Here is a 72,089-nt window from a genome sequence, read left to right as displayed (position 1 = left end):
TTATTTCCAGACATGATCCTAAGCATTGGGATGAAAAAGGTGCTCAAAAATAACTTTCCCCTTGGAATATCTCAAGAGGCAGCCATGCAATTGCTAAAAGGCTACTCTGTAAAAATATAATTTCTGAACTGAAAAGTAGCCCAAGCTGTTATTTTGCCTTAATGAAAATCCCTTTAATCAAATGACTTTTCTCATATCAAGACCTTTTATTTCTTTTTTAAAAGTGTAATTCCAATTTTAGCACCTTTTATATAACTTACATATTATACAACCTATCAATTTAAAGTGTACAATTCAATTGTTTTAAGTATATTCACAGAGTCATGCAACCACCAACACAATCTTATTTTAACCACAAAAGAAACCCTGCACCCATTAGCAGCTACTCCCCATTCTCCCCACCCCACAGTCCTCCCCATACCCTGCAGCTATAGGAAAACACTAACCTCCTTTCTGTCTCTATAGGTATGCCTATTGTGGACATTTCATATAAATAGAATCACACAGTAGGTGCTTGTTCTGACTGACTGCTTTCATTGGTTTTTTTTTGTTTTTTGTTTTTGTAGATAATTATTTTTTATTGAAGGGTAGTTGACACACAGTATTACATTACTTTAGTATCAGGTGTACAACACAGTGATTCAACATTTATAAACATGATAATTCTAGGTACCAGCTATCACCATACCAAGTTGCTACAATATTTAGACTACATTCCTTATGCTATACATTACATCCCGGTTACTTATTTATTTTGCAATTGGAAGTGTGTATATATATATTTTTGTGTGTGTGTGAGGGCATCTCTCATATTTATTGATCAAATGGTTGTTAACAACAATAAAATTCTGCATAGGGGAGTCAATGCTCAATGCACAATCATTAATCCACCCCAAGCCTAATTTTCGTCAGTATCCAATCTTCTAAAGCATAACGAACAAGTTCTTACATGGAGAACAAATTCTTACATAGTGAATGTTACATGGTGAACAGCACAATGGCAGTCATCACAGAAACTTTTGGTTTTGTTCATGCATTATGAACTATAAACAGTTCAAATATGAATACTCATTTGATTTTTATACTTGATTTATATGTGGATACCACATTTCTCTCTTTATTATTATTATTTTTAATAAAATGCTGAAGTGGTACGTAGATACAAGATAAAGGTAGAAAACATAGTTTAGTGTTGTAAGAGAGCAAATGTAGATGATCAGGTGTGTGCCTGTAGACTATGTGTTAATCCAAGCTAGACAAGGGCAATAAAACATCCACGGATGAAGATTTCTCTCAGAACAGGGGGGGTGAGGTTCTAAGCCTCACCTCTGTTGATCCCCAATTTCTCACCTGATGGCCCCCCTGCGATTGTGCCTGTCTTAGGTTGTTCCTCCCTTGAGGAATCTTACCCGTCTCTGGCTAACCAGTCATCTTCCGGGGCCATACAGGGAGATGTAAAGTTGGTAAGTGAGAGAGAAGCCTTATTGTTTGAAAAGCTTAGCTTTTTACTTCTTTGCATATTTATGCCCTGTGGCTTCTATGCCCAGCATTTGTATTGAGGTACCTTTACCACTTGGAAGAATTATGATACTCGGTAAATTTGATATGAGGCACGAATTCTATTTAAGGGTTGTAGTTAGGAAGGAAGAAGAAAAGCTATAGAAGTAGCAGGTGGAAGAAAACATGGGAAGATTGATTATTTCTTTGACATATCTTCTTGTAGAGTAACTTCAGCATGGATAGGTTTTAAACTACTAATTAAATTGTGCGCACACATTAACATAATAGGAGTATAGTTACATAACCAAAGTATACCTGTAATTACCAGCCATCTCCAGTGAAACCAAGAAAACCAGTTAGGCACCTTAGGCATTTGTGAAAACTTATCTTAGATATGGTGGATATTGTCCAACTGAACTTGAACAGTCTGAGAGAAATCAGACAAATTAAAACAACCCATTCCTGGGGACTGTTCACATCCCATATATTCTTTTAACAGTAAATAGTCTGTAGTTGTAAGATTTTGGAGTGCTACACTTTGCACTTCTCCTAATTCTTGGTTGAGTTCCAGCAGTATAGATCCAGACAAATTTGTTGTTTTACTGTATGCACAGGCCAGCTTAGATATCTCCTTCCTCATTCCCATGGCAAGTAAAGGAACTGGTGGGATGAGTGCATCTACAGCTGTAGCAGTGCGTGGATCTTTGTTGGGGTTTTTTGCTGATCATCTTCTGTCATGAGTCTTCCAGAGAGTGCTGATGTTGGAAGATCTTTTTCATAACGTATCTTAGTTCATTTTCAGGGTAGCCCAATTAGGCGTTGATCCTCTGTATAAACACAAACAGACCCTTTGCCTACACTTTTATATGCCATTTATACCTTTGTGTAGAACTCATTGGAGGTCACCACACAGGAACTGCCTTTTTTTTTTTTTGATATCACTAATCTACACTTACATGACGAATATTATGTTTACTAGGCTCTCCCCTATACCAGGTCCCCCCTATAAACCACTTTACAGTCACTGTCCATCAGCATAGCAAAATGTTGTAGAATCACTACTTGTCTTCTCTGTGTTGTACAGCCCTCCCCTTTCTCCCACCTCCCCATGCATGCTAATCTTAATACCCAGCTTATCCCTCCCTACCCACCCATCCTCCCCAGTCCCTTTCCCTTTAGTACCTGTTAGTCCATTCTTGAGTTCTGTGATTCTGCTGCTGTTTTGTTCCTTCAGTTTTTCCTTTGTTCTTATATTCCACAGATGAGTGAAATCATTTGGTATTTCTCTTTGTCCACTTGGCTTGTTTCACTGAGCATAATACCCTCCAGCTCCATCCATGCTGCTGAAAATGGTAGGATTTGCCCTTTTCTTATGCCTGAGTAGTATTCCATTGTGTATATGTACCACATCTTCTTAATCCATTCATCTATCGATGGACATTTAGGTTGCTTCCAATTCTTGGCTATTGTAAATAGTGCTGCGATAAACATAGGAGTACATTAGTCTTTCTCATACTTGATTGCTGCATTCTTAGGGTAAATTCCTAGGAGTGCAATTCCTGGGTCAAATGGTAAGTCTGTTTTCAGCATTTTGATGTACCTCCATACTGCTTTCCACAATGTTTGAACTAATTTACATTCCCACCAGCAGTGTAGGAGGGTTCCCCTTTCTCCACAGCCTCACCAACATTTGTTGTTGTTTGTCTTTTGGATGGCAGCCATCCTTACGAGTGTGATGTGATACCTCATTGTAGTTTTAATTTGCATTTCTCTGATAATTAGTGATGTGGAGCATCTTTTCATGTGTCTGTTGGCCATCTGTATTTCTTTTTTGGAGAACTGTCTGTTCAGTTCCTCTGCCCATTTTTTAATTGGGCTATTTGTTTTTTGTTTGTTGAGGCGTGTGAGCTCTTTATATATTCTGGACGTCAAGCCTTTATCGGATGTGTCATTTTCAAATATATTCTCCCATACTGTAGGGTTCCTTTTTGTTCTATTGATGGTGTCTTTTGCTTTACAGAAGCTTTTCAGCTTAATATAGTCCCACTTGTTCATTTTTGCTGTTATTTTCCTTGCCCGGCGAGATATGTTCAAAAAGAGGTCACTCGTGTTTATGTCTAAGAAGTTTTTGCCTATGTTTTTTTCCAAGAGTTTAATGGTTTCATGACTTACATTCAGGACTTTGATCCATTTTGAGTTTACTTTTGTATATGGGGTTAGACAATGGTCCAGTTTCATTCTCCAACATGTAGCTGTCCAGTTTTGCCAGCACCATCTGTTGAAGAGACTGTCATTTCCCCATTGTATGTCCATGGTTCCTTTATCAAATATTAATTGACCATATATGTTTGGGTTAATGTCTGGATTCTTTAGTCTGTTCCATTGGTCTGTGGCTCTCTTCTTGTGCCAGTACCAAATTGTCTTGATTACTATGGCTTTATAGTAGAGCTTGAAGTTGGGGAGTGAGATCCCCACTACTTTATTCTTCTTTCTCAGGATTGCTTTGGCTATTCGGGGTCTTTGGTTTTTCTATATGAATTTTTGAATTATTTGTTCCAGTTCATTGAAGAATGTGGCTGGTAGTTTCATAGGGATTGCATCAAATCTGCATATTGCTTTGTGCAGGATGGCCATTTTGACGATATTAATTCTTCCTAGCCACGAGCATGGGATGAGTTTCCATCTGTTAGTGTCCCCTTTAATTTCTCTTAAGAGTGACTTGTAGTTTTCAGAGTATAAGTCTTTCACTTCTTTGGTTAGGTTTATTCCTAGGTATTTTATTTTTTTTGATGCAATTGTGAATGGAGTTGTTTTCCTGATTTCTCTTTCTGTTGGTTCATTGTTAGTGTATAGGAAAGCCACAGATTTATGTGTGTTGATTTTGTATCCTGTAGCTTTGCTGTATTCCGATATCAGTTCTAGTAGTTTTGGGGTGGAGTCTTTAGGGTTTTTATGTACAGTATCATGTAATCTGAAAATAGTGACAGTTTAACTTCTTCTTTACCTATCTGGATTCCTTGTATTTTTTTTTTTTTTGTCTGATTGCAGTGGCTAGGACCTCCAGTACTATGTTAAGTAACAGTGGGGAGAGTGGGCATCCCTGTCTAGTTCCCAATCTCAGAGGAAATGCTTTCAGCTTCTTGCTGTTCAATATACTGTTCACTGTGGGTTTTTCATAGATGGCCTTTATTATATTGAGGTACTTGCCCTCTATTCCCATTTTGCTGAGAGTTTTTATCATGAATGGATGATGAACTTTGTCAAATGCTTTTTCAGCATCTATGGAGATGATCATGTGGTTTTTGTCTTTCTTTTTGTTGATGTGGTGGATTATGTTGATGGATTTTCGAATGTTGTACCATCCTTGCATCTCTGGGTTGAATCACACTTGGTCATGCTGTATGATCCTTTTGATGTATATTTGAATTCGGTTTGCTAATATTTTGTTGAGTATTTTTGCATCTACGTTCATCAGGGATATTGGTCTGTAGTTTTCTTTTTTGGTGGGGTCTTTGCCTGGTTTTGGTATTAGGGTGATGTTAGCTTCATAGAATGAGTTTGGGAGTGTCCCCTCCTCATCTATTTTTTGGAAAACTTTAAGGAGAATGGGTATTATGTCTTCCCTGTATGTCTGATAAAATTCCGAGGTAAATCCATCTGGCCCGGGTGTTTTGTTCTTTGGTAGTTTTTTGATTACCACTTCAATTTCTTTGCTTGTAATTGGTTTGTTTAACTTTTGTGTTTCTTCTTTGGTCAGTCTTGGAAGGTTGTATTTTTCTAGGAATTTGTCCATTTCTCCTAGGTTTTTCAGCTTGTTGGCATATAGGTTTTCATAGTAGTCTTTAATAATTGTTTGTATTTTTTTTGGAGTCTGTCATGATTTTTCCTTTCTCGTTTCTGATTCTGTTGATTTGTGTTGACTCTATTTTCCTCTTAATAAGTCTGCCTAGAGGCTTATCTATTTTGTTTATTTTCTCAAAGAAACAGCTCTTGGTTTCGTTGATTTTTGCTATTGTTTTTTTCTTCTCAATTTTGTTTGTTTCTTCTCTGATCTTTATTATGTCCCTCCATCTGCTGACTTTAGGCCTCATTTGTTCTTCTTTTTAATTTTGATAATTGTGATGTTAGACTATTCATTTGTGATTGTTCTTGCTTCTTCGAGTGTGCCTGAATCGCTATATACTTTCCTCTTAAGACTGCTTTCACTGTGTCCCACAGAAGTTGGGGCTTTGTGTTGTTGTTGTCATTTGTTTCTATATATTCCTTGATCTCTATTTTAATTTGTTCATTGATCCATTGATTGTTTAGGAGCATGTTGTTAAGCCTCCATGTGTTTGTGAGCCTTTTGGTTTTCTTGGTAGAATTTATTCTAGTTTTATACCTTTGATGTCTGAAAGACTGGTTGGTAGGATTTCAATATTTTGGATTTTGCTGAGGCTCTTTTTGTGGGCTAGTATGTGGTCTATTCTGGAGAATGTTCCATGTGCACTTGAGAAGAATGTATATTCTGTTGCTTTTGGATGTAGAATTCTATAGGTGTCTATTATGTCCATCTGTTCTACTGTGTTGTTCAGTGCTTCCGTGTCCTTACTTATTTTCTGCCCGGTGGCTCTATCCTTTAGGGTGAGTGGTGTGTTGAAGTCTCCTAAAATGAATGCACTGCAGTCTATATCCCCCTTTAGTTCTGTTAGTATTTGTTTCACATACGCTGGTGCTCCTGTGTTGAGTGCATATATATTTAGAATGGTTATATCCTCTTGTTGGACTGAGCCGTTTATCATTATGTAGTGTCCTTTTTTGTCTCTTGTTACTTTCTTTGTTTTGAAGTCTATTTTTTCTGATATTAGTACTGCAACCCCTGCTTTCTTCTCGCTGTTGTTTGCCTGAAATATGTTTTTCCATCCCTTGACTTTTAGTCTGTACATGTCTTTGGGTTTGAGGTGAGTTTCTTGTAAGCAGCATATAGATGGGTCTTGCTTTTTTATCCATTCTATTACTCTGTGTCTTTTGATTGGTGCATTCAGCCCATTAACATTTAGGGTGACTATTGAAAGATATGTACTTATTGCCATTGCAGGCTTTAAATTCGTGGTTACCAAAGGTTCAAGGTTAGCTTCTTTAGTATCTTACTGCCTAACTTAGCTTGCTTATTGAGCTGTTATATACACTGTCTGGAGATTCTTTTCTTCTCTCCCTTCTTATTCCTCCTCCTCCATTCTTCATATGTTGGGTGTTTTGTTCTGTGCTCTTTCTAGGAGTGCTCCCATCTAGGGCAGTCCCTGTAAGATGTCCTGTAGAGGTGGTTTGTGGGAAGTAAATTCCCTCAGCTTTTGTTTGTCTGAGAATTGTTTAATCCCACCATCATATTTGAATGATAGTCGTGCTGGATACACTATCCTTGGTTCAAGGCCCTTCTGTTTCATTGCATTAAATATCATGCCAATCTCTTCTGGCCTGTAGGGTTTCTGTCAAGAAGTCTGTTGTTAGCCTGATGGGTTTTCCTTTAAAGGTGACCTTTTTCTCTCTAGCTGCCTTTAAAACTCTTTCCTTGTCCTTGATCTTTGCCATTTTAATTATTATGTGTCTTGGTGTTGTCCTCCTTGGATCCTTTCTGTTGGGGGTTCTGTGTATTTCCATGGTCTGTTCGATTATTTCCTCCCCCAGTTTGGGGAAGTTTTCAGCAATTATTTCTTCCAAGATACTTTCCATCCCTTTTCCTCTCTCTTCTTCTTCTGGTACCCCTATAATACGGATATTGTTCCTTTTGGATTGGTCACACAGTTCTCTTAATATTGTATCATTCCTGGAGATCCTTTTACGTCTCTCTATGTCAGCTTCTATGCATTCCTGTTCTCTGGTTTCAGTTCCATCAATGGCCTCTTGCATCCTATCCATTCTGCTTGTAAACCCTTCCAGAGTTTGTTTCATTTCTGCGATCTCCTTTCTGGCATCTGTGATCTCCCTCCGGACTTCATCCCATATCTCTTGCGTATTTCTCTGCATCTCTGTCAGCATGTTTATGATTTTTATTATGAATTCTTTGTCAGGAAGACTGGTTAGGTCTGTTTCCTTCTCTGGTGTTGTCTCTGTGATCTTTGTCTGCCTGTAGCTTTGCCTTTTCATGGTGATAGGAATAGTTTGCAGAGCTGGGACGAGTGATGGCTGGAAGAACTTCCCTTCTTGTTGGTTTGTGGCCCTCCTCTCCTTGGAGAACTGCGACCTCTAGTGGCTTGTGCTGGGCAGCTGTGCGCAGACTGGGCTTCTGCTTCCTGCCTTGCTGCTATGAAGTTTATCTCTGCTGTTGCTGTGGGCGTGGCCTGTTTTGGGCAGCTGCTCCAAAGTGGTGAAGTCACGTTGGAGGGGGAGCGGCTGGGAGGCTATTTATCTCCATAAGGGGCCTCCTTACTCCCTGCAGCCCAGGGGATTAGGGCGCCCAGAGAGCCCCAGATTCCCTACCTCTGGATTAAGTGTCCTGCCCTGCCCCTTTAAGACTTCCAAAAAGCACCCGCCAAAACAAAAGAATAACCACACACACAAAAAATTTTTTTTAATTAAAAATAAAAGTGGCCACTCATTTTTCTTTATTCTCCGGCGCCCGCCTCAGGCATCTGCTCTCCGGTCTTGCTACTCTGTTTCCCTAGTATTGGGGTCCCTTTTGCTTTAAGACTTCCAAAAGCGCTCGCCAAAACAAAACAGCAAAAAAACAAAGAAAAAAAAATGGCCGCTTGCTTTTCTTGTGTCCTCCGGCGCCAGGCCTCCGGTACCAGCTCACTGTTCTTATTGCCCTGTTTCCCTAGTATCCAGGGCCCCCCACATGCATGCACTGTGTCTGTGCTATGGCCTGGATGGCTGGGGCTGGGTGTTCGGCAGTCCTGGGCTCCATCTCCCTCCCCCTCTGCCTGTTCTTCTCCCACTGGGAGCTGGGGGGAGGGGCACTCTGCTCCCGCTGGGCCGTGGCTTGTATCTTACCCCCTTTGCAAGGCGCTGGGTTCTTGCACGTGTGAATGTTGTCTTGATATTGTCCTGTGTCCTCTGGTCTTTATTCTAGGAAGAGTTGTCTTTGTTATATTTTCATAGATATATGTGGTTTGGGAGGAGATTTCCACTGCTCTACTCATGCCACCATCTTGGCTCCCTCTCCATTGTTTTGTTTTTAAGCTTCATTGGCATACATACATTAGTAGTTCATCCCTTTTTATTGCCAAATACAATTCCCTTGTAGAGATAGACCACTTTTACTTATCTACTTCTTGGCTATTATTATGAATAATCCTGCCATGAACATTTGTGTGCAAGTTTTTGTATGGATATGTGTTTTTATTTTTCTTGAGTAGATAAATAGAAGTGGAATTACTGGGTGGTACAGTAACTCTGCATTTAACTTTCTGAGGAACCACCAGACTGTTCTCCAGTGTGGATTTCGCCATTTTTAGATTTCCACCAGCAATATGGGTGGATTCCAGATTCTCCACATCCTTGTCAACTCCTGTTGTCACTTTGATTATAGGCACCCTAGTGCGTGTGAAGTGGTATCATGCTGCGATTTTAATCTGCATTTGCTTTATGACTAGTAAAGAGAATCTTTTGATGTGATTAGCCATTTGTGTATCTTCTTTGAGGAAATGTCTGCTCAGATGCTCTGCCCACTTTTCAATTGACTCACTTAATTTTTATTATTGACTTACGAGTTCTTTATATGTTTTGAATACATGTCTCTTATTAGATACAGGATTCCCAAGTACTTTCTTCCATTCTGAGGGTCGTCTTTTCACTTTCTTGATGGTGTCATTTGCAGAACAAAGTCTTTAACTTTGAAGAAGTTTAATTTATCCAGTTTTTCTTCTGACGCTTGTGATTTTGCATTATATCTAAGAAATCATTGCTTAGGTTGTGAAAATTAACTCCAATGTTTTCCTCTAAGAGTTTTATAGTTTGTGCTCTTACATGTATGTCTCAGACCAATTCTTAGTTAATTTTTTTTTATGTATAGTTTGGTGCAGAGGCCCAACTTCAGTTTTTCTACCTGCATATAACCAGTTGTCCCAGCACCAGCATAGTTGTTGAAACAGCTATTTTGTCCACAATTAGCTGTCCAGACATCCTTATTGTAGATCAATGTAAAGGTTTATTTCTGGATTCCACCTCATTGATCTACATATCTAGTCTTCCATCAAAACTATAGAGTCTTCATTACTGTGGTTCTGCAGTAACTTTAGAAATTGGGTGTTTGAGTTGTCCAACTTTGCTCTTTTTCAAGATTGTTTTGTCTGTTATGGTTCCTTTGTACTGTTATAAGAAGTTTAGAATCAGCTTAGCAATTATGCAGTAAACAGAAGCTAGGACTTTGGTAGAGATTGTGTTGACTGTGTAGATAAATTTGGGAGAAGTATCATCTTAATATATGTTAAGTATTCTCATCCATAGTAGACGAACGGATAAATAAAATGTGGTACATATACACAGTGGAATATTATTCAGCCATAAGAAGAAAAAAAATCCTTCCATTTGCAACAACATGGATGGAGGTAGAGGGTATTATGCTCAGTGAAATAAGTCAGATGGAGAAAGACAAGTATCAAATGATTTCACTCATCTGCAGAGTATAAGAACAGAGCAAAACCTGAAGGAACAAAACAGCAGCAGACTCACAGAACCCAAGAATGAACTAACAGTTACCAAAGGGAAAGGGACTGGGGAAGATGGATGGGAAGGGAGGGATAAGGGGGAAAAAAGGGTATTATTATTATTAGCACACATATTGGGGGGCGGGGAGGGCACAGGGAAGGCAGTATAGCACAGAGAGGACAAGTAGTGACTCTATAGCATCTTACTATACTAATAGACAGTGACTGTAATGGGGTATGGGATGGGGACTTGATAGTGGGGGGAATCTAGTCACCACAGTGTTGTTCATGTGATTGTATATTAAAGATACCATAAAAATATACACATATTCTCATCCATGAATATGATCCTGTTTTTTTTAGGTCTTCTTTGATTTTCATGTTTTTAAAGCCTGGTTCCTTTACTGCTTTGAACATACTTGTAATAACTCCCCTGAAGTCTTGGTCCACTAGGTCTACCACCTGGGGCCCAACAAAGGCTGTTTCTATTGCCTGCTTCCTATTCCTGTGTATGAGAGATGGTTCACTGATTCTGTGCATGTCTCATCTTCTTTTTTGGTTGAAAATTAGACATTTAGGTATCTATATATGGGAAGCTTATAGACTGAGCCCTGTCCCCAGGGCTTGTTGGTGTTGCCTGTTTGCTCATGCGATTGTCTGGTGTGTTGACTGTACTATTTCCCTGGCTGTGGCCAGCCTGTGATGACGGCCAGCAGAGGGTGCAGCCTTTGGTGCAGGACAGTATCTCTGACCAGGAATGACTGTGGTATTTGTGGGGCTCTCTTTGGCCCTTTTCTGTGACCTCCCCGATGAGTTTCTGGCTGGCTTGCTGTTGGTATCACACCCAGATTTTAGCCTCTATTAATTGCCTGTTGATTTGTTTTCAGCATCCTGGGGTATAAACTGCTCCAGTATCTGATCCAATTAAAGCTAGTTCCCTTTGCAGGAGCAGTTGCTGCCAGCCTCTGAGGCTGCTCCTCCCCAGGAGGGCTCTTCTTGGCATCCCCTTGTCCTGGTCCTCTCTGGTCATCTTCTCCTGGCCTGTTTTGCTTGCTGCTACTAGAGTATCATCTAATTACCAGCCTCCTTTCAATGGCTCACTTCCAGGATCTCCACTATTCTTAACAACATGTCAGCACCCACCCTCTAGCAGTGGGAGTTCCGGGGAGCCATCTGTTCTCACAGCCCACCTCTCCCTGGGGAGAAACCTCGTGGTTCCTGTGCCAGAGCTGGGCTTGATGATGGTAGGCTACTTCTCCCAAAGTGATGCCTGTTCCCCCTGGGGCATTGGGAGAGGGTGGGAGCCTTGGTCTCCTGGGGAAACTTCTGCCCGGCATGTGGGGCTGTGTGGGGGTGGATGGGAGAGGCGGCTGACCTGCCCCTTCTGGGGGAAACTGCAGTTGTGGGCTGGGAGCTGGGGAGAGGGATCCGCCTCCTTGGCTGCACCTGCCCGGAGTAGGACTTCAGTCCTGCCGAGGGTCGGGGTGGAAACGGGAGGAGGTCACAGCTTAAATTACACAGATACTCCTATTCTTACTCTGACTTCATAAGTTTCTTGAATATTCTTCCATTTGCTGTTTGTCCTTAGGACAATTTCCAGAGGTTCAACAAAAATTTTAATATACAATATCTGCCAGTTAAATAATAGTTGCACTTGAGAGAGCTTCCAGGAACTCCTCATTCTCCTCACCCCAGAAATATGACTCATCCTCTTTTCCTGAAGCCCTGAAGTTGGAGGCTTCTACGGAAGGGGTCGGCGTGGAGAGAGAAACACGGGTGGAGGGCAGGACTGGGATCCAGGGGAGGAGGGCCTTGGCTAGCCAGAGCTCAGGGAGAAGGTAAGAGGAGGCCAGACACAGGGGGAGGCTAAGGACACCAGCCGTCCATGGTGTTCTTGGGCTGCAGTGGTAGTGAGCAGCCTGCTCCTGCTGGACCCAGATAAACACTCTTTTTAAATGCCTATCTCAGGCAGTAGGAAATGAGACTTGCAAAACTTACACTGTGTGACAAATCTCTGGTATTTTCCTTTCAATTCAGTGATGCTCAAATGGATTTTGTTTCTTTATGTCTTTATGTGGTCTTAGGGGGATGGCGAATGATTCATGGGGGAAACTAAGTTAAATATAAATTAAGTAACTTGATGAGCAATATGACATTATTTTAAGAGTCTTTTAATATAAAGCGTAAAGTGTGTTGGTGTGAAATCCTACGAAATACTACTACCCTTGGAATCATACTCTATTTTAAGTGTACCCAGAAAAAAAATGCCTAGAAATAAAGAACAGAAGTTATATTTTCTGACCCAAACTGTGTTTCAGTTCCATGAGTGGGCATTTCCTGCCTGCCCATACATCTGTTCCACCAATCTGAATTTTCAGGTTTGATCTGGGGTTGACATTGCCACCTTGAACCTCTGTGAAGAATGAGAAGTTTTCATTCTTTTCATTCATCCAAATAGCTAAGAGGTACATGAAAAGATGCTCAACCTTATTAACCATCAGGAAAATGCAAGTAAACCACAAAGAGATATCACCTCACACCAGAATGGCCATTATCTAGAAGACAAGAAATAACAAGTGTTGGCAAGGATGTGGAGTAAAGGGAACATTTGTGCACTACTGGGAACAGTAAATTGGTGGGAATGTAAATTGGTGCAGCGATTATGGAAAACAGGATGGAGGTTCCTCAAAAATTTAAAAATAGAGCTACCATATGATCCAGCCATTAAACTTTTGAGTATTCGTCCAAGGAAAATGAAAAGACTAACTAAAAAAGACATATGCACTCCTATGTTTATTGCTTCATTATTTACAATAGCCAAGAGATGGAAGCAACTTAACAGTCCATCAGTGGATGAATGAATAAAAGAATTGTGATATATTTATGTAATGGAATATTACTCAGCCATAAAAAATGGATTCTTGCCATTTGTGACAACATGGACAGACCTTTAAGCTTTATGCTTAGTGAAATAAGTCAGACAGAGAAAGATAAATCCCATATGATCTCTCTTACATGTGGAATATAGGAATAATAATACAACATAAAGTATATAACAAAATATAATGAAATAAAAGAAAAATATTTGGTCTTTTTCCTCTGTTTCTGGTATGGGGCTCCTAACTTCCTTGTTATTTCCTACATGATAAGAGTATGGGGAGTGTCTTTTGTTCTGATATTTGGTCTTTAGCCTTAGTTTCTGACACATAATTCCTAAGCCCTGGAATTTCCTGGGTGTCTTTTGTTCTAAAAAGGTGTCTCTGGTGGGCTTCGAAATAGGTACAGGTTGGGGTCTTGTCAATAGAGAGATCAAGCCATGATTAAAAGCTTGGGACTTATAGCTCCACCCCTCATCCTCAAAGGAAAGGGGCTGGAGATTGAGTTGATGAATCATGGTGATTATATGAAGCCTCCATAAAAACCCCTGAAGTAGGAATTCAGAGGGCTTCCAGGTTGGCTAATACATCCATGTACCGAGAGGGAGATGCCTCTCAACTCCATGGAGACAGAAGTTCCTGCATTTGGGATCTTTCCAGATCTCTCCTGATGTGCTTCTCATCGGGCTGTTCATCTGTAATCTTTACTATATCCTTTATCACATAATAAAACTGTTAAAACTTAACATTTCCCTGAGCTCTGTGAGCTGTTATAGTCAATGGTCAAATCCAAGGAAGGTGGTCATGGAAAATGTCTATTTGTAGGCCCAACAGGGTTGTGGGTAATGTGGGGACCTATTACTTGTGATTACTGTCTGAAGTGAGGTGGGAACCGTTTAGTGGGACTGAGCACTTAATATGTGGGATCCAATACTATCTTCAGGTAGATAGTGTCAGAGTTGAGTTAAATTGTAGGACACCCAACTGGTGTAGCAGAACTGCTTGATATGGGTAAAAAATCACACATTTAATGTCAGAAGTATTATTATTTTTGCAGTAGTATGAGTAAAGGAGAAACATAGGAAGAATATAGTATTTCCCTTACAAAGACTAAGATGGATTTTGAGCTTCACCTCTTTTTCCCCAGCAGACTAATTTTAAAAATTTACTCTTAAAATGTTCAAAATTCTCTCTCCATAGGAAACTTCTAGGAAGGAAGAAGACATGTGAAACTAGCTCAATACTCAAAAATTAAACAATGTAACCCACCATATTAAAAGACAAAAGGAGGGAGGGGGCGGAAGATGGCGGCGTGAGTAGAGCAGCGGAAATCTCCTCCCAAAACAACATATATCTATGAAAATATAACAAAGACAACCCTTCCTAGAATAAAGACCAGAGGACACAGGACAATATCCAGACCACATCTGCACCTGAGAGAACTCAGCGCCTCGCGAAGGGGGTAAGATACAAGCCCCGGCCACGCCGGAGCCGAGCGCCCCTCCCCCCAGCTCCCGGCGGGAGAAGAGCAGGCAAAGCGGGAGGGAGACGGAGCCCAGGACTGCCGAACACCCAGCCCCAGCCATCCGGGCCAGAGTGCAGGGCCCTCGATACTGGGAAAACAGGGCTGCAAGAACAGTGAGCGGGCACTGGAGGCTGGGCGACAGAGGACATAAGAAAAGCGCGCGACCATTTTTTTTTGCTTTTTGCTGTTTTGTTTTGGCGAGCGCTTTTTGGAAGTCTTAAAGGGATAGGGACCCCAATACTAGGGAAACAGGGCAGAAAGACCAGTGAGCAGAGGCATGAGGCTGGCACCGGAGAATAAAGAAAAACGAACGACCACCTTTTTTTTTTTTTTTTAATTAAAAAAAATTTTTTTCTTTTTTTTTTTGGTGGGCGTTGTTTTGTTTTGGCGGGTGCTTTTTGGAAGTCTTAAAGGGGCAGGGCGGGTCACTTAATCCAGAGGTAGGGAATCCGGGATCTCTGGGCACCCTAATCCCTGGGCTGCAGGGAGCAGGGAGGCCCCATACGGAGATAAATACCCTCCCAGCAGCTCCTGCTCCAACGCGACTCCACCATTTTGGAGTAGCTGCCCGAGCTAGGCCACGCCCACAGCAACAGCGGAGATTAACTCCATAGCAGCCGGGCAGGAAGCAGAAACCCTGTCTGCGCGCAGCTGCGCAGCACAAGCCACTAGAGGTCGCTGTTCTCCCAGGAGAGGAGGGCCACAAACCAACAAGAAAGGAAGTCCTTCCAGCCGTCACTCGTCCCAGTTCTGCAGACTATTCCTATCACCATGAAAAGGCAAAGCTACAGGCAGACAAAGATCACAGAGACAACACCAGAGAAGGAGACAGACCTAACCAGTCTCCCTGAAAAAGAATTCAAAATAAGAATCATAAACATGCTGACAGAGATGCAGAGAAATATGCAAGAGAAATGGGATGAAGTCCAGAAGGAGATCACAGATGCCAGAAAGGAGATCGCAGAAATGAAACAAACTCTGGAAGGGTTTATAAGCAGAATGGATAGGATGCAAGAGGCCATTGATGGAATTGAAATCAGAGAACAGGAACGCATAGAAGCTGACATAGAGAGAGACAAAAGGATCTCCAGGAATGAAACAATGTTAAGAGAACTGTGTGACCAATCCAAAAGGAACAATATCCGTATTATAGGGGTCACAGAAGAAGAAGAGAGAGGAAAAGAGATGGAAAGTATCTTAGAAGAAATAATTGCTGAAAACTTCGTCATCACTGGGGGAGGAAGTAATCGAACAGACCACGGAAATACACAGAACCCCCAACAGAAAGGATCCAAGAAGGGCAACACCAAGACACATAATAATTAAAATGGCAAAGATCAAGGACAAGGAAAGAGTGTTAAAGGCAGCTAGAGAGAAAAAGGTCACCTATAAAGGGAAACTCATCAGGCTAACGTCAGATTTCTCAACAGAAACCCTACAGGCCAGAAGAGAATGGCATGATATATTTAATACAATGAAACAGAACAGCCTTGAACCAAGGATACTGTATCCAGCACGACTATCATTCAAATATGACGGTGGGATTAAACAATTCCCAGACAAACAAAAGCTGAGGGAATTTGCTTTCCACAAAATACCTCTACAGAACATCTTACATGGACTGCTCTAGATGGGAGCACTCCTAGAAGGAGCACAGCACAAAACACCCAACATATGAAGAATCGAGGAGGAGGAACAAGAAGGGAGAGAAGAAAAGAATCTCCAGACAGTGTATATAACAGCTCAATAAGCGAGCTAAGTTAGGCAGTAAGATACTAAAGAGGCTAACCTTGAACCTTTGGTAACCACGAATTTAAAGCCTGCAATGGCAATAAGTACATATCTTTCAATAGTCACCCTAAATGTTAATGGGTTGAATGCACCAATCAAAAGACACAGAGTAACAGAATGGATAAAAAAGCAAGACCCATCTATATGCTGCTTACAAGAAACTCACCTCAAACCCAAAGACATGTACAGACTAAAAGTCAAGGGATGGAAAAACATATTTCAAGCAAACAACAGTGAGAAGAAAGCAGGGGTTGCAGTACTAATATCAGACAAAATAGACTTCAAAACAAAGAAAGTAACAAGAGATAAAGAAGGACACTACATAATGATAAAGGGCTCAGTCAAACAAGAGGATATAACCATTCTAAATATATATGCACCCAACACAGGAGCACCAGCATATGTGAAACAAATACTAACAGAACTAAAGGGGGATATAGACTGCAATGCATTCATTCTAGGAGACTTCAACACACCTCTCACCCCAAAGGATAGATCCATTGGGCAGAAAATAAGTAAGGACACGGAAGCACTGAACAACACAGTAGAGCAGATGGACCTAATAGACATCTATAGAACTCTACATCCAAAAGCAGCGGGATATACATTCTTCTCAAGTGCACATGGAACATTCTCCAGAATAGACCACATACTAGGCCACAAAAAGAGCCTCAGAAAATTCCAAAAGATTGAAATCCTACCAACCAACTTTTCAGACCACAAAGGCATAAAACTAGAAATAAACTGTACAAAGAAAGCAAAGAGGCTCACAAACACATGGAGGCTTAACAACACGCTCCTAAATAATCAATGGATCAATGACCAAATCAAAATGGAGATCCAGCAATATATGGAAACAAATGACAACAACAACACTAAGCCCCAACTTCTGTGGGACACAGCAAAAGCAGTCTTAAGAGGAAAGTATATAGCAATCCAAGCATATTTAAAAAAGGAAGAGCAATCCCAAATGAATGGTCTAATGTCACAATTATCGAAATTGGAAAAAGAAGAACAGATGAGGCCTAAGGTCAGCAGAAGGAGGGACATAATAAAGATCAGAGAAGAAATAAATAAAATTGAGAAGAATAAAACAATAGCAAAACTCAATGAAACCAAGAGCTGGTTCTTCGAGAAAATAAACAAAATAGATAAGCCTCTAGCCAGACTTATTAAGAAGAAAAGAGAGTCAACACAAATCAACAGTATCAGAAACGAGAAAGGAAAAATCACGACGGACCCCATGGAAATGCAAAGAATTATTGGAGAATACTATGAAAACCTATATGCTAACAAGCTGGGAAACCTAGGAGAAATGGACAACTTCCTAGAAAAATATAACCTTCCAAGATTGACCCAGGAAGAAACAGGAAATCTAAACAGACCAATTACCAGCAACGAAATTGAAGCGGTAATCAAAAAACTACCAAAGAACAAAACCCCCGGGCCAGATGGATTTACCTCGGAATTTTATCAGACATACAGGGAAGACATAATACCCATTCTCCTTAAAGTTTTCCAAAAAATAGAGGAGGAGGGGATACGCCCAAACTCACTCTATGAAGCTAACATCACCCTAATACCAAAACCAGGCAAAGACCCCACCAAAAAAGAAAACTACAGACCAATATCCCTGATGAACGTAGATGCAAAAATACTCAACAAAATATTAGCAAACCGAATTCAAAAATACATCAAAAGGATCATACACCATGACCAAGTGGGATTCATCCCAGGGATGCAAGGATGGTACAACATTCGAAAGTCCATCAACATCATCCACCACATCAACAAAAAGAAAGACAAAAACCATATGATCATCTCCATAGATGCTGAAAAAGCATTTGACAAAGTTCAACATCCATTCATGTTAAAAACTCTCAGCAAAATGGGAATAGAGGGCAAGTACCTCAACATAATAAAGGCTATCTATGATAAACCCACAGCCAACATTATATTGAACAGCGAGAAGCTGAAAGCATTTCCTCTGAGATCGGGAACTAGACAGGGATGCCCACTCTCTCCACTGTTATTTAACATAGTACTGAAGGTCCTAGCCACGGCAATCAGACAAAATAAAGAAATACAAGGAATCCAGATTGGTAAAGAAGAAGTTAAACTGTCACTAATTGCAGATGACATGATACTGTACATAAAAAACCCTAAAGACTCCACCCCAAAACTACTAGAACTGATATTGGAATACAGCAAAGTTGCAGGATACAAAATCAACACACAGAAATCTGTGGCTTTCCTATATACTAACAATGAACCAACAGAAAGAGAAATCAGGAAAACAACTCCATTCACAATTGCATCAAAAAAAATAAAGTACCTAGGAATAAACCTAACCAAAGAAGTGAAAGACTTATACTCTGAAAACTACAAGTCACTCTTAAGAGAAATTAAAGGGGACACTAACAGATGGAAACTCATCCCATGCTCGTGGCAAGGAACAATTAATATCGTCAAAATGGCCATCCTGCCCAAAGCAGTATACAGATTTGATGCAATCCCTATGAAACTACCAGCAAAATTCTTCAATGAACTGGAACAAATAATTCAAAAATTCATATTTAAACACCAAAGACCCCGAATAGCCAAAGCAATCCTGAGAAAGAAGAATAAAGTAGGGAGGATCTCAATCCCCAACTTCAAGCTCTACTATAAAGCCATAGTAATCAAGACAATTTGGTACTGGCACAAGAGCAGAGCCACAGACCAATGGAACAGACTAGAGAATCCAGACATTAACCCAGACATATATGGTCAATTAATATTTGATAAAGGAGCCATGGACATACAATGGCGAAATGACAGTCTCTTCAACAGGTGGTGCTGGCAAAACTGGACAGCTACATGTAGGAGAATGAAACTGGACCATTGTCTAACCCCATATACAAAAGTAAACTCAAAATGGATCAAAGACCTGAATGTAAGCCATGAAACCATTAAACTCTTGGAAGAAAACATTGGCGAATACCTCTTAGACATAAACATGAGTGACCTCTTCTTGAACATGTCTCCCCGGGCAAGGAAAACAACAGCAAAAATGAGTAAGTGGGACTATATTAAGCTGAAAAGCTTCTGTACAGAAAAAGACACCATCAATAGAACAAGAAGGATCCCTACAGTATGGGAGAATATATTTGAAAATGACACATCCGATAAAGTCTTGACGTCCAGAATATATAAGGAGCTCACACGCCTCAACAAACAAAAAACAAATAACCCAATTAAAAAATGGGCAGAGGAACTGAACAGACAGTTCTCCAAAAAAGAAATACAGATGGCCAACAGACACATGAAAAGATGCTCCACATCGCTAATTATCAGAGAAATGCAAATTAAAACTACAATGAGGTATCACCTCACACCAGTAAGGATGGCTGCCATCCAAAAGACAAACAACCACAAATGTTGGCGAGGCTGTGGAGAAAGGGGAACCCTCCTACACTGCTGGTGGGAATTTAAGTTAGTTCAACCATTGTGGAAAGCAGTATGGAGGTATATCAAAATGCTCAAAACAGACATACCATTTGACCCAGGAATTCCACTCCTAGGAATTTACCCTAAGAACACAGCAATCAAGTTTGAGAAAGACAGATGCACCCCTATGTTTATTGCAGCACTATTTACAATAGCCAAGAATTGGAAGCAACCTAAATGTCCATCAATAGATGAATGGATAAAGAAGATGTGGTACATATACACAATGGAATACTACTCAGCCATAAGAAAAGGGCAAATCCAATCATTTTCAGCAACATGGATGGAGCTGGAGGGTATTATGCTCAGTGAAACAAGCCAAGCGGAGAAAGAGAAATACCAAATGATTTCACTTATCTGTGGAATATAAGAACAAAGGAAAAACTGAAGGAACAAAACAGCACCAGAATCACAGAACTCAACAATGGACTAACAGGTACCAAAGGAAAATGGACTGGGGAGGATGGGTGGGTAGGGAGGGATAAGGGGGGGAGAAGTAGGGGGGTATTAAGATTAACATGCATGGGGGGGTAGGAGAAAAGGGAGGGCTGTACAACACAGAGAAGGCAAGTAGTGATTCTACAACATTTTGCTATGCTGATGGACAGTGACTGTAAAGGGGTTTATAGGGGAGACCTGGTATAGGGGAGAGCCTAGTTAACATAATATTCGTCATGTAAGTGTAGATTAGTGATACCAAAAACAAAGCAAAAAAAAAAAAAAAAGGGCAGTTCCTGTGTGGTAACCTCCAACGAGTTCTACACAAGGGTGTAAAGGGCATATAAAAGTGTAGGCAAAGGGTCTGTTTGTGTTTATACAAAGGATCAAAGCCTAATTGGGCTACCCCAAAAATGAACTAAGATACGATATGAAAAAGAACTTCCAACATCTGCACTCTCTGGAAGACTCATGCCAGAAGATGATCATCAAAAAACCCCAACAAAGATCCACGCACTGCTACAGCTGTAGATGCACCCATCCCACCAGTTCCTGGACTTGCCATGGGAATGAGGAAGGAGATATCTAAGCTGGCCTGTGCATACAGTAAAACAACAAATTTGACTGGATCTATACTGTTGGAACTCAACCAAGAATTTGGAGAAGTGCAAATTGTAGCGCTCCAAACTCTTACAACTACAGACTATTTACTGTTAAAAGAACATATGGCATGTGAACAGTCCCCAGGAATGGGTTTTTTTAATTTGTCTGATTTCTCTCAGACTGTTCAAGTTCAGTTGGACAATATCCACCATATCATAGATAAGTTTTCACAAATGCCTAAGGTGCCTATCTTGTTTTCTTGGTTTCACTGGAGATGGCTGGTAATTACAGATATGCTTTGGTTATGTAACTATACTCCTATTATGTTAATGTGTGTGTGCAATTTAAGTAGTAGCTTAAAACGTATATAGGCTGAAGTTACTCTACAAGAAGGTATGTCAAAGAAATAATCAATCTTCCCATGTTTTCTTCCGCCTGCTACTTCTATAGCTTTTCTTCTTCCTTCCTAATTACAACCCTTAAATAGAATTCGTGCCTCATATCAAATTTACTAAGTATCATAACTCCTCCAAGTGGTAAAGATACCTCAAGACAAATGCTGGGCATAGAAGCCACAGGGCATAAATATGCAAAGAAGTAAAAAGCTAACCTTTTCAAACAATAAGGCTTCCCTCTCACTTACCAACTTCACATTTCCCTGTATGGCCCCGGAAGATGACTGGTTAGCCAGAGACGGGTAAGATTCCTCAAGGGAGGAACAACCTAAGACAGGCACAGTTGCAGGGGGGCCATCAGGTGAGAAATTGGGGATCAACAGAGGTGAGGCTTAGAACCTCACCCCCCCTGTTCTGAGAGAAATCTTCTGCATACGTGGATGTTTTATTGCCCTGGTCTAGCTTGGATTAACACACAGTCTACAGGCACACACCTGATCATCTACATTTGCTCTCTTACAACACTAAACTATGTTTTCTACCTTTATCTTGTATCTACCTACCACTTCAGCATTTTATTAAAAATAATAATAATAAAGAGAGAAATGTGGTATCCACATATAAATCAAGTATAAAAACCAAATGAGTATTCATATTTGAACTGACTGTTTATAGTTCATAATGCATGAGCAAAACCGAAAGTTTCTGTGATGACTGCCCTTGTACTGTTCACTATGTAACTTATTCATTATGTAAGAATTTGTTCTACATGTAAGAACTTGTTTGTTATGCCTCAGAAGATTGGAGACTGTTGAAAATTAGGCTTGGGGTGGATTAATGATTGTGCATTGAGCATTGACTCCCCTATACAGAATTTTATTGTCGTTAACAACCATTTGATCAATAAATATGAGAGATGCCCTCACAAAAAAAAAAAAAAAAAAGGACAGACTTCCAATGGTAAAATAAATAAGTAACTGGGATGTAATGTATAGCATAAGGAATATAGTCAAGATATTGTAACAGCTTGGTAGGGTGATAGCTGGAACCTAGAATTATGTATATAAATGTTCTACCACTGTGTTGTACACTTGAAACTAATGTAATGTGATACTGTGCATCAACTACCCTTCAATAAAAATTAATTATTTAAAAAAAAAAAAAGACAAAAGGAGAAAAATATATGATCATGTCAATCAATGCAGAAAAAGTATTTGATAAATTCAACAACCATTAATGATTTAAAACTCTCAGAAAAAGAAGAATAGAATAAAACTTCTTCAATTTCATAAAGAGCATCTACACAGTACCTAGAGCTAGCATTAGAATTAATGGTTAAAGACTTAATATTTTTCATAACATTAGGAATAAGTCAAGAATGTCCCTTTTCACTTCTGTTACTCAACATAGCTCTGGGAGCTGTAGTCTAAGCAATAAGGCCAGAAAAGGAAATAAAAGGCATAAAGATCAGAATGGAAGAACAAAGCCTTTCCCTATTTGTAGATAACACATTTTCTATATAACATCATAAGAAGTAAATTCAACAAGGTTGCAGGATATAAGATAAACATACAACTATCAATGTATTTCTTTTTTGTGTGTGTATGCTTCAGTATTAGAGAAGTTGGAAAATGTATTTCTATACTAAAAGTGAAAATATGGACACTGAAATCAAAACACAGTGTCATTTACAATTACTAAAAAAGTAAATACTGGTGTAAATCTAGCAAAACATGTACAAAACTTTTTATGCTGAGAACTATATAATGCTCAAGAAAGAAAACAAACAAGATCTAAATAAATGGAGAGTCACCTTGTGTCCATGGGGACTCAACAGAAAGTATGTTAATTCTCCCCATTGATTCACAGGTTTAATGATATTCCTATCAAAATCTCAGCTACATTTATTGTAGGTATAGACAAGATTATTTTAATTTTTATATAACATACAAATTACAAAAGGAGCTAAGATGATTTTGAAAAAGGAGTGTAAAAGGGGAAGAATCAAGACTTACTTTATAGCTACACTAGTCATATTACATGGTTTTGACAGAAAAATAGGCACATTGATCAATGAAATAGAATAGAGAATCCAGAAAGACACCAATGTGAATATGTCCTATTGATTTTTAACACATAGTGATAAAACAGCTCAAAGGAAAAGAGTATTTTCAACAAAAGATATTGTATAATTGAATATCCATAGACCCTACCACAAAATGAACCTTGAACTATGCCTCACTCATTATGCAAAAATCAACTCAAAATGTACCCTTGTCCATTTTTAAATTAGGCTTTTTGACTTTTTGCTACTTAGTTGTGTGAGTTCATTATATATTCTATATTAACCCTTTATCAGATATGTAGTTTGCAGATGCCTTCTCCCATTCCACAGTTTGCCTTTTCATTTGTTAATTATTATTATTTTTTTGTGGTGCAAAAACTTTGTAGTTTGATGTACCCCTGCTCATTTATTTTTGTTTTTGTCACTTGAGCTTTTGGTGTCATATCCAAAAATATTTTATCAATATGAAGAAGAATTATCCATGTATTCGTTTTCTTCTAAGAGTTTTATGGTATCAGGTCTTATGTTTAAGGCATTAATCTATCTTGAGTTAATTTTCATAAGCAGTGTTAAGATAGAGGTCTAGTTTCATTCTTTTGCATTTGGCTATTCGGTTTTCCCAGCAACATTTATTAAGGAGACTCTCCATTTCCCATCGAATATTCTTGGCTCCATTTTCAATTATTAGTTGACCTATGGGTGGATTTATTTCTGGATTTTTTATTCTGTTCCATTATTCTGTGTGTCTTTTTAAAATACTTGCACCATTCTCTTTTGACCATTATAGTTTTGTAGTATAGTTTGAAGTCAGGAAGCATGATGTCTTCAGCTTTGTCCCTTCTCAGTATCCTTTCACTATTTAAGGTCCTTTGTGGTTCCAAATGAATTTTAGGATTGTTTTTATCTTTCTGTAACACATGCCATTGGAATTTTGACAGGGATTGCACTAAATCTGTAGATATGTTTTGGTAGCATGAACATTATAACATTATTTATTCTTCTGGTCAATGAACATTGTATATCTTTCCATTTCTTTGTGCCTTCTTTAATTTCCTTGATTGGAAACATATTTTTCAGTATACAGGTCTTTCATCCTCTTGGCTAATTTATTCCTAAGTACTTTACTTTGTTGATGCTTTTGTAAATGAGATTGTTTTATTTTATTTTTTTCAGCTAGTTCTTTGTTATGTATAGAAACTCAACTGATTTCTGTATATTGATTTTATTTCCTACAATTTTACTGAATTTGTTTATTATAACAGTTCTTGTCCAAGTTGTTAGTATTTTCTATATATATGATCATGTCACCTGCAAACAGACAATTTTATTTCTTCCTTTTTGATTTGAATGCCTTTTAATTATTTTTATTGCTTAGTTGCTCTGGCTAGGACTCCCAGCACTGTGTTAAATAATAATGGTGAGAGCAGGCACCATTCTCTTATTTCTGATCTTAGGGAGAAAGCTTTCAACCTTTCACTGTTGAGTATGATGTTGATGCACATTTCTATATATACTTTGTTGAGAGTTTTTATCAAGAAAGGATGTTGAATTTTGTCAAGTTTTTTTTGCATCTATTGAGATGATCATGATTTTTATCTCATTCTATTAATATGATGTATCAAATTTATTGATTTTGGCATACTGAACCATCCTTCATCCCAGGATGAATCCCACTTGATCATAGTGTATATTTCTTTTAATGTTGTGTTGAATTACGTTTGCTAGTATTTTGTTAAGAAGTTTTTAGGTATATTCATCAGGGTTATTGGCCTGTAGTGTTCTTTTAGAGTCCTTCTCTGCCTTTGGTATTAGGGTAATACAGGCCTCATATTTTTGAAGTGTGTAGGAGCTGCATGTTTGGTAGAATTCACCAGTGAAACCATTTGGTCCTGGGATAGGAAATTGTTTACTACCAATCCAATCTTGATCATTATTGCTCTGTTCAGGTTTTCTAATTTTTTTTTTTATTCACTAGTGGTAGGTTATATGTTTCTAAGAATTGGATATCCAGGGTTATCCAATTTGTTGGTAAATAATTGTTCACAGTAGGCTCTTATGATCCTTTTTATTTCTGTGGCATCAGTTATGTCTCCTCTTCTGTTTTTTATTTTATGTGAGTCTTATTTTTTCTTAGTCTAACTAAAGGTTTGTCATTTTTGTTTATTTTTCAGAGAACCAAATCTTAGTTTTTTAAATCTTGTCTACTGTTTTACTATTCTCTGTTTCATTCATTTCTGCTCTACCTTTATTATTTCTTTCCTTCTGCTAACTTTGGGCTTCCTTTGTTCTTTGTCTCATTTTTTGAGGTGTAATGTATGGTTGTTTATTTATGATCTTTATTTCTTCTTGATGTTTGTTTTTATAGCTATAAACTTTCCTCTTAGAACTGATTTTTGCTTCATCCCATAACTTTTAGTATGTTGTATTTCCATTCCATTTGTCTCAAGATTTTTAAAAAATCACCTTTTTCGTTCTTTGATTTATTGGCTTTTCAGGACTATATTGTGTTATTTCCATGTGACTGTGAATTTTTCAACTTTACTCCTGTTATTGATATCAAGTTCATAAAACTGCTTTCAGAAAAGAAAAATTGATACAATTTCTTTTTGAATTTGTTGAGACTTATTTTGTGTTCTAATATATGGTCAGTTATGGAGAATGTTTCATGTGTGCTTGAGAAGAGTGCATATAATGCTGCTGTTGTATGGAATGCTCATTATATGTCTTTTAGCTCAATTTGGTCTACAGTGTTAAAATCCACTGTTTCCTTATTGATTTTCTAGATGAACTAACTACTGTAAGGAAGGGGGTATTAAATCTTCCTACTATTATTGTATTGTCTATTTAACCTTTTAGTTATATTGATATTTGCTTTGTATGTTTACTGATTCCAATATTTGGTGCATATATATTTTTAATTATAATATCTTCTTGATGAATTACCATTATATAATGACCTTCTTTGTCTCTTTTGATCACTTTTACCTTAAAGTATTTTTTCTGTAATATAGGTATACTATCCCTGCTTTCTTTGCTTACCATTTGTTTGGAATATCCATCAGTCACTGTCAGCTTATCTGTATACTTAAAGCTAAAGTGAGTATCTTGTAGGTAGCATATCATTGGATCTTCTTCTTTTTAATGTGTTCAACAATCATTCTTTGGTTGGAGAATTTAATACACTTATCCATTTAAAGTAATTGTCAATGGGTAAGGACTTACTATTTTGATTTTATTTAGTGTTTCTGTTTTGTAGGTCATTTTCCCTTTCCTTCTCTCTTCTATTCTTCCTCTGTGATTTGAAGAATTTTTGTGGCAGTATGCTTTGACTCCTTATCACAATCTTTGGTGTACAGTTTTTTTTTTGTGTGTGGTTCTCATGACACATATAAAATATCTTATATCTATAATATCCTGTTTTTAGCTGATAACTTAACTTTCATAGCAAACAAAAGCTATACTTTTACTTCTACCCCATCATATTATAGGTAAATGATTTACAATTTGCATTTTTTAATACTGTGTATTCAATAACAAATTAGAGTAGTTATAACTATTTTTAATGTGCTTGTCTTTTAACTTTTAAATTAGAATTGTAAGTCATTTATGTACCATTTTAATGTTATGTACCATTACAATAGCAGGTAATCTGCCTTTAAATATATTTACCTTTGCTAACGAGTTTTACATGTTTGTATGTGTTTATACTATTAATTAACAACTTATAAATTCAGCATATTGAATGCCCATTAGCATTTTTTTGTTATGTAGATCTAGTGGTGATGAATTCCCTCAGTTTTTGTTGTTTGGGAAAGTCTTTATTTCTCCTTTATTTCTGAAAGACAGGTTTGTTGAGTATCATACTCTTGGTCAACAGGTTTTTTTTTTCTTTCAGTAATTTGATTATATCACCCCCACTCTCTCCTAGTCTGTACAATTCCTGCTGAGAAATCCACTGGTAGTCTCATGGGGGCTCACTTGTATGTGATGAGTTACATTCAAAATTCTTTGTGTATAACTTTTGATGTTTTAATAATAATGTGTTTCACTGTAACACTTTTTGGGTTCAACCTTTCAGTATTTTTGAGCTCCATGAATCCAGATATCCAATTCTTTCCCCATGTTTGAGAAGTTTTCATCCACTATTTCTTTAAAAAAGACTTTCCCTTTCTGTATTTCTCTTTGTATAATAATTTGTATATTGTTATCCTTGATGTTGTCCTATGAATCTGCAGGCTTTTTCCATTCTTTTTCATTCTTTTATCTTTCTGCTCCTCTGACAGGAGGATAATTGCAAATGAACCATCTTTGTGTTCACTGATTCTTCTGCTAAGTCAAATCTGTTATTGAAGCCCTCTCTTGAATCCTTCAGTTCAGTAATTGTATTCTTCACTTCTAGGATTTCTGTGTCTGTGTGTGGTTTGTTTGGTGTGTGTGTGTGGGGGTATTTCTTTGTTGAACTTTTCATTTTGTTCATACATTGTTTTCCTCATTTCACTTAGTTTTCCATCTATGTTTTATTTTACTTCACTTAATTTCTTTAAGATGATTATTCTGAATTCTTTGTTATGCAGTTCATAGATCTCCATTTCTTTAGGGTCTTTTACTGGCAATTCATTAGTTTACTTTGGTGTTTTATGTTTACACCATTCTTCATGATCCCTCTATCCGTGCATTGTTATCTATTAGTTCGAGTACATTGTTTTCTATTTCAGCCATTCAGGTTCATTTTGGCAGGGAAAGACCTGCGTGGTCTTTCCAGTCAGAAAGTCAGATTAGTTTGGAGTACTAATGTGTTAGTTGGCAGCTCCCATGGGCAAGTGGGGCTTGCTATCATGGTCTCTAGGTGGGTGAGGCCACTGCATTTACTCTGAGGTCTGGGCTATGGGTGCCATTCTGGTGCCTTGGTTTTGTTGGGTAGACTGGATGCCTGGGCCCTACATTCAAGTGGTGGCCCTTGGCCAAGCTCCCTTTTTGGCATGGCTTCTAGTTGTGTTCCATGTTCAGGTAGGGTCACTAACTGGGCTAAGCAGTCACTTCTGGTCATGTGAGGTCACAGTCTGTGTTCCCTGGCATGGTGCTGCCTATGGTTAGAATCTGCGAATGGGCAGAGCTGTATGTTGGGCTCCTTGTTAGGTGTACTGGTATCCAAGGCTGCTTTCAGTCACTCTTCAGGGTCCTTGGTTATGTGGGACCAGATACTATGCTCAACATTTGGGAAGGTGTTCTACTTTCATTTTTATTTGTCTCCAAATATTTTCTAAATTCCATCATGGGTTTTTCTTTATGAATTTCCTTGATTACGAGTATGTTTAATTTCTACATACTTGCATATTTTCCTGTTTTCCTTTTGATATTGGTTTATTTTTTTATTGAAGTATAGTTGATATACAATATTATATTAGTTTCAGGTGCACAACATAGTGATTCAACATTTGTATACATTGTGAAAGGATCTCCACAATAAGTCTAGTTACCGTCTGTCACTGTACAAAGTTATTAAAATATTATGTTCCTTATGCTGTACTTTTCATCCCTGTGACTTATTTATTTTATAAATGGGAGTTTATTCCTCTTTATCCACTTCACGTATTTTGCCCATCCTTCCAACCCCCCTCCTGTGGCAACTGGCAGTCTGTTCTCTGTTTATGAAACTATTTCTGGTTGTTTTGTTTATTAATTTGTTTTGTTTTGTTATTTTGTTTTTAGATTCCATGTGTAAGTGAAATTATGTGGTATTTGTCTTTCTCTGAGTTATTTCACTTAGCATAATACATTCTAGGTCCATCTATGTTGTCTCAAATGACAAGATTTCATTCATGTTTATGGCTGAGTAATAATCAATTCTGTATATGTATATACACCACATTTTCTTTACCTATTCATTTATTGATGGACACTTAAGTAAGTTGCTTCCATATCTGGCTATTATAAATAACACTGCAATAAACATTGGAGTGCCCATATCTATTTGAATTAGTGTTTTTGTTTTCTTTGGGTAAATACCCATAAATGATGTTACTGGGTCATATGGTATTTCTATTTTTCATTTTTGAGGAACATCCATATTGTTTGCAATAATTGCTGCAACAATTTACATTCTTACCACCAGTGCATGAGGGTTCCCTTTTCTCTACATCTTTGCCAACACTTGTCATTTATTGTCATGTTGATTATTTATTATTGATTTCTAATTTTATTCCATTGGGATCAGAAAAGATGCTTTGTATACCCTTCAATCAGCACTTTCAAATTTATGGAGACTTATTTTGTGGCCTCAGCTATACTCCATCTTGGACAATGTTCCATGTGCACTTTAAAAATCTGTGTATTCTGATCTTGTTGAGTGGAGTATTCTGTACATGTGTATTAGAACCAATTGGTCTATGGTATTGTTCTCTCTTTTTTTTATTGAACTTCTGTGTCATTGTTCTATCCATTACAGCAAATGGAATGCCAAAGCCCCCTATTATTTTGAGGGAGCTATCTTTTTCATCTTCTCCCCTGCTTTCTTCTGGAAAATCTTTTTCCATCCTTTTGCTTTTAACTTATGTGTGTCTTTATAGTTAAAGTGGGTCTTTTGTAGAAAGTATATAGTTGAGTCCTGTTTTACTGACCATTCTGCCATCTATGTTTTCTAATTTGGGAGATTTCATTCATATACATTTAAAATAATTACTGATAATATAGGACTTACTATTGTCATTTTCTTATTTGCTTTGTGTGTGTCTTATAGACTTTTTGTTCTTCACTTTCTCCCCACTGCCTTCCTTTTTTAAGATGACTTATTGACACATTTTTATTTCCTTGTCATTTCCTTTTGTGTATATTTTGTAGACATTTTGTTTGTGGTTACCATGGGAATTACATATAACTTCCTAGAAGTATAATAACATATATCAAACATAACAACTTAACTTCAATCACACACAAAACTCTCCTTTACAGCTCTACCTCACCTCTTTACATTATTGATGTCACGAATTATATCTATTGCACCCACTAACATAGATTTATATTTAGTTTTTATGCTTTTGTCTTTTAAATTGTATAAAGGAATCAAAAGTGGAGCTAAGAACCATTATTGTAATAATACTGTTTTTTGTCTTTGTCCAAGTCTTTATCTTTACTGGAGACCCTTATATTTTCATATGGCTTTGAGTTACAGTCTAGCATCCCTTCATTTCAACTTGAAAGTCTGCCTTTAGGACTTGGTGTAAGGCAGGTCATATGGAAATGAACTCGCTCAGCTTTAGGTCATCTGAGAATGTTTTAATTTCCTCCTCATTTTAGAAGGATGCTTTTGATGGATATAGAATTTCTTTTTTAACAGTTGTTTTCTGTCAGCTCTTTTTTACTGCCTCTGGACTGCAAGGTTTTTGCTAAGAAATCCATTGATGATCTTACTGAGGATTCCTCATGTGTAGTAAGTTGCTTTTTTCTTGCTATATTCAAGATTATCTCTTTGTCTTGACTTTTTAGCTTGATTACAATTTGTCTCAGTGCAAGTCTTCTTGGATTTATCTCACTTAGAATTTGTTTTACTTCCTATATTTGTGTATTCATAAATTGCCTCAAATTGAGAAATTTTGGTCATTATTTCATTAAATAATCTCTGTGCTCCCTTCTCTCTTTCTGCTCTCTCTTCTTATTGGACTCCTCTAACACATATATTGATCTATATAGTGGTGCCTCATAAGTCCATTAGTCTTGTTTCACTTTTCTTCTCTCTCTGTTTTTTTTACTCTTTACACTTGGAAACTTAAAATGACCTTTCTTTGTGTTTGCTAATTCTTTCTCTTGCCTGTTTGTTTGTTGTTGAAGCTCTTTAATGAGTTTTTCAATTCTGTAATTGTAATTTTCAGTTCCAGTATTTATTTGGCTCTTATTCAAAAGTAATTTTGATCTCTTTGTTAATATTCTTATTTTGTTCATATGCCATTTTTCTGATTTCCTTTAGTTCTTTGCCCATGTTCTAGTTTAGCTCTGGGAGCATTTTTAAACCAGTAGTTTTAACGACTTTGTTTAGTAAATCCAAAGTCTGCATTTCTTTAGGGCTCATTTCTGGAGATTGATTTTATTCCTCTGGATAGGTCATATTTCTCCATTTCTTTGCATGCTTTATGAACTTTTGTTGAAAACTGGGCATTTGAAAGAACACACACCTCTTCCAGTATTTGAAGACTGTCTCTTTGCAGGATAAGGCTTCTACTAATCAGCCTGGCATGAAGGCTCACATCTACTCAGGACTTTTCTGGGTATACATCTTCCCTGGAACTGTGTTTATGCTTTTTCTGGATTCTCCCATATATATGACTGCTTTTAAATGTCTTAGTTCCCCTAAGACTCACCCCTTCTTCTTCCCATGGTTTAAGATGTTCTGTTGTGTTCCTCTAGGTATAACCTCTTGCTCCCTGACACCCATGCACCTATAGTCTCCCTGCAGTTCTCAAGCACTGTGACACTAGCCATAGATTTCATACTCCTCAAACCTGATATAGGAACTTTGTCACTATAGGTGAGGAAAATCTTTTCCTTCTACATGTCTAGGTTCTGTGGCTGGTCTAAGAATTAAATTGGCATAAGACAGATTAATGGAGATAAAACAATTTTAACTATGTATGTGTGCACATTAGTTTCACAAAAATATGAGAATGTGGAGGCCAGATAATTGAGACTTATATACAATACTGAGGTAAGGAAATGGTAGGGGGTTGGATATTCTGCATTGGTTGTAAGGAATTATGGGAGGATAAGGAAAGGAAATATATTGTAAATAAGTGTTGTCTTGTTATCCATACACAAGATTCTTTCAGGAAAAAGTAATCTGTAGGAACTGCTGTCCTCCTGGTTCTAAAGGAAATTTCCTTTTTAAATGTAGATTTCCTTTATAAAAGAGGGAACTTAAACTTTACTTCATGTGGGTAGTGGGGAGGTAAATAATTTTTCCTGAGTCTGCTGGTTCTTGATCACCTTCATCTCAAAATAATACATATGCCGAAGTGGCATATTTTGTGGTGACATGGTCTGAACCTCTTTACCAATATTCCCCTGTGATATCCAAGTCAAGCAAGACAAACTTTGTCCTCCAGGCAGTTCCTGGGCAAGCTAGAACATTTCAACCAAGTTCTGTTCTCTTCCTTTGGTCCCAAGGGAGGTTTTAGGAAATGGGTGGCTTCCTCTGGACCATGCTGTGCTGGGGAGGAGATAGAGCCAGATCAAGCAATAACATGACATTTACCGCTGTTCTGAGTGTGGCTTTTTTATTGATTAGGCATTTTCTTGGTTCCTCCAGATCCCTGACTGATTTCTAGAGCTCCTCAGAGTTTCACTTTCATACAATCTGATGTCATTTGCTGAATGTTTCCATGGGGCAACCAGGGTCTGGAGCTTCCCAATTTGACATCTTGCTTGAGTCTTTTCACTCCCGTATATTTTTAATTGGTTTAGAGCTTGGGTGGGGAAGGGGTAGCACTTCTTCCTCAATTTTTTTGTAACCCAACATTCATGGTGCCTACATTCATTTACCTTACAGGCTAAAGGGGAAGTCGAAATGAAGAAGTCTATACACAACTAATTAACTGGCAGAAAATGGAGGTGGGCTCAGAGCTAGACTGTAAAGGAAGTGTAATCGAGGGGCTGGGTTATGGGAAGAGTTGTAGTTTGCTGGGGCTTCTGTAACCAGAGACCACAGGCTGGGGACACAAAGAAAGAGAAATGTGCTGCCTTGCAATTCTGAAGGCCAGGATTCCAGAAACTAGAATACATAATTCTGGAGGTTTCCAAGCTGTTATCAGAGCCAGGCTCCTCTGAAACCTTGGGAAGAGTCCTTCCTTGCCTCTTGTTTCTGTTTGCTGGCAATCTGTGGCGTGCCTTGATTTCTGGAGGCATCACCCAATCTGCCTCCAGCATCACACATTTGTCTTCTCTGTGAATCTATTGTCCTCTTGCTATTAGGGCACCTATCATATTAAATAACAGCGTACCCTACCCCAATATGAGCTCCTCTTAACCAGTTATTTCTGCAACAAACCTATTTCCAATTAAGGTCACATTTGGAGTTACTAGTGGTTGGTCCTTCACATATCTTCTTGGGGGATACAATGTAGTCCACAGTGTAAGGTAAACAAAACCAGACCAGGCAAGCGGCAACAAAGGAGCCAAAAAAATTTTATTAGTGCAATCCCGGGAGAGGTTCACTGGTCCAGGCACGCGCCAGGGAAGTCGCGCCCAGCAGGAGGGGCAACAGGCTTAACAAGGGTGCTGGGAGAGCCCTGACGGTATTATAAACAGAACTAATTGGCCAGTGTGGGTGTCGTAATCACCAATGATTGGTCATGCTGGGTTGCTGGGGGAAGAGTACTGTGACGTGTGTTCTAAGCGGGACCTGAGGCTAAGGACCTTCCGTTGAATCATCTGAGTGACATTCGCGGTTCTCTTCCTTATTTGGCTCCAGTCGGGTTCTTTCAGTGAGACCCGTCCCTTCCTCCAGTACCTCCAGTCTTATACATAGCCGGAGCTGATGTAAGTTTAATCAGGGTGGTCAAGAAAGGCCTGTCTGTGGGCAACACCTTTAGTTGTGGATTTGAGACAAAGAATGCAGTGGAATGGCTATGGGCAGAGTTGCTCAGTATGCAGAGCAGCCTTGCTGGGAGGTAGGCCTTCGCGCTTTTGGGGAATTTAAAGTCCACTTTGTCTGGCACTGGAGAGCAGCAGGAAGAGGGCCGAGATGAAATCAGAGACATAGCACACGGCAGGTTCATGGGAGCCTCGTGAACCAGCACAAGGGCTTGATTCTGAAAGCTCTGGAATGCTTCTCTGGGGTATCCCCACTCTGTGCCTCCCAGCTGCTTGGGGCATAGGCTGGAGATCACAGGTGTACATGAGGGGAGACAGCTTAGAAGCTCAGACTCATTCAGGGATATCTTCTATCTTTCTGATTCTTCAGAGAGAACAAAAGTGAGAGAGACAGAAAACCTGCTTCTCCCACCTTATGTAGGTAGAATGAGAAGAAACAAGGATGTGGAAGAGACAGAGCCTCAGGAGGAAGGTGACCAAGCTTGGGAGGACTTGCCTCCTAAGGACATGGTGTGGCCGTGTGAGTGGCTGGAAAAGGGATGCTGGACGCCAAAATCTTGGTGTCCTGCAATTTTTCACAATGCCATGGAGCAGGATATGGCCTTCTATGGGATGGCTGGGATGTGACAGAGAAAGAAGTCACTGGGGATAAGGAAACCATGGAAATAAATAAGAGAGCAGAGATTGGGGTGAATATTTCAGGTGTCACTGGGCCCAGGTGAACTGGAATACCATTGGACCCGAAGGATGGAAGGTGGCAGATGACCCAAAGGATGGCATGATAAGGGAAGAGGATGACTCAGTTCAAAGGGAGGCAGGCTTTTGTAGCCAGAGGGGGAAGATAAGGCTGGAAGAGACAATGCACTGAGATCAGGGTGATAATGGGGCATGAGAGGAAATCTATCTCTGGGAAGATGAGATGCTGCAGAGAAGCGGGGGCCAGAGTCAGCTCCTCATTAGGGCAAGAGTGTGGTGGACTCTCCCACACAGTAATTGAGGAATTAGAGCCACTTGATGAATATGGCACAGGTGTCTATAGGTATAGTGAGGGTTTGTGGAGGAAGGCAGGCAAGGGATTTGATGGGCTGGATCCATCCAAGAGGTGTGCAGAGCACAGTGTGTACACACAGTAGCATTTTATGGATATGATCATTTGTATGTGTTTGCTAATATTTCAGCAGACCAAGAGAACTAGGTCAACCTTAGATAAGGCAGGGATGAGAAACTCTGAGATTTCAGAGAACAGATGTCAGCTTTAGCATCTGTGTAGCCTGGGAAGCTGAAAAGATTAAGAACAGATAGCAAGCATGGTGCCTTGTCCTCATTGGGGCACACATGGTATCAAGGGGGAGGGGAGAAGAGAGGCAAAGCCTTCTAAGATTTAAAGTCACCTCATACAGCTGGATAGACCCTGAAGAAATGATTTAAAATACACAATCAAGATTAAAACCAATGGGGTAACAAAGAACCTTTATGCCTCAGATTCTTCATTCACAGGAAATCGGTGCCATTCTTTGCAAATAATCCCTGGCTACTAAGGTGGGTGCTGGGGTCACTGCCACGTCCATGCTCGGGGCTGAAGCTCTTCATCCTGGTGGCTGGTGGTTGCTGTTAAAGGCTCTCGGCTGCCTCCTTTCCTGGGAATTGCCCTCCAAGAGGACCTTGGGGGAGGACAGCACACAACAGCGACTCATGTGTGGGTGGCTCTCAAAGTGGGTCAGTTCTGAGGAGCCAAGCCAACTTCAGAGCTCTTATTTTGAGGCAAGTGAATTTGTGGTAAAAAGGCAAAGAAAAACGGCATTTCCTTCCTCTTGTGAGAAACACACTCACTGGTCCAAATTGAATAAGTGGACACAGAGACAGAAGAGCGGAGGGAGGCTTTAATGACGGTCTTGCACGGGTGCCTGTGGGCAGGCACACCTGGGGCGGGTGGCGCCAGTAATTTACCTCCTAGTGCGAGAGTCCCTCCTCTGGTTCCTCATTGGCTGAGTACTACAGGGTTTACATTCTTTCCCGGAGGGCGCCTAGGCCAGTTATATCTTTCCTTTACATTTGTCTTAATCTTATTGGTAGGTTTAAAAAAACTCAAACAGGTATAGCCAGGCCCTTATCAATTCCCACGTCCACTCAGTGTGAGCAGCTTCCACCACGTGGCCCTTTGTTAATATCTTACTGTTAAAATGTTTTAAACCTCCTGGTGGGAATAAATCACATTTAGGTTTTATGCTGTTTTCTAACACTCTCTATTGTGAGAAGCCTTTATTTCCTTGGAACTTCCCTTTCTCCAAGCTGATGTGCAAATCTTTCTGCATTTCAGAGCTGAGACCTTAGTTGGAGGATCTAGTCTGTCCAGGTATAGGTGGAGTGATTCTATGGGGAGAACATGGAGGCAGGAGCTTGAGCTGAAGAGGGCCAGCCCTGGAGGTGCGCATCCTGCCTGCTGATCAGACTGCTTGTAGATGGGGTGTCCTGGGCCATGGCATCCCATACTCCACCTTACGAGGGATGGCTGCATGAACAGGTCCTAGGGGGTGTGATGCTAGGAGAATCTGCAGGACCAGAAATATCTGGGGGAGGGTGATGTGCTGCTCCCCTAAGCACATCCTGCCAAGATGGTACCCTTTCAGAAAGTTTTAAGGAGATATGTTGATGTGGCATTTGTTAAAAATATAATAAAAAACAAAGTTTAGTGCAATAGGTTTTTAATTCTACTATCCCCTATTGGAACCAATCTGGATTGTTTGCTAAAACACAGATTACTGGGCCCCACCTTTAGAGTTTCTGATTCAGTAGGTCTGGGGTGGGGCTGAAATTCGAACTTCTAACAACTTTGATTGATGCTAATGCTGCTGGTGCCCAGAACCACTGTCTTAAAGAAAACAGGAGAGAAGTGAGACAATGAGACACAGAAGTAACACAATCCAAAGGTGTGTCTTTTCATAATGTTTGCTTGCTCAGCAGCCAGCTAGGGTGTCTCCTGCCTTATCCCTCATCTGGTGCCCCTGAGACTAGAATTTGACTCTGCCCCTTCCTTGATGGTGTCTGGCACTCTGTGGACCTGTGGATCCAGGTCCTAAATGGAGCATCTGGCCCTCACACGGACCATGCTGGCCTGGGGGAGGTAGCATGGATGTGTTTGATTGCGCACTTTGTGTCGTGTACAAAGGTTACCTGCTGGATTCATCTGATGCCCCATTCACCCTGCTGAGAGACACTGGCCTAGCTTCTTACCTCCAACAGGCCCAGAAATCTCCTGGGCATCTTATTAAAGTATGATTTAGAGACCGGAGTTCTGGGAGGAATCTCCACCTCTAACTGGGAAAACGCCAGGGCCTGTGGGAGTGACACAGAGGCCAGGGACATCATTAGAAGTGTATGGCTCCTGTTTAAACAGGGCCTCTGAAGCCCCTGCTTCACATTCTCAGAACAAATAATGTGTATACACGGCAACACACAGGTTCTTCTGCAGTCCAGAGTTTGCAGACTGCGCCTGGCTCCTTTCACCAGCTCCAGAGTCTTGTTGCCCTCCACTTCTATGCTAAACCGGCTCTTCGTCTTCAATACTTTTACCTCTTTAAATCTCTCCATCCTTCTCTGTTGAGTCCTCCACTTCCATTTTATCATTCAACCTGATAACGGACATTTTGGGTTGTCATGGAAAACAGCATCCCAGAAATGGAGGCAGGCATGGGTGCAGAACTGACCAGCAGTGTCCCTGGGTTTCCCTCTGGGATGGCTTTGCTAATGGCCATCCATTCATTTACAATGCAGAGAAGACCAGGGTGGGGAGAGAGTGATACCCTCCTTTCTGGCATCGTTAAGATAGGGGTACATTTGTGGATGGCAGCCTTAAATGGACTTTGACAAAAATGGTGTGTTGTATTTCTGTTTTTTGGTTTTGCATATTCCAATAGCCATAGCTTCTAGGCCAGAATTAGGATGAACTAGTAAGCAAAATTAATTTTCTTGATTATAATTATCATTCTAAAGTTTAAAGTTAAAGTGAATAATAGGGCAGAAATTTGTTTTGGAAATGAACATAAGATAATTCTATTTGAAATTATACAGAAATTCAAAACAGTTTTAGAACAGAATTCTATAAGCTGTATCAAATTTAAACAAAATTGGCATTAAAAAGGAGTAAGTAATAATAGGGAGAATAAATCTTCCTCAAACCTGTAGTTTAAACGTGGATTAATGTTATAGGCAAGCACGGTAAAAATGTTAGCAGAGAATTATTAGCCATAAACCTCATTTCTTGCTGATTCACCTGTTTTTGATCAATGCTTCTTTGACAAAACTGTCTACCAATGTCGGAAAATAAAGCTGGTTATTTCCTTGAAACGCTATTTCCTGTGAAACTGTTTAGTGAAAAGGCAGTTCTAGCCCCAGCTTGCGGATGGTGGTTTTGTCACGGAGCTGTTAAATTAAAATGTGTTAGTCTGCACTGTGTGGTCGGCTCGTGGGCATGGCCCCATTTCGTCTGCCTTCTAGAGTAGGTTTTTAATTTAGTATCTAGTTATACTGAGAGGAAGGCTTATGTGGTTAGTAGTAATTATAGTTGGTAATGTGAACAATCTAAAAAGAATCCGGGCTACTTTCAATGAAATTATTTTAATTCATTGAATTCTCAGAAAATTCCAGTCCTGCCATGTATTCCAGAAGCATGCAGTAGGTGGCACCCAAGAGCTCTTTGGAGGCGAGCAGGCGCCATTTAAACAGGAGCCGCCGCGCTGCTGCAGTTGGCACGGCTCAGAAATCAGAGATTGGAGATTGAAGAGGGAAGGAGGAGAAGCAAGACCGGAGGAGCCGGGGCTGGGTGGCGCAGGTGCGCGGGGTCGCGGGTCCAGGGGCCGCCGGGCGCAGGGACTGGGGACCGAGGGTCGGTGCGCCGGTTGGCGGGGCGCAGGTGCGGAGGGCGAAGGGCGCGGGGCAGGGTGCAAATGCACCGGGCGCGCAGGCGGGCGGGGGGTGCAGGTGTACGGGCCGAGGGGTGGGGAGAGTACCGGCGGGGGCGCGGGAGCGCAGGTGCACGAGGGCGTACGGCGGGGAGCGTAGGGGAGGGGGGCGCAGGTGCACGGGGGCGCGGGGCGCACGGCAGGCAGCTGACAGCCTCGTCACCGCGGCGCGAGGGCGCGCGCTCCGCCTGCCTCCGGGAGGAGCTGCATCCGCACAACCTGCGCTGCCCGGTCCTGTGCGAGGCGAGCTGGGAAGGAGCGCTGAGCAGAGTTGTGCTCTTCCTCAGGTAACCGATTTCCTCTCCTTCGCTGTGGCTTGGCTGCGTCGCCTCGGGGCTCTGGGCGTTCAGGTTTGCGAGTCCCTGCAAAGGGGTTGCCGCCTTCTGGGAGCGCGAGACCGAGACGCTAATCCTGGAGTTGGTCAGGAAAAGGCTGCCTTTCTGCGTCTTTGTCAGGGAGGCTGAGACTTCATACCCTTCTCTAAAACCCGCTCTTTAAAAAACCTGTATCTTGCGCATTGTGTGGGATTCCTTCTAAAACAGGAATTAATGTTATAGAATATTCTTGGTGCAGGTGTGTCTCTCAATGAGGAGGTTGAATTGATGAATTTAGGAAAGTCCAAAAAAGATGTGGTACAAAGTGAGAAAAATGCGAAGCACGTAGGAGGCTGTGTTTGTTCGGCACGTTTGCATTTCCTCACCAGACCGCAGCCCTTCGTGGGCCTGGCTGAGACTTAGCGAAGTATTTTATTTCTCTTTTTAAAGCATGTAGTTCATGATATCGACAGTGTTCTTCCCTGTTTCCTTGTTGTAAGAGCAGAGGCTAGGAAAGGTGCCACGTCCGTGCAGTTGTAAGAATGTGGTTCCCGTAAGGTGACAATGATTTCTTTCAGATGCCAGGCTAGCCTGCAAAACACCGCTGGCTTCTCGTCAAGCGAGAATCTGCCTGAGTAGTCTGTCCGGAAACAGGCTGTTTCCCCCTTTAAATCTCCAATTCACATTCTAAGGGATTTGGGAGACAAACTAGGAGCTCTGAGAATGATGGTTACATCCACTGAACAGTGAAACGCAATGTTGTCCTGGACCTGAGTTTCTCCCGACTGTCCAGCGTACAGCTTGCCTTCCTTAGGTGTTTCTTTTTAGACATATTTGCCCTTGTTAGCTTTTGAACGACGCTCTTCCATGTGAGAAGCTAGTTTTAGGGTATGAGGCCCGTTTCTGCTTTGAACTAAAAAATTAAAAATATATTCTTTTTAAGGAAGATTTTCTAGGTAACAATAAAAGGCTGGAGCATTTTACATTCCAGATTACTCCAAATGCACTTCTTTTCCAGTGGCATTTGGATTTGAAGAGGTGGAGTGGGAGGGAGAGAAAAGGGGAGGGTAAAATTAGAACACATTTAACAAATTTGTGGGGGAATAATATTTTTTTCTTTATTATTGCCTGAAATCGCAAATTGTCAACAACTCCATCTCTGGGAATGTGCAAGGTCCTGTGAGCTGAGTGAGGCACAGGGAGACCAATAGTTCATCTTACAGGAACAGAAGATACAGGCAAGGAAACATTTTCATCCTATTTAGCACATGACATTTAATTTGGTAATAGGGACAATAGTCCCCAGTGAACACAGGGAATGGGGGGGACAGGTGACTGTACCGTCACATAGTATCGCTGCTCACCCCTCAGCTGTCTCTGCAGATGGCAACTGTATGTGCACGGTGCTGCAGAAACCTGCGGAATCTTTTCTTGTTACAGCTGTAAGAGCTTTGTTTCTCAGAGGAGACTCGGAAAACATCCAGATTGGATTCCCAGTTGGGGAGGTCCCTTTTCAGCTTGTGTCTAGCCATCTCTGCAGTCAGTGCACTGTTCCAGCTTGACGGGCACCGAAGACAGCATTAATTTCATGCTGTGCATCTCCTATAAAGCACACAAGACTTCACTCTCTTAGAAATGTACTATTTCAGGAGGTATGCTGTCTCTACTTTGATATATATCATACCGAAAAATTAAAACCTATGAAAAATAATGAGGGTTCTTTTATCAAAAAGTTATCTGTGACAATGAAAACACAGTGTTCATTCTTCTAATGTTGTGGACACAGTTGATCAATTAGTATATTGGAAATTAATCTATTGATTTAGACAAAAATCATTACTTCCTCCCAAGATAAATGCAGTAAATTCTTGCACTAAAAATTGTCTTTGTTGCAAAGAGAAGCATTTGGTTGTCTGGGGCGAGGAGGTGCCTGCTAGCTGTTTTATGTTAAAAATGGCTCAGTGCTGACCTGTACATTTCAATTCAGGTAACCACTGTGCCCCATTCTCACTTACAATGTAGTTTGCATCTATCTACTCTGTCTATCTACCTATTATCTACCATCTGTTTATCTATCATGTAATCTATCTGGTATGAGTATTCAAAATGGACCAATGTCTCTAAAGGCAGAATTGATTTCTAGGACGTTCATTGTTTTTGGTTATTTTTCTAGGGAATTGCTGTCTTTAATGAAAAGGGAAGTTGATGTTTGTTCCATCACAATTGCTAATCTTCTTTTGCAAGTTAAATTTACACATGCATGCATATTTAAGGATTAACTTAAAAGTTATTTAATTGACTTCAAATTATGCCTTAGTTTTTATTTTATTATGTGGCTTACAAGTTTCTCTTCATCAGGGTAAGAGTTCTTTAAAATGCTTGGAACAAATGTCCTCTCATTCTCACCTCCTTTGTTCTTAACAATGGCAAATTCAGGAAAGAAAGAGTTCTTTTAGCTCCCTCCTTAGTGCAGCTGAGTGTTTTCCTATAACTCAGAACCACCCAGAAGAAATGAAATATGTGAGACACATGCATAATTTAAAACATCCGAGTAATCACATTAGAAAAGTAAAAAGTCAACAGGTGAAATTGATTTCAGTAGGGTTGTTTAGTTCAATATATAAAATCTGGCCATTTGAAGATGTCATCAATACAAAATACTAATAAGATATTTTACAGTTGTTTTCATTCTGTCTTACACTTACAGAACATCTCAGTTTGGATTATCCATGTCTCAAGAGGTCGGTAGCCCCTGTGGCTGGTAGCTGTTGTATTGGCTGGCACAGCTATAGAATGTTAACCTGTCGACAAAACAGTTTGAAAGTTGAAATGTTAGGAACGACTACATTAACCAATTAAATGCTATCAAAAATGAGTATACAAATCATCTCAAATTGCTATAAGACCTATGTCCTGTGTTTTTTTGCCATTAACTAGTTGTGCAGTCTGGGACCTAGCTTTATTTCATCACTAAAACAAAAGGATTGGATCAAATACTTCCCTGGTTCTGTGAAAAACAACCAGTAGGTGGACTTGTGGATTCAACCCACTCACAGCCTTGAGACCTACTGTGGCAGAGGCTCAGGCAGCAGGCCTAGTGGTGGGTGTCAGCGCTGTACACTGGTACCAAGTGTGCGTCTGGCTGTTTCCTGGTTCTGAACATCAGCAACTGAGTCCCTGTATCCCATGAAAAGATATTCAATTTTCGTATTTAAAGTCCTTTACTGGACACATAGCAGCAAACTCATCGTAGAATCAATGAACAGCTAGTGAGCTGGTGTTCACTACATGGTCGACTGCGCTTCAGAGACCTTTTTGTATCATATTGTGTGCAAATTTTCCATGTCTCTATTTCAGTGCCATTAAAGCCGGTGAAACATAATGCTTTATAGTTGACTGACGCATGAGTAATGACTTCTTAAACCCAGAAGTGAATGACCACAGTGAAAAGGTGCCAGTTTCTTCATCCAGCCCTTGGACGGCCCCTGTGATCTGATCAGTGCGTGCTGGAGGGGTGGGTACCATTTCCATCACACAGGTCGTCTGCCTCAGAAATCCCGATAGGAGATGGGCAGAGCAGCATTTTGTATGAAAGGAGCTAGTGCACTGTTTTGTCTAACGCTGATTAATGTCTGGGAAAGGATCGTTTTTCTGAGGAAATACGAGAACCCAGGAGCTTGCCATTGGGCTCCCCCACGGCCCTCTCCCTCTTCCTGGCTATCTCCCTCCTCCTCTCCCTCCTGCCCTACCTCCTGAAGCTGGGCTCTGACTCACTGGAGCACGGGCAGAGGAGCCCTTGGGGAGGAGCTCTCCTTTATGTCATCTTCACATACCAGTGTTTTATTGGAGCACTTCTGTGACTTTTGAATTTGGAGTTTATTTCAGATGATACGAAGCAAAGAGGAAAAATGATCAGTGTCCAGGCCTCCACATCCAGAGCAAAGCCAGGAGTTCACTGTCACTTTAAATGCCAAGCTCAGTGGTGTTTTCCTTTTTATATAAACTTGAACCCGCCATTCCAACTCCATCATCGACTTTACTCTTCTCCACACCATGCACATACATGCATAAATCCAAGGGTTACCTCCTTGCCTATGAAATAGTCCCCCGAGATTTGAAGAAAGGTGTCTGGGGAGTAGTCCTCTGACACTGAAAAAAAGGACTGTGCTTCTCTTTTGAGGCCTCTGTTGGGTTCGTGGCCACAGAATGAAGGGCAGGGCCCCACACAACGGGTACACTGACATTGCTGTGTCATTAGGCCTGTGTGCGTTTGCAACCAAGGGGTGGGGCTGGGGGTGGCTGGAATTGTTGGGTGAAGCAAAGGACTGGGTGACCCAGATTTTGAGAAGAGCCTACATTTCTCAGTATATCATGGCAACCAAGTGTTTGATTATCCCAGGTAGATTTACAGGTGACACTGCATCTCTTCTTTGTTCTTCTGTTCCTTTAGCTGTTTGTTTAAATTTCTCTAAACATACTAATAATTTCAAGGTGCAGAAATAAATCAGGCTGGTGGAGCAAAGATTTGAACTTAAAGAATGAAAATGTAAGTATAGAATTTTTAGTGATCTCAGAGTAGGGAGAATTTTCTAAGGATGATTCCAAACTGGGATATGAAAGAGGAAAATTTTGTTAAATTTGACTACATAGGCATTTTAAATTTATGTCCATTAAAAGTTATCCAAGGATAAACTACAGTTGGGAGGAAATATTTGTAAATATTTCTGAGGAGGCCTAATTTCCTTAATACAGTGGGTCTCAAATTTTGTGAGCATCCAGATCGTCTCAGGGCTTGTTAAACTCGAGGTTGCTGAGCCCCGGGGAATCCGATTCAGTGGGGCCAGAGTATTTGTAGCAAGGTCCCAGGTGAGGGTGAGATTGCTAGTCTGCTGACATAGCTGCAAACACAGCCTTAATGCAAGATAAATGCCATCATTGCAAATAGAAAACCGAGCAGTTGGCAAGAATAGGCAGGTCTCAAAGACACAAAAACAACTTAATTTTTAACACATGAAAAGATTCTCAGTGTCACACAAATTAAATAAGTGCAGTTAAATCAGTAGTGGGCAACAGACTTCTTTTGGAAGGATCAAAGAGTTTGAAAACACAGTGGACTATGTAGGCATGAGGGAATAGCCATCTGTACGCCATCTCTGGACAGGTGGGAGAAATTGGTGGTAATTCTGGAGGTCAACTGGCCATCTCTTAGAACCACAGGTCCACTTACAGGAATTCATTCTACAGAGGGAGTAAAAAATGTGATGAGATATTTATGTTTTAAGGCTGTTCATTAAGTTAAAAAAAAGCAGTCAGTGAGAAACTGGTTGATAAGTGATGGGCCATCTCTCAGGAGAGTCCTGTGCAGCTATTAAAAAGCACAGTCTGGCTCTGTATCTACTAAAATGGACAGATCTGTGGGAAACACTGTGGATACTACATTGCCAGGTATCTTTCTCTCTCACTAGTTATCAGTTGTCTCTGACTAATAAGTTATCCCTCTTTGACTAGATACCATTTGTTTAACGCCTGAACAATTCTCATTCTTCCACTGACTACCCAGTTCACATGCTGAAAGTCTCGCTACCAACCGTCCTCTCCCATCTGATTTATGTTCTTGGTGAGGGACTGTTTCTGGTAATTAAGTTAAAACACATACACAGTGAAGGGAGGAGGGAAGTACCTATGGTCAGGATCCTCACCTGACCCTAATCTACTTGATGATGTAATTGGCTTCCTGCTGGGCTAATGCTTTATGCACCTGTTGGCAATGAGCCATTATAGTCCTTATTACTATATAAAGAGCTCTGCCCAGTGCTCTGCCCAGAGGCAGAGATGGAGACCTGCTTGCTGCCTGCCAGGTGCCCCAGAGGCAGACGTGATTCCAGCACTCAACCTGCCACTATGAGAACAAAGCTTCGTATAAACCCATTGACCACTAATATTCTATTGTTGTTATTTGGTCTCACAGAATCCAGAGAGAACTTGCCTGGGGCAAACCCCTTCAATTAAGACTATTGACATAGTTAGTAAGATTTGCTGCAGACCAAAAAAAACAAAACAAAACAAAATGAAATAAGCTGCCCTCACAGGAGGGGTACTACAGCAGGATGCCTCCATGGATAGGGAGACACTCAGGTATCCCTCCTTGAGCATGTGGTCTGAGGTGGCCTGCCTCCTAGAGGACTGGGCCCCTCCCCAGGAGTGATAGGAGGTGGAAGTGATGCCTGAGGTAGTAGAGGAGGTCCTCTGCAAAATAGGGAGGTCGTTAAAGAAACAGTGTGTGTGAGGCAGTGGGAACTGTGGGTTGGCTATTCCTCACAGTGTTAAGAAGGGCCTTAAAGGAGAGGAATATGTTCCTGAGAGAAGCACAAAAAGAGGTTGTCTTGCCAATGGGTTTCAGCCCTGGACAAGTCCACTATGGATTCAATGAGACCAAAGAAATGACAGTAGGATGTTCTTGGGGTGAAAGGGTTTATACCCAACTTTATTCCCACAGTGGCAGGTCAGTCACTAGAATCCCATCCACTCAGAGTGAGGCTGCATGCAGCAAGCTGGTCTCTGCCTCTGGGCCTCTCTATCCCCTCAGCTGTCTCAGTCTCTGTCCTCAGTGCTGCCACCTCTCCAGCCTCTGCTCTCCTGCAGCCTTGGAGCCCAGCAGCCATGCAGCAGCCCTGCCACCGTGTCAACCAGAGCACTGGGCGGAGCTCTTTATATAGAGTCAGTAGCAACGTACTGCCCACACATATGTAATGAGTTAGCAGCCAGGGCCAGATGAAATCCTGGGCACAGGAACCTTCACTTTATCCATACTCCACCCCTCCAGGATTCTCACCTCTCAATCTATGTGCCCTTGATTCTCTGCAATGGTCCCTGTGCAAGGAAGCTGGAACATTATATAGAATTATAACATTCCATAACAACAATACAATATACAAATAACAAAATTTACAACAAATTATAATAACCTTCAAGCCTGAGGAGATCCACTGCCACCAAGTGATCATCCTGGCTCTATTCAAAGCAATTCTACTCAAACGAGTTAACCAAAAGAACCATGTGTGGGCCTTACAATGCCCACCTTCTCCAGCCTCTCCAGAAGAAAGTCTTGCAGACACACAGGCTGATCTTGTTGCTTTGTATCTATCTTCTGTTTTATTCTCAGTGGCTGGAACCACTGCTCCAGTCTCAGTTGTTGCTACAGCTCCAGTAAGATCCTATTTGACTTCCCATCTAATTTCCTTCTGTCTGCTCCTGCCCATATTAAATCAACCCACATCTGGGTCCTCATAACCTTCATGGGCTCTTTAAATTCTACCTTCAAGAAGCAGACCGTATTTCCTTGTGTGCTTTCCTTGCTTGATCCTGAGTATAGGAGCAGAGCATAGAGTGCTCCGTGGCCTAGGGAGGTGCTCCACCTCTCCTGGAAAAACCTGTGGTTGCTAAGTCTTTATTTTCCTTCGGGCATTCCACCAGCTTTCAACCAGGTGGGGTTTCAACCCAGAAAGGGCCGATGCCTCTGGCACCCCCACCTGTTGGTCAAACCTCTGCTCCTCCATTTCTGGGGCTGACGGCTCCACTACGTCCTTCACCTGCCCCACAGCACCTGGCAGTCTGCACTCTCATGCTGCTACTTCTTGTGCTGCTCTTTCTCGAGCTGCTGCTGCCTCTCGTGCTGCTTCCTCTTGGGCTACCATGACATCCTTTACCATTTCCACAGCTCCTTGCAGTGATGCCATTTCAATCACCAACAAATTGTTTACATCCTCAACAGCACTTTGCAGCTCACATTCTCGTGCTGCCTCTTCTCATGCTTCCTGCAGGAGAGCATCTTTCTCCCTTACAGCCTTTCTCAATATTGTGAGAAGAAAACTCCCCACCATTTCTGTGGCCTCACAGGCACTCTGTTTCTCTATGGAATTCCCTATTTTACTGAGAGTCAACTTTACTGCCTCAGGCATTGCCTCCACCCCTTCCCAGTCTTGGGGTGGGGCCCAGTCCTCTAGGAGGCAAATGATGTTGGACCACATGTCCACTGAAGGACACTTGAATGTCTCCCCATCCATAGGCACAGCCTGCTGAAACACTCCCATGAGAGCAGCATGTTCTTTTCTTGGTCAACAATGAATCCTGCTATCACCAAGTGTCTTGCCAATGGGTTTCAGCCAGGACAGGTTCACTATGGATTCAGTGAGACTAAAGAAATGACAGTGGAATGTTCTTGGGGTGAAGGGATTATACCCAACTTTATTCCCATGGTTGCAGGTCAGTCACTAGAATCCTGTCCACTCAGAGTGAGTCTGCACGCAGCAAGCCAGTCTCTGCCTCTGGGCCTCTCTGCCCCCCCGCAGCCGTCTCAGTCTCTGTCCTTGGTGCTGCTGCCACTCCAGCCTCTCCTCTCCTGCTGCCCAGCAGTCATGCCACTGTATCACCCAAAGCACTGGGTGGAACTCTTTATAGAGTCAGTAGCAGTATATTGCCTACATGTGTGTAGTGAGCTAGCCAACCAGGGTCAGGTGGGAATCCTGGCCATAGGAACCTTCACTTTATCCACAGAGGTAAAGGTCATGAAGGAAGAAAAAAATTCGTTGATGATTGAGATGGCATCATTGCGTGGTGCTATGGAGATGGTGAAGGGTTAATGGTAACACAAGGAGAGACAGCACAAGAATGCAGGCTGTGAGGTGCTGTGGAGGAAGTAAAAGATTTGTTGAAGAATGAGATTGTGTCACTGTGAGGCACTGTGGAAGAGGTAAAAGGCCATGAAGGTGAAGGATGTACCCCTGTGAGAAGCACGAGAAGAGGCAGCATGAGAATGCCAGCTGTGAGGTATTGAGGGAAAGGTAAGAGAGCTCTGAAGACTGAGCTAGCATCACTGTGAGGCACTGTGGAAAAGGTAAAGGGTATAGCAGAGGAGGGGCTCTGCAGAATGAGAGAGCTACCGTCAGTACTGGAAATGGTGGAGGAGCTGGAAGAGAAAAAGGAGGTAGAAGTGGTGCCAGAGGTATGAACCCTTCCTCTACTGAAATCCCACCCAGTTGTAGTCAAGAAAAGATGCAACAACTGTGGGTTCCTCCAGGAGAGGTGCAGCCACCTCCCCAGGTCATAGAGAACTCTAGCTCCACTCCTATACACATGCAGAGCTGGTGGATTTGGGCTTCTGGTTTGGGGAGAAGCCCTCAGTACATATCAGCCTGGCTCCTGTGCCTTTGGGATTTAGGGGTGGATGGGATCGTTCTGTCTGGATCAGAGATGGGAAAGCTGGCTTCCCTGAAAACTCATCCTGCCTTGGAGCAGTGACTGCAGAATGCACACCAGACCCTAGGGAATCATTCACTTCTCAAGTGGGTAATGGCTGCACTTCACACTGTATGGCCCAATCAGGGTGACTTGCCATCTTCTGCAGCCAAATGGCAGATGTGTACTGAGCTCCAGTAGGTGTTAACAGGAGTTAGGCATGAAAAATGCCATTTATAATCTGGCAAATTATGGCCCAGATGAGGAGCCGGTTATGGCAGGGATGAGGGATATGGTGCCGCAAATGGCTCCCTTGTCTCTCTTTGGGCCCTTAGTGGCCATTCTTGATCCTAACTTAGGGCAGCCCATAAATGTAATTACCCATACTGTGGCAGATTTGGGGGAGGTGAAGTGATGTGGGCACAGAAAGGAGTATGGTCTGCTACTGAGAGGAATGGTCTAAAGGGCCATGAAGGTCATGAGGATCCAGATGTGGGTTGATTTAATAGGGGAAGTAGCAGACAGAGAGAAATTGGATGGGAAGTCAAATAGAATCTTACAGGAGCTGTGGCAACAATTGAAGCCAGAGCAGTGATTTCAGCCACTGAGGACCAAGAAGTAGAGCCCAGAGATAGAGCCAAAAGCCTGGCCTGTGCACCTGAGAGACTTTCTGCAGGACAGTGAGCCAACCTCACCTGAACCTGCACAGGAAGACAATTAGTGAAATGGTTTGAGAGGAGGGTCAAACACCCTCCTTGGGGGACCAGGTGGGGACTGGAGGCCACATGTTGAAATATCAATCTATTGGGCTTCCAGTAAATGTACAGTGTGCCCTGGCTCTGTAGACAGAGGATGAAAGTTCCTTTATGGCAACCCTGAGCAGTTTCCTGGAACACCTGCTGTTTATGGAGGTAAGGCTATCAGAGTGAAACATGCCCAAATCCAATTGGGAATAGGTTTTCTACCCCTAAAGGAGTATACTCTGTATATTTCTTTAATCCCTGAATATATTTTGGGGATAGATATCCTGCAGGGCCTATGGTTGCAGACCACTGCAGGTGAGTTCAGACTGAGGATATGTGTGGTGAAGGCAGTTCTGAGGGGATGTGCTAAGCACCTGGCTGTAGCTTGCCTGTGCCTCAGTGGGTGACTAATACCAAACAAAACAAATTGTCTGGAGGGCATAAAGAAGTTGAAGAAACCCCCCAGGAACTGGAGAAGGTGGGTATTATAAAGCCCACCCATAGCCTTTTTAATTCCCTGGTGTGGCCAGTAAAAGAGCCAGATGATTCTTGGCACATGACTGTGGATTACAGAGAACTGAATAAAGTCATACACCCTGTGGATGCTGCCATCCCCTCTATTGCAGACCTGATGGATTCCCTCAGTCATGAACTAGCAACATATCATTATGTTGTAGATCTTGCTAATGCCTTCTCTTCCATTGACATAGAATTGGAAAGTCAGGAACAATTTGCCTTCACGTGGGAAGGACAGGAATAGACATTCACTTTCCTTCCACAGGGATACCTCCACAGTCTGCCAGCTGTCATGGACTTGTAGCCCAGGACTTGGCAGCATGGGAGAAACCACAAATGGTACATCTGTATCATTATATTGATAATATCATGCTCATGTCTCATACTCTTGCAGATTTAGAAGGGGCAGTTCCTAGACTGCTGCAACATATACAGGAGAAAGGATGGACTGTGAACAGCACCAAGATTCAGGGACCTGGTTTTTTAGTCAAGTTCTTGGGTGTTGCCTGGTTGGGTAAGACTAAACTTATTCCAGAAGAAGTCATATACAGAGTCTAGGCCTCCCCTGTCCCTACAACTGTGGCAGTATTGTAAGAGTTTTTGAGTCTTTTGGGCTACTGGAGAGTGTTTATCCCTCACTTGGCACAAATTCGGAAGCCCTTATACCATTTAGTATGAAAGGGTATTAGGTGGGACCGGGATGAGGCATTTGCATCTGCCTTTACTGCAGTGAAACAGGCAGTCAAGGTCATGCAGGCCCTGAGTGTGATATAGCCATCAAGTCCCTGTGAGCTGGATGTTAATGTGACTGAAGACAGTTATGGCTGGGGCCTCTGGCAGCAGCTTGAATGAACTTGCCAACCTGTCTTCTGGTCATAACTCTGGAAAAGGGCAGAGGTATGATACACCTTAATTGAGAAACAGTTGGCTGCCCTGTACCAGGGCATGCATTGCTGGCTACAGAAGGCATCACCAGAACAGCCCCAATAAAGGTAATAACCACCTTTCCCATTGTGGGGTGGTACAAGACTGGACCCAAAATCTGTGGAGTGGCATGGCACAGATGCCTATGCTGGCCATGTGGGGTGCATACCTACAGCAATGTAGTGCCCTCTCTACTAGCCCCTTGAGTGAAGAATTCCAATGCTTATTGGGGCCAGTGACACATACCAGTGAAAGGCAGGACAGAGATGGTTTGCGAACACCCGAGAGGCAGACATGATTCCAGCACTCGAACCTCCACTGTGAGAATAAAGCTTGATATAAATCCTTTTACCACTAACATTCTATTGTTGTTATTTGGTCTCACCATATCCAGAGAGAACTTGCCAGGCAGCAATTCCCCTCAGGTGAGACACGCATCCATTATTAGATACCTAGCATCATTTTTGCATTTTTAAAATTAAACAGACTGGTCTGAAATTAAGGCAATATTACAGGTTAGTGTAAAAAACTTTCTTCTTTAACACTTTAGAATCCAGAGCTCCTTTTCAATTGTCGCTGATTTGGATAGGCTTGGATGCCTTACTGGGTTTGCTATACCTGAGTTGAAATGCAGGTTCTACCACTTACTAGCTGTGCATCAGTGAGCTGTTACTTTAACCACCTGGAGTCTCAGTCTGCTTATATGTATATTGGAGCTACTGATCCCTAAATCTGAGGTGTTTGAAGGTCCAGCTTGTCTAGGACCTCTCCACACTTGCTCCAGGGTCAGGGTCCCTGGGCTGTTTCCATGGTTGCTGTCTGAGGAGCATCTTAATGGTTCTGCTCACTGTCTCAGATTTGTTCTCCTTTACACCTGGCATGACACCTATTGTCTTACAGTTGCACTTTGCTTCTGGATAGAATTCTGGTCTTCAGCATTAGCCTTTTCTAATCTACCTAGTACACTCTCCAATTAATCTTAAAATAATTGATTTTCTTCTTTACATCTTTCTCCAAGATGGACCTGCAAGGACTCCTTATTTTGTATCTGGTTAAATCCATGTTTCTTCTCTTGCCAACATGCTTTTCCTCTGTTCCTTGACTGAGTTCATTTCCCCACAACAGTCCTCACTCTGTAACTGAATCTGCACTGTTTTGAGTATGTAAGAATATCCCTTACTTGGTATTTTTGCATTTTGGTCTATAGCTGTTCATGTCTGTCATGATTCTGGGGGGTCCTGGTCATGAATGGAAACCTGCTGAGGGCAGGTGGTACTCACACTGTCTGATGTTAACTATCATTGGATTCTGGACATAGCAGCAGCTATTGCCTTTTACAGCATGTTTTGCTGACCTGCCTAATAACTAGAGCAGACACAAATAAGTGTTCATTGATGAATGGCTCACAGCTCCCTACTGTATGCCCTTGCCTTTTCTCTATCAGCTCCAACCTCCAGGATCTTCACTCACTGGGAGCAATGACCCCATGTTCAATCTTCCTCCTTACTGTTCAAATGTCACCCAGCATGATTTCAGTCTTTTCCTCCACTCCTCTTGGAGTTCCACACCCACAGTCCCAGGGGAACCTTGTCAGCACTGAAAACTCTTCCACTTCCAAAGGGATACAGAGCATCCTGTCTGAGTGGCAGCCTCTCTTTGCAGCATGCTTGCTAAGCTGCTCCCTGGACCTCTCCCAGAACTCACATGTTATCTTACTAGAGTATGCACTTGTTAGCTTCCCACTGACACTTAATACATATTCATATCTCCATATTTTAAAATTAATTTTAAAAAACCCTTTAAAAAATAAAAGCTTGGAACCACAGAGCCACCAACTTAAAACCAGAGTCTCAGGAAATATTTCTGAGTTGCCCATATCCATTTCTGCATCCGTGTTCAGTCCTCAACTTACCACCCTGTGATTCTATCAAAACATGTCTTGTTTGGTTCACCAGCGGCTTTCATCACTTCCCAGGCAATAGTTTTCTCCAGTTCTCATTGTACCCTACTTCTTCCTGCCAGTCCATGCTGCTGAGCCTCCTCTTTCTCAGGTCCTTCCTTTCCTTGGCTTCCACAGCATGACCCGTCAATGCAGTTGCTTCTACTGTCTAGCTCCTCCTTTTACTTCTTTGCAGAGTCACTGCCTTTCCAAACACCAAATTCTGGAGTCTCCTGAGGCTGTCTAAGTCCTAAGTCCTCTATTTTCTCTTTTTCCTCACAAGCCATCTTGTCCACATGCTGGAGCTGGACTTCAGTCCCTACCTAAATGCAGATAACTCCCGCTGTGCTCCGATCCCAGATGCTACTGCAGGCCCTGGACACATTATCCACCTGCCCACTCCATGTGAGCCTCCACTGCGCTAAAGACACTTGGACCTTTGTTTGATGAAAATCAAGCTCACACACGGTCTTGCCCTAAAACCTGACCTTTGCCTAACATTCCCTCAGTAAATGGTCTCATCCATCTCTCCAGGTGGGAACCTTAGGAGCTTACCTTGGCAGTTATTTTCCTTCACAACACACCTTAAATATCCCCCCACCCAACAGCCATCATCACATGCTATTGACACTTTAATTTTGGCCATGCCCCTCTGTCCAGCCTCAATGCACATCACTTCCCCCATGCCCACTGCAGTGGTCATACCACCCTGCTTCCAATACTTGGAGGGCTCCAGATAAGAAGCCTCAGGCTTTCCCTCCATGGGTCCTGCACATGGTCTTGGTCTAGCTTTTTTGATATATAACCAAGCAGAGGACTGTGGATCAGACATCAGCAACAGAACTGCCCTGTCATTGAAATAGTGGCACAGTCCGCACTAGTTCTTTGTTGCTTCAGCCTGGAAGCCACATCTGAGATCCCACTCAATTCACCAAAGTGTATTTAATGACCACTGGTTCATGGCCATGTAGACATGATATCTAAGACCTCTGCTTACATGGCTCTCACCTGAGGCACACTGCTTAGACTGACCTTCCCAGTCTTTTCATTAGAAGTAAAATACAGATTTAATTAACACACCAAGTAGATTCCTACTGCACACTTCCTAAAGGCCAGGCAGTGTTCAAGCACTGGGGAGACAACAGTGAGTATAACAGATCCTTCTGGACCTTATAATATAGTGGAAGGAAACACAATGTTTAAAAAGTAAATTGCATAGTATGTCAGAAAGAGATGCTTGCTATGAAGGAAAATAAGGCAGGAAGAGGTTACAGACTGTCAGGGTTGAGTTTGGGATTATGAATTAAGATAGAATGAGAGTCTCATTGAGAAGGTGACATTTGAACATAGGCCTGCAGAAGATTGAGGTAGCAGAGTGGTCCAGATAGAGGGACTAGCCAGTGCAAAGGTCCTGAGGCAGGAGCATGCCAGTTATGTCCAAGTAGTAAACTAGAGTTGTAAGTAATTTATCCACCACTATTACCATATTGCAGAATCTAACTGTGACTATGTTTTTACCATTACCAGTGAGATTTATATTATCTTCTTATATGTTTATGATGTTAACTGATGTTCCTTTACTCCACTCAAAGAACTCCCTTTAGCATTTCTTGTAAGGCAGGTATGATGGTAACAAACTTCATTTGCTTTTGTTTGTTCAGCAAAGTCTTTATTCCTCCTTTATTTCTGAAGGACAGTTTTGCTGGATGTAAAATTCTTGATTGACGGTTATTTTCTCTCAGTATTTTGAATGTGTCATTACATTCTCTCCTGGCCTGAGAAATCTGTTGAGAAATCCACTGGTCCTCTTATGGGGATTCCCTTATAATGTAAGATCTCTTTTTTCTCTTGCTGCTCTTTAAATTTTCTTTGTCTTGGACTTTTGAGAACTTAATTTTAATGTGTCTGTAACCCTATTTGGATTCAACCTATTTGGGATCTTCTGGGCCTCGTGGGTCTGGATTTCCATTTCTCTCCCCAGGTTTGGGAAGTTTCCAGCCGTTACTACTTTAAATGTACATTCTGTCCTTTTCTCTTTCTCCTCTCCCTCTGGAATTCACATAATGTGTTTCTTTTAATTGTGTTTCATTGTGTCCCATAACTTCCATAAGCTTTCTTCTTTTTCACTTTTTGCTCCACTACTGGGTAATTTACAATGTCCTAGTCTCCACGTCACTGTTCTTTCTTCTGCATGTTCAAGCCTACTTTTGAAACTCTTGAATTCTTCAGTTACTGTAATTTTCAATTCTAAGATTTCTGCTTTTTTTGTTTTATTTGTATGGTTGTTATTTCACTGTTGAACTACTCATTTTGTTTATGTATTGTTTCTCTAAATTCCTTTAGTTGTTTTTCTTTGTTTTCTTGTAGTTCACTAAATTTCCTTACTAGGGCTATACTGAATTATTTGTCTGACAGTTCATATATCTCCATTTCTTTAGGCTCAGTCATTGGAACACTACTGAGTTCTTTTGCTGGTGTTGTATTTACCTTATTTTTCATGATCCTTGAATCCTTAGAGTGGTATATGTGCATTTAGGTAATCAGGTTCCTCTTCCAGCTTTTAGAGGTTTGCTTTGGGAGAGACCATAATCTGCCAGATAGTTCAGTTTGGGTTTCTGGGTGTGTCTGCTGGTAATGCCCTTGGGCAGGTGGGGCCTGCTATTATTGTCTATTTTTTGGGTGAGGCAACTGTTCAAGCCCTAAGGGTAGGGTAGGGATGAGGGTTTTTCCACTGGCTGAGAACAGTTGAGTAGGCCTGCTGGCTGGGTTCCCTACCGAAGTAGGGCTGTGAAATGGGTTTGCAGTTGCCTGGATTCTCTGGTCAGGCTCACTAGGTGGTTGGGACTGGGTATTATGCTCAGTAGTAGCTGGGGCTGTGATCTAGCTTCCCTGCCCTAGCAGGACAGCAGGCTCGGTCCTAGGGCCTGTACACCTCATTGTTTGGGGATCTGAATCAAGCCAGAGTGTGCACTGAATTCCTTGGTCAGGTGAGGCCACTGGTTTTGCTCTGCAGATGGGAGAAGCTACAGGGCTGTGCTCTTTGTTCAAGTGCTACTGTGCATAGGGCTGTGAAATGGGCTTCCCAGATTTCTGTATGCTCTGGTTGGTTTCCCTGGTTAGGCAGACTAAAGGCTGTGTTAGTGATGAGTGGGGCTATGAATTAGATTTCTTGCCTGGGTGCAGCAGGAGGAACAGCTCTAAAGCTGGTGAAACTCTGTTGTCTTAACTCAGGCTGACCCACACTGCAAGTTCCCTAGCCAAACAGGGCCGCTGGCTTTGTTTTGCAAAATATTGGCTTACTTGCCTGCCTCTGCCTCAGTGCCACTGGGCTGCAGGGCTTCCAGGGTTGTCTCCAGCTGCTATGGTCAGATGGGAAGACCCCCTCATATCAGGAGGGGTTGTGATTCAGCTGCTTGCCTGAGTGTGGACAAACCGGGCTCTAGGGCCAGTAAAACTCCTTGTTTGAGGATCTGAATCAGGCAGATCTACCCTACCAAGTTCCCTGGTCAGAGTGTGCCACCAACCTGATTCTGCAGCCCCTGGTTGAAATTACTACTTGGGCATTTATCACTCAGTGTGCTAAGGTTCAAGTGCTGGTTATTCCAAGCCCCCCCCATTCTCTGTCAGTCAGATTCTCCATGGTTGAGCCCTGCAGATTCCCCTGCAATCCCCATGGTGTGAGATCAGAGTAGAGGTTCCTGCAGAGTGACCCACAGTGCTGTGGTCTAGTCATCCGCCCAGGTTCTCTTTTCCCACTGAAGAATCAGAGGCAGGCTGGGGTGACGTCTCTGAGTGGTGCCCTGGCCTGGGGGTGGGGCAGTGCACTCAGTGTGAAGCTGTTCCCCTTAGTCCTTTAATGCAGCCTGCCTTGGTCTCTGTAATGCATGGGGTGCTTCCACCTCATCCCCCCAGTTCTAGGATTTTTTTCAGTGGTGTCCTGTTCTTGAATAATAGTTGTTACTTGTTCTTCTTGTGAAAAGGAGTGTAGTCAGTCGTGACCTATGTTGCCATCTTGGTAATATCACTTACCTGGAAGTTTTTTTATATTGCTTTCTTCAAAATGCTCTCTTCATAGGATAATTGTTTTTCCAAGGTAAGTACTGTGTCCCTCCCTCATGTTTAAAGTGTCACCTTTATAGTATAGGGACGAAGGAAGTATGCTTGTTTTTAGAAAATACCTGCTACATGGCATACTACTAAAGGCCACCTGACATACAGAAAGTGGTAATGAATTTAGAGCATTGCTTTTTGTATAAAAGAAAACACACATGCCTTTTGCCTTTTAGTTCTGCAACATTTACATTTTCTTTGCCACAAAATAGTGAACCATCATGTGGTAGGAAACATTTTAATGGTGGCTTCTCATCTCCATATGAAGCATTGTAAAGAATCTATATCTTAAAGGCTTATTTTATATATTAAAATTTTTAAAAATTCAAATGCATGACATCCAGCAACTTCTGCCTACTTTTGGCTTCAACTTCTTTGCTGCAATAACTTACTGATGAATGGTATAACAAGCTCATTCACCTCTGGTTCTGTCTCTGTGATGTTACCACATACCCTTTTGTAATTTTTATTTCAGTTGCCATTGCCAACCTATGAGTGGTTACTTTTATGTAGATTTTTCCAAACCATATTTTGTTTTTTGTTTTTAAAGAGTTCTGTTATCTTCTCTGATACAATTTTCCTTGGTTGGCTGAGTTGACTACATTGTTGAATACAAATGTATTTCAACAGGAGGTAATGAATCAATATGTGCTAAGTGTTTCCGGTGCATCCTGCACTGTGTTGGCTGAATTGATATGCTGGGAGTGAATCCCGCAGGGCCCTGCCTTCATGGCAGATATTTGAGGTGGGTGGGGAGAGAAAACACACATATTCTAATGTTAGTTTCTTCCCACGTTCAGCATTACTTTCTATTTATTTTCCTATAGGATTCTGAGAGAGAAATGCCTTGTTGTTTACCATCAGGCACTTTGGTGTTTTCATACATTTTACCACAGCAGGAAAAGCAGGGTTATTTCCAATGGCTCATGGCTTTTTACCTTTCATTACTAATAAGAGGATTCTAAACATTTTTTTAAAAATCAAGCTTACTTAAATTTTAAATATTGGGTTAATTATAACCTGTTATTAAATTTTTCTTAAAAAATGTAAGAATTTTTTTTCAGAGCGGTGCAGACGAGTAAATGTACAATGTGAGCCACAAATGTAATCCTGCATTTTCTAGTAACTGCATGTAAAAGAAGATGCAGGTGAAGTTAACTTAAATAATAGATTTTATTTACCCAATGTATAGGGAATATCATTTCAACTTCTAATCAGTATCAAAATTAGGAATGAAATATTTAAGATTCTTTTTATACTAAGTCTTTAAAATCCAGTGCAGGACATCTCATTTCGTCTACGGGCTTAGTTTTAAATGCTGTGGCTAATCATGATGCTTCACGTTCCCATTAATACAATACAAAATAGGACCGGGGCATAGGTGCAAATTTTATTGGGTCTCAGGAAATTAGATTATTTTGCCTTGTCAGATCAGATTAGACTTTTATTGCTTCTACTGTATAATGTGGAGGCAAAGGAGAGGGTCTCTCTGCTCAGCCTATGCTGCTAATTGTGTTCACATTATGAATGTGGTCATTAGTTCACGGTTCTGTTGTTGCTAAAAATATTTCCACTTACAATCATAGATTTTTGTGGTGGTAATATATACAAATAGAAAAGGTACTATTTTCACCATTTCAAGTGTACTTCGCAGTGGCATTAGGCACAGTCACACTGTCGTACCGCCATCCATTTGCAGAAGTCCTCCCCTTCCTAAACTGAAACTCTGTCCCCATTAAATGCTAATTGCATTCTCCCCTACCCCAGCCCTGGTGTTCACCATTCTGCTTTCTGTCCCTCTGAACTTGACTACTCTAAGGACCTTGTATATGTGGAATCATATGGTATTTGCCCTTTAGTGGCTGGTTTATTTCACTTACTATAATGTTCTCTGGGTTCATCCACGTTGTAGCATGTGTCAGAATTCCCTCCCCTTTAAGGCTGACTAATGTTCCATTGTGTGTATATACTGTATTTTGTTTATACACTCATCCATTGATGAATACTGAGTTGCTTCCACCTTTGGCTTTTGTGCATAGTACCTCTATGAACTTGGGTATGCAAGTACCTCTTCAATTATTTCAATTAAATATCCACAGATAAATCATATATCTGTTTTAATTATTTTGGTCATTTCCCCACAAAGTGAATTGCTGGGTAATTGGTGGGTAAATCATATGGTACTTCTGTTTAATTTTTTCACAGTGGCTGTACCACATTGGATTCCTGTCAGCCATGTACAAGGGTTCTCATTTCTCCATATCTTCAAAACTTGTTATTTTCTATTTGCTTTCTGTTTGTTTTTGTTTTTGATAATAGCTATCCTAGTGTGTGAAGTAGTACCTCATTGTGGTTTTGATCTGCATTTCCCTGATGGCCCAGCAGGCTGCCTGTTGCATCTCCACTGTCAGATTCAACCACGCTGTTACATGTATCATTCTTTGTGTTGCTTTTTATCAGTGTATGAATATATGTATTCAGTGGATTGCTTTTTTTTTTTTTGAAGAACATAATGTTTACTAGGCTCTCCCCTACCCCATGTCCCCCCCACAAACCCCATTACAGTTACTGTCCATCAGCATAGTAAGATGTTGTAGAATCACTACTTGTCTTCTCTGTGTTGCACAGCCCTCCCCATGCCTCCCCCCACATTATACATGCTAATCATAATACCCACTTTCTTCTTCCCCACCCTTATCCCTCCCTACCCTCCCATTCACCCCAGTCTCTTTCCCTTTAGTAACTGTTAGTCCATTCTTGGGTTCTGTGATTCTGCTGCTGTTTTGTTCCTCCAGTTTTTCCTTTGTTCTTATACTCCACAGATGAGTGAAATCATTTGGTATTTGTCTTTCTCTGCTTGGCTTATTTCACTGAGCATAATACCCTCTAGCTCCATCCATGTTGTTGCAAATTGTAGGATTTGTTTTCTTCTTATGGCTGAATAATATTCCATTGTGTATATGTACCACATCTTCTTTGTCCATTCATCTACTGATGGACACTTAGGTTGCTTCCATTTCTTGGCTATTGTAAATAGTGCTGCGATAAACAGGGGTGCATCTGTCTTTTTCAAACTGGAGTGCTGCATTCTTAGGGTAAATTCCTAGGAGTGGAATTCCTGGGTCAAATAGTAAGTCTATTTTGAGCATTTTGAGGAACCTCCATACAGCTTTCCACAATGGTTGAACTAATTTACATTCCCACCAGCAGTGTAGGAGGGTTCCCCTTTCTCCACAACCTCACCAACATTTGTTGTTGTTTGTCTTTTGGATGGTAGCCATCCTTACTGGTGTGAGGTGATATCTCATTGTGGTTTTAATTTGCATTTCTCTGATAACTAGCGATGTGGAGCATCTTTTCATGTGTCTGTTGGCCATCAGAATTTCTTCTTTGGAGAACTGCCTGATCAGCTCCTCTGCCCATTTTTTAATTGGATTATTTGCTTTTTGTTTCTTGAGGTGCATGAGCTCTTTATATATTTTGGATGTCAAGCCTTTATCAGATCTGTCATTTATGAATATATTCTCCCATACTTTAGGGTACCTTTTTGTTCTATTGATGGTGTCCTTTGCTGTACAGAAGCTTTTCAGCTTGATATAGTCCCACTTGTTCATTTTTGCTGTTGTTTTCCTTGCCCGGGGAGATATGTTCATGAAGAAGTCGCTAATGTTTATGTCCAAGAGATTTTTGCCTATGTTTTTTTCTAAGAGTTTTATAGTTTCATGACTTACATTCAGGTCTTTGATCCATTTTGAATTTACTTTTGTGTATGGGGTTAGACAGTGATCCAATTTCATTCTCTTACATGTAGCTGTCCAGTTTTGCCAGCACCATCTGTTGAAGAGACTGTCATTTCCCCATTGTATGTCCATGGCTCCTTTATTGAATATTAATTGACCATATATGTTTGGGTTAATGTCTGGAGTCTCTAATCTGTTCCACTGGTCTGTGGCTCTGTTCTTGTGCCAGTACCAAATTGTCTTGATTACGATGACTTTGTAGTAGAGCTTGAAGTTGGGGAGTGAGATCCCCCCCACTTTATCTTTTCTCAGGATTGCTTAGGCTATTCTGGGTCTTTGGTGTTTCCATATGAATTTTTGAACTATTTGTCCCAGTTCATTGAAGAATGTTGTTGGTAATTTGATAGGGATTGCATCAAATCTGTATATTGCTTTGGGCAGGATGGCCATTTTGACTATATTAATTCTTCCTAGCCAAGAGCATGGGATGAGTTTCCATTTGTTAGTGTCCTCTTTAATTTCTCTTAAGAGTGTCTTATAGTTTTCAGGGTATAGGTCATTCACTTCTTTGGTTAGGTTTATTCCTAGGTATTTTATTCTTTTTGATGCAATTGTGAATGGAATTGTTTTCCTGATTTCTCTTTCTATTGGTTCATTGTTAGTGTATAGGAAAGCCACAGATTTCTGTGTGTTAATTTTGATCCTACAACTTTGCTGTATTCCAGTATCAGTTCCAGTGGATTGCTTTTTATGTTACAAATATTCTTATAATTTCTACTGAACATTAATCTGGCATTATTAATCTGGCTAATGGGATTTTTATTGTTGTTGAATTTTAGGAGTTTGTTATATATTCTAGAATTAATCGCTTATCAGAAATGTGTATTGAAAATTTTTTCTCCTTTTTCTGTGGGTTGTCTCTTCACTTTCATAAGAGTGTCCTTCCATATACAAACATTTTTAATTTTGATGAAATCAAATGTCTCTATTTTTAATCTTGTTGCTCATGCTTTTGGTATCACATCTAAGAAATGATTGCCAAATCAAGAAATTATGCCTATATTTTCTTTTAAGAGCTTTATAGTTTCTGCTCTTACATTTAGGTTTTTGATACAATTTGAGTTAATTTTTGTATACAGTGTGAGGGAGGGGTCCAACTCCATTCTTTTGCATGTAGATATCGAGTTGTCCCAGCATCATTTGTTAAAAGACTTCTTTCTCCTCTGGGTTTTCTTGGCACCCTAGTTAAAAAATCAATTGACTATAAATTTGGGGGCTTATTTCTGGGCTCTGAATTTTCTGTTCATCTCTATTCTGTGCCAGTACCATACTCCTTTGATTATTGTAGCTTTGTAGTGAGTTTGAAACCAGGAAGTGTGTGTCCTCCAAATTTGCTCTTTATTTTTATTATTACTCAACATGTTTGACTATTCTGAGTCTCTTGAATTTTCATATAAATTTCAGGATCAGCTTGTCAATTTCTGTAAAGTAGTCAGTTGGGGTTTTCTTTAGGGATTACATTGAATCTGTAGGTGACTCAGAATATTGTCATTTTAACAAAATTAACTCCTCTGATATATCAACATGGGTATCTATCCACTTATCTAGTTCTTCAGTTTCTTTCAACAATATTTTGTAGTTTTCAGGGTGTAAATTTTATTTTTTGTTAAAATTATTCCTAAGCATCTTATTTTTTTGCTGATATTATAAGTATAATTGGTTTCTTAATTTCATTTTCAGATTGTTCATTGCAAGTGTGTAGAATTACAGTTGATTTTTATATGAATATTGGATTCTGAAACTTGTTGAACTAATTTATTAGTTCTTATTGTTTTATAGTAGATTCCTTAGGGTTTTCTATATACATAGGCCATCTGCAATAGAGATAGTTTCATTTCTTCCTTTCCAATCTAGACTCCTTTTATTTCATTTTCTTGCTAATTATCCTAGTCCAGTAAAATGTTTAAAAGCTGCAAGTGTGGGAACTTGTCTTTTTCTTGATTTTAGGGAGAAAACACTCAGTTTCTCACCAAGTGTTGTGTTAGCTGAGGATTTTTCATTATATGTCCTTTATATTCCTGGTTTGTTCCCTTTTATTAAATAAAAAGAATTTTTATTTTTTATTAATTATTAATATATTTTTATTCTAATAAAAGGAAGTTCCCTTTTATTCCTGGTTTATTAAGTTTCTTGTCTTTTTTAAAAAATCATGATTGAGTACTGAATTTTTTAAAATTTTTCAGTGTTTTGTATCTACTGAAATTATCATGGTTCTTTTTGTCTTTTATTAATACAGTATGTTGTATTAATTTTTAGATGTCAAACCAACTTTGAATTCTTGGTTTAAATCCCACTTGGTTATTATGCATAATCCTTTTTACATATATTTGCTAATATTTTGTTGAGGATTTTTGTATCTATACTCACAGGTGATATTGGTCTGTAGTTTCCTAGTTATTACTTTGGTGTTACTATGAAGGTATTACTAGACTGAAAAAGAGGGAGAAGTACTCTTTCCTATCCAATTATTTCGAAGAGTTTATGAAGCTTTGGTATTAATTCTTCTTCAGATGTTTGCTGGAATTCACCAGTGAAGCCGTCTAGACATGAGTTTTCTTTGTGTATAGTTTTTTTTTTAAATTTCTATCTTGTTATAGGTCTACTTAGATTTTTTTACTTCTTCCTGAGTCAACTTTGGGAGTGTGTGTTGGTTTCATCTAAGTCTTTCTTGTTGGCATACAGTTGATCATAGAAGTCCCTTATAATCCTTTTTATTGTAAATTCAGTAGTAATATCTCTTTTTTCATTCCTGATTGTAATAATTTGATCTCACTTTTTCTTTGGCCAGTCTAGCAAAAGGCTTGTTAATTTTGTTGATATTTTCAAACAACCAGCTTTTGGTGTTACTGATTTTTCAGTATGTTTTCCTATTCTTTATTTTATTTATTTCCACTGTAACACAATCTTTTCTTCATTTTTCTTCCTTTGGGTTTAATTTTCTCTTTTAAGGTAGAAGATTAGGTTATTGATTTTAGTTTTTTTTCTCATTTAATATAGGTATTTATAGCTATAATTTCCTTTTACGCACTGCTTTAGCTGCATCCCCTCAGTGTCTTTTGACATTTTTTAAGTCCCTTAGCATTTTGTCATCTTCTCTCCAGCTTTCTCCCTCACTGCATCTTTGTGACCCCCTTTGTCCTGAGTCCTTCTTGAAATAACCAGAGAACTTCTCACTGGCACCTGTGCTAAGTGATTGATCTTGTCTCACTAAGTGTCCACAGCAGCTCTGTGAAGAAGGTGGTGTTATTATCTCTGTACCTCAGGCAGCTCAAGTGTGGAAAGTTTAAGTAACTTTCCAGATACTCCTCCTAGGATACACTGATTCGCCTTCTCTCATGTTACATGCCTTCTCTCTGGTCATTTTCACTTATTATACTGCTATTTATGTATGGATGATACCCAGGTATTTGTCACTAGACTAGACCTCTTTGCTGAGCTTTCATATGTAACCCATTCATCTCATGTATCTCTACTTGTTTGTCCTGCAAATGTGAAAAGGTCTTCCTCACTGTCTATCACCTACTTCTCTCCTCTGCTTTTTATCTTGATTAACACCTGCTCTCCCAGCCCTGCCCCAGATGCCAGTTCACACCAGCTTTCTATTAGGGCATGACACTGGGTCTACTCCTGCCCCGTGAACCTCCAAGAGGCCCTTTCTCCTGACACACCTTCCATCATGCCACCATCCCACCCAGCCCCCTGTGAAATCTTTCCTGAGGCCCCAGCAGAACTAGATGCCCTGCCAAGTTCTCCTCCCACCTTTGTTTATGACTTTACAACAGCATCTACTAGGCAGGGTGTGCCTTTCTGTGCCTGCCTGTGTTCTGCTGCTGTGAGTGTCCACAGGATAAGCACTGAGTATGCATATTATATAAAGGGATTTTCATAAAATTAAGGAACGACTCTGAGGCAGAAGAATATACTTCGTGGTTTAGGAACTGCCAGAGAGTTGAAGATGCAGTTATTGCCCCAGACCTGTCTCATATATTCACATTGAACTTTGTACCTTTTCACCTGCCTGCCTCCTGGGCACCATTCAGGTACCTGCTCCCATGGCATCTCCTCAGGGAAGTTGGGCCTGATGCCCCAGGCTTGATTCGGCTCCTTCAGATCTCTCTTTTGGAGCACTGGTATGACATAATTTATTAAATATTCATAAAGTTACCTTTTCATGTCTGTCTGCTCCACTTGATCCTAAGTTCCCTGAACATGTGTTTTCTGGCCCCTTGACCAGACCTTGGCTTTTAAAGGAAGCTCAAAAGGTATTTCTTGAACAGATGAATAACGGTAGCTCTGACATCTTCCCTTTTTATGTTTAGTGTTTGCTTTATATAGTTTGGTTGCCATCTTAATAATGGAGACACCTTAGCCCTCTGATAACATATGCACCCAACACAGAATGAGTATGAGATGAAGACTGAGAGCTCCTGGGTAGGCTTTGGGGTACAGAGCTTGTTAAGACATGTTCCCTTTCTAGCTGGATGCTTACACTCTAGAATGGGGCCTAGTAATCATAATACGAGGAAAGGCTGAGTGAGGATATTTCCAAGCATAAAGAAAAGCTCATTCTGAGGTTGCAGAGAGTTTCAAAGCAGACTCTAAGGACCATTGCATTTTTTCGTATGTAGAACAGTTTATTGCAACGTTGCACTCTTGAACTGATTGTAATGATCCCATGAACATTTACTAGACCGATCAAACTCTGTGCAGCCTTCTCCATAATCTTGTGCTGTTAATGGACTTCCTAACATCTTTCTACATCCTCTGTTAGCATTTGATTTTTCTTCAGTGTTGTGGTAGGTTAGGGATTCCAAAATGCCCACAAGGACAGCTGAGTATTTAATTGAGTGGATTTGGAGGCAAATTCCATGGTGAGCTCAGAGAGATATCAGAAGTTGGGATGCCACCATCCTGGGCATTGATCTGATGTTCTTTTTCCTGCACACACTATTTCCTTCCATGGCTAATTATGTTTAATAATTTTTACTGGCCTCTGAAAATGACTTAGTTGAGCAGTGCCTTTTATTATGGTCTCTCAGTGACTCTACAAGTAGAAAAGTGAAAGCACAATGGTTTCCCCAGAGAATGTAAGTTCTGTGCTTCCACATTACCATTTTATTTATCTACTTTGGTTAAAAAAATTGGATGTTGTATAGTTCTCTACTTTCGTGTGTGTGAGACATCCCTCCTTACCACAGCAGTGAGAGCATGAAGGTCATCTCTATGTGTGAGGAAAGCACATTTTCCCCTTGGGCTGGGGCTGGCGTTTTGTGATGAAGGGAAACCCTGTTCCACTCCATTTTATGACCCTTTGTAGGAGTTCATACCATCTGGATAATATCTGACTCCTTATGATACTTAAAAATAAAGCACCTATAATTATTTTACTTTCCAAGCTGCTTAATTAAGTGTCAGCTCTTGCTGCTTAATGATCTGGTCCACACTGTGACCTGAGTGGTGCCCAGGCCACTGAGCAGCTCTGTGCCCAGGTGGCCTGTGGGACGGGCATGGCATCAGTGATACTCTGTCTCCAGCCTCACCTCCCACAGGCTGTGTGGAGTTGGGGCATTACATTCCCCAGTTCCTCCTGTTCCCAGTTTCTTTTTTTGGGCAACAGGAATAATGCTGCCAATTCTAAAAAGTGGTGAGGATTTCATGAGTTAACATAAACACTGCGTGATGCTAGCAGCATGTTCCTCCCCCATTCTCACCTCCCTGTACTCATGGAAAAAATCACGTATTCTTTTGAGCAGTCTATTGGGTGTTCACAGTACTTCAGATGAAACAGGCTACACTGTGAGATGTGTGTGTGCATGCGTGCATGTGCTGGGGGTATTAATTTCCGTCTTCCCACTGTGTCTCCCTGATTCTGCCTTGATATCTTTTCCCTGGGCATAGGGATCACTCTGTGTGTGAGCGGTGCTCAGAATCATGGTCCAATAAGAGAAACAGACTGGTCCCACTGGGCCCCTGAGTAGATCAACTGCCCTGTTGAAAACAGATTGACTATAATTATTGGATTGAGAACTATAGAATTCTAAAATGAAATTTGTATTACTCTAATGTTGGGAGAGTGAAAGCACACGTTATCACTTCCAATTTGTAAGCTATTGAAAGAGGGTAAAGCAATCCTTTTTAATATTTTTTTTAACTAATGCTCTCAAACATCTGGTTCCCTTGCTAGGTACTTCGGTTATAGTTGGGCCCCCAAGCAACATGCCGGAACAGAGCAACGATTACCGGGTGGCCGTGTTTGGGGCAGGTGGTGTTGGCAAGAGCTCTCTGGTCTTGAGGTTTGTGAAGGGCACGTTCCGGGAGAGCTACATCCCCACTGTGGAGGACACCTACCGGCAGGTGATCAGCTGTGACAAGAGCATCTGCACGCTGCAGATCACGGACACCACGGGAAGCCACCAGTTCCCGGCCATGCAGCGGCTGTCCATCTCCAAAGGGCATGCCTTCATCTTGGTCTACTCCATCACCAGCCGGCAGTCCCTGGAGGAGCTCAAACCCATCTATGAGCAGATCTGCGAGATCAAAGGGGACGTGGAGAGCATCCCCATGATGCTGGTGGGGAACAAGTGTGACGAGAGCCCGAGCCGAGAGGTGGAGAGTGGGGAGGCAGAGGCCTTGGCCCGCAGGTGGAGGTGTGCCTTCATGGAGACCTCGGCCAAGCTCAACCATAATGTGAAGGAGCTCTTCCAGGAGCTGCTCAATTTGGAGAAGCGCAGGACCGTGAGCCTGCAGATCGATGGGAAGAAGAGCAAGCAGCAGAAAAGGAAAGAGAAGCTCAAGGGCAAATGCACCATCATGTGAGCACCCTTCCTGGGCATTCACCATCCCCTCACCCCCATCCCTGCCATGTGAAACCCACGGCCCTCCGGGTAGCATGTACGATGCCCATGTGTTAGATATTACATTTTGACCGAGACACGCCCTGTTGCCCATAAGAGGGAATTCATGCAACCAACAGTAAGCATACCCCTCCAGAAGCAGGGAGGTTATGATGAAAACCATGCAGCTCAGCATCACAGGGATTGAGGGGCCAGCCATTCTGAAGGCGGGGTTTGCCACGAGGAGGTGGTAAGGCTCGTATCCCCAGATGCGGCGTGTGCTGGGAGGAGCAGCTGCATCTGCATGTGTGTGCGAGCATGTCACCCTGGAGCCACAGGCAGCAGCCCAGGCCAGGCGACCCTCTGCTCAGAAGCCTGTGACACCCTGGGGGGAGGGGGAGGAGGCAGTTAGAAGACAGGCCAAAGCTGTTCCATCTCATGGTTCTTTAACTGAATTACCAATAATATGACAGCCTCCCCAGAGGATGCTCCTGTCAATTCCCAGCTGACCTGAGAGCCTTGCTACCCTGAGGGGGTATCCTCACCTCACTAGACCTAGTTAGCGGGTATCATTTTAACCTTTTATAGTGTTTATTTTCACACACAGTGACGAATTCACTAAGGGTGAGCTGCTGAGTCAAAAATTCTTCAGTGTTTAAGTGACGATGTACTGATGTTACTCAACCATTGCAATAATGCATCCATGTGTCATATTTTGAGAGTTTTAGAAATGTGCCGTTTCCTTCCTCTGACCCACGAGGGGTATAACTTCTTCCAGTCCTCAGATTTTAAATAAAAGCAATTGAAATAGCTATTTTTAGATAATTATTTTCCTCCAAGATGGTTTTCTTTTCAATAACTCAATCTGCATCCAGCTGGGTAACAGCTAACAAAGGCCATCTGAAGACCAGAAGCACGTCCACTTTTCTAAATGACAGGAACATACGGGCGCCATTCTTGCACCTTAGTGAAATACTTTGAAACAGAAGTTGTTCACTGTGTTTTTGATGATCTATCTGTAGCAGAAGTGTACTCCTGGAAAATGCATTCAAGTAATAGAGTATCTTGCATGTTCCATTGTAAATGTCTCCTAAGAGCTGTTCAGTGCAGTGTTCATTCTAGAATCAAGTATCTTTTCCTCCTAATGTTCTGTGTGCATCCTTAATCCTTCAAACCACATCATGGCCGCTGTGGGTTCCTGACCGTGTCTGGGGTGGGCGAGCTGCTCTGTTGTGGGCAGGGCGGGGTGCGCCCCCTTCAGCACCTTCAGCACCCTCCCTTCATCCAGGCTCATTTGCTCTGCCGTCCAAAAGCACCCACTGACAGCCTGAGTTCCGTTAGGTCCAGTTGGCAGAAGCTACCCTCAGCAGGGCTTCCTGTCACCCGCCTGGCAGGCAGGGTGGTTGCAGTGCACCCCGGCTCGCTCAGGGGAGCTTCCTGCGCTGGCCAGAGCAGCTGTCAAGTCGGAGATGTGTGCATACCCTGCCTTGAGTTTCCTCCCTTCTGCACCTTCCGTGTCTTTACCTAACGTGTGCTAAACCAGCCCTTTCTGGCCCATTGTCCTTGGCGTAGTCTCCCCTCTGCTCTCCTGCTGACCCGGCCCTGTGATGTGCTCGGTGTGTGGGAGGCCCACAGAGAACCGTTGGCTCCACCGGGTTCCTGTTGCCCTGGCCCTAGAAGCGAGCTCAGGCGGGGCCGGCAGGGCAGCAGGCGGGGCGGCAGCCTGGGCGCCAATGGGGGCACGGCGCCCCTTGGCAGGCTCCTCGCGGTGCCCGTGCCGCAGCCTCTGGCTGGTCCTTCTGTTTGTTTCCGGGGGCTGCTCCGCGGCCTCCATAGTGACATCTAGTGGGCGGGTTTCCGGGAACATCTGCTTTTCAGCTTGTACCTACCTTTTTTTCTATTCCTATTCTCAGAGATGTTATCAGTTTGTAACGTGGATATGGGTTAAGTGAAAGGAGGCACAGGACTTTGTACTAAGGTGGATTTTTAGAGAGCTTGGGTGGGTCCTTTGTGAAGTCAGATGTGACCTCACACCAGCTGTCCATCCTCGAGGCCAGTGCGAGACCTCCTTGCCAGCGTCCCCAGGCTGGAATTCCTCGTAGCCCTCTCAAGCTGGTGTCTGTGTTTTTATGTGTCTAGAGCTTCGTTGATGTGAGAAGCCTGTAGTAAGTACAAATCTGATCTCGGAACATATTTTGTCCCTTTGTAGCTTGCCTCTGAGTTTATAAGGAAGGCCCTGCACCTCCATCTCGGCTCTTTGTTCTGATATTTTCTATGCACCGCACTGAGGGTGTTGATGATCATCTCAAAATACTCTTAGGGGCTCCCCAGCTGTCTCAGGGCTTGAGGAGTTAGTGCCACTGAATCAGATGTCTTTGGCACATTTGTAGCCCCATCGCAAATACGTAGCTACAGTTCTTGAGGACACATCTTACACTGCGTACAGGCACAGAAGTTTTCAGCCTAGCCACAGTTAAGTCACACAACTCAGAATATTGCTTCGAAGATGGCACTCTGGTAATAGCATGGAGCTCCATGGGTTCCCTCCTGTCCCTGCCGGGCCCTCCTCCCTCTGGTGACAAGCCATGGGCATGCCCTGGGCATGCATGCAATACAGCAAGACCAACACAAGAGCAATACTGAATTGTTCATTAGATCTAAAATTATATATATGTGACATATATATAACTTATCTTCCTGCATTTTTGAAGTATAAAATAGTACATTGTACATATCTGTAAGCTAGTATATTTGTCCCACTGTTTGTAATATTTAAGAAATGCTCATTCTTTGTAGAACAAAAGATGTATTAAATATAAAAAAATTGCTCTGTGATTTTTTCCCCCCCAAGATTTGTAATGTGTTGCTCTTACATAAGCCCTCTGGAAGAATCTATAATTAATGGGACACTTGTCAGCCCGTGACACTCCATCTGGGCATCAGTACCCCACACAGTATGTGGACTGAGCATTTGCAGAGCATGATTTTTATACAAGTTGGGTATCAGTATGTATATTTATATTTAAGGTGTATTTATTGTTATGATTCCATTCTCTATTATATTTTATTTACTCTACAGTTATACAAATCACATTGCATACAAGTTTCTAGTTGCCACTGCTGTTCTGAAAATAATGAAACATGGTAAAATAAAGCATCAGTTCTGACACCCTGTCTGGAAGGTGGTGTTTCTTATCTTCAGGTACAGCCAGCCTGTGATGCTGTCGACCTGGTTGTGCAGTTGAGTTTATGCGCTATGACCAGAGAGGAGGCTTTAGTCTCTGTGCATGTCTGGACTTGGTAACAGTGACAGCGGCCCTGTGGTGGTCCCAGAAAGTTTTCCCAGCTGGTCCCTGTCATTCTAGGCAGGATGAGGTGAGCGGGAAAGAGTCCGGTAGGGCCCTCTGTAGCTCAAAACAGGAATGAAGTGAAGAAAAGCTTTTAATCCTATTTTCGCCTCTCCCCTGGGCCCCTCACTGGCCAGGCTCTTCTGTGGGGTGGCTATAGGAAGTCCCAGCACTGTTTTTGGGTGCAGTTTCTGCCTGACACCCTGGGTCCTTACTCCTCCTCCTCAAGGCTAATGGTAATATAAAGCTTACTTTTGGTAACACAGGAGAAACAAATCAACAACTATAAACAAAAGTCCTCCCTCTGCCACTGGGTAGGCAGGGGGCTGTGGGCAGGCTCTGAACCTCACTGGGCTTCTGCAAAAGGGAATTAGCATCTGCAGCAGGGGTGCCCCTGGGGATCAAACTGCTGATAAGCACAAAGTGCTTGGAGCTGTCTTGGGAAAGCATGGGGTAGGAAACAAACCTACCCCTCTAAGTAGGCCTCTGAAAGGTCTATGCAGTGTGAACATTAATCCATGCAGGAACAACAATCAACCAGAAATTTTCTGTTTCTTTAAGCCTCTTTAACAGCTTCTGGGGGCTTGCTCTCCACATGCCTTCCCCCCCAGCCCCCCACCCACCGCCACTAGGTCATTACTGCTGCATTACTGGGGAAGGAGGGGGGTCTCCATTTACGGAGATAATTACAATCAGCAGGCTCCATTAGGTGCCATTAAAGGGCATCCCGTCTGGTACTTATCAAGGTTTAATGGGCAATAAAAGCACTTGAGGATCTTGTAATTCAGCCATGTCAGCGCCAGCAGGGCTGGGTGGGACCTGGGAATCTGCATTTCTAAAAGGCTCCTAGCTGAAGCTGCTGCTGCTGGTCCACAGATCATGCTTTCAGTAGCTGTTTTCTGCTTGTGCTACCATTTTGCTGTGCCTTGGATTCACCCGGAGGAGTTGGGAGACCTACTGAAACCCAGGCCCCACCCCAGAAATCATAATTTAGTGGGTCTGGATTATAGCTTTGGCTTCAGTGTATTTAGAAGTTCCCAGGTAATTGAAATGTGGAATGAAGTTTGAGAAGCACTGCTGTTAGCAAAGTTTGATAGGGAATTCCTGCCAGCTCCCAAATCTCCTGGGGAGGAGGTTACTTATGGAGTCAAGTTCCCCTTCAGTGAATGTTTCCCAGGCAGCATGTTGTGGAATTGGTGTGAGGGTCCTGGCCTCCACTGTCTACAGCATGGCCCAGGACTGGCATGGAGAGAGAAGTGTAGTCTGGGTCCTGAGGTCCTGCTCACCAGACACCTAGAGGAGTCCCCTCAGCTCCAGGGAGGTGACTCACTGGTCTTAGAAAGGAGCCCTGGGCCATCCAGACTGCTCAGACTTGCCCGGCCCCTTCCCAGGATGGCACAAGCTCCATTCTTGACAAGTTCTCAAGTTCCTTCAAATGCTGGACCCCAATGGCCCCCTGATCAGTTTTGCCGTGTCTGCTGACTTGC

The 72,089-nt window shown here is 41.5% G+C and overlaps 1 protein-coding gene across 2 annotated transcripts; it reads left to right on the top strand.

The window, feature by feature from the left end:
- Positions 1 to 38,592: 38,592 nt before the first annotated feature.
- DIRAS2 (DIRAS family GTPase 2) lies at positions 38,593 to 70,418 on the top strand. 2 transcript variants are annotated; one of them, XM_036913018.2, is made up of 2 exons: positions 38,593 to 38,712; positions 66,607 to 70,418. In XM_036913018.2, exon 2 carries the CDS (start codon positions 66,639 to 66,641, stop codon positions 67,236 to 67,238), a length of 600 nt encoding a protein of 199 aa, XP_036768913.1. In that variant the 5' UTR covers positions 38,593 to 38,712; positions 66,607 to 66,638; the 3' UTR covers positions 67,239 to 70,418. The 2 variants fall into 2 exon arrangements, with proteins under 2 accessions (XP_036768913.1, XP_036768914.1); XM_036913019.2 differs by lacking the exon at positions 38,593 to 38,712 and adding an exon at positions 38,949 to 39,129.
- The last annotated feature ends 1,671 nt before the right edge of the window (positions 70,419 to 72,089 follow it).

Source organism: Manis pentadactyla, chromosome 3 (genome assembly GCF_030020395.1).
Source record: "Manis pentadactyla isolate mManPen7 chromosome 3, mManPen7.hap1, whole genome shotgun sequence".
NCBI lineage: Eukaryota > Metazoa > Chordata > Mammalia > Pholidota > Manidae > Manis > Manis pentadactyla.
The sequence above is the reverse complement of the archived record's forward strand: the minus strand, read 5'-3'. Positions and strand labels throughout refer to the sequence as shown.

What these genes read in the sequence shown, in the direction of transcription:
- DIRAS2 (XM_036913018.2), top strand. Translation starts at nt 66,639, where the DNA reads ATGCCGGAACAGAGCAACGATTACCGGGTGGCCGTGTTTGGGGCAGGT.